Source organism: Protopterus annectens, chromosome 9.part0 (genome assembly GCF_019279795.1).
Source record: "Protopterus annectens isolate FY-2018-M chromosome 9.part0, PAN1.0, whole genome shotgun sequence".
Classification (NCBI taxonomy): Eukaryota; Metazoa; Chordata; order Ceratodontiformes; family Protopteridae; genus Protopterus; species Protopterus annectens.
In genome coordinates, this window is record NC_056743.1 from 610,495,246 (window position 1) to 610,567,334 (window position 72,089).

Genomic DNA, 72,089 nt, shown 5'->3' on the forward strand with positions numbered 1-72,089 from the left:
GTAGATTTAATGGTGCAGTATATGCTGCTCATATTTGAGGCTGACATGTATTATAAAGCCTAGAAGTTTACCGTGAGTTACAGTTTCAATGACAGTATTATTTGCTGATTTTATGGTAAAAAATTGCTTTTGATTTTGACAATTTTTTGAGGTAGAAAGCATTAACTTTCTTGGGGATGAATTGAAGGTTTGATTCTTTGAGCCAAGTTGATTTCTTCAAAGGAGAAAGATTTTTGGGTATCATCTTGCAGCTTATTTATTGCTGAGGCTGCACATATTAATGTTGAGTCATCTGCATACTGAACTATACTATTATGGTGAGCAGAGGTGTAGAGGTCATTAATAAATATATTAAATAAGAGAGGGTCCAGGATATATCCCTGAAGGGCACTTGCAGTAACTGATTGAAAGGATGAGTACATTTGTTGCCATTTAACAGCTTGTTGCCTTCTACAAAGGTAACTGAGAAATCACAGCAAGGAGTATTCTGAAAGTCCTGTTGAGAAGAGTTGGCTGAGCAGATATTGGCGTGAGACAGTATCAAATGCCATTGAGAAGTCTAAGAACATGGTGAACACAAGAAGACCATTGTTTCTATGTTGGTTTATTATATTGTAAAATATAGCAGAGCAGTAGAGCTGCTGTGCTGAAGCCTAAAGACCTGTTGTGTTTCTGAGAGCAGGTTATTTGAAGTTGGTTTTATTACATCAGCTGCATATGGATGCATTTCTCTAATATTTTGGAGAGGGGCAGGGGATCGCAATCATTCTGTAGTTATTAAATTCTGTAGAGGTACCACCTTTGTGCACTGGTATGATGTAGGATTTTTTTCCATAGTGATGGGATGTATTTTTCTGCTATGGACTTTTTAACTGGTATGGATACAGGGAAAGCTATAACTTCTTTTTATGTAGACTGATGGTAGTGGGTCTACAGCTACAGAAGTAGTTTTTAGTTGAAGGATCAACTTATGAGCAAGGTAGATACTGGACCAAAACTGAAGAGTTGTCAGGGGTTTTGACTTGACAGGGGTAGGGGGTGCATATGTAATAGTGTTTACGCTAGATGATATCGATTGTATAAAGAAGAAATTAAATTGTGATGGGAGAGAGTCTGTTGTATTGTCTGTTTTTGCAGAGGGAGCGGTGGTCTAGCCAGTGTGCAGTGGTGTATTTAATGATGACCAAAGTAGTTTTGGTTTGCTTTTATGTTTGTCTTGTAGGTTGGTATAGTATCTTTGCTTATCCTGCCATGGAGTTTTGCAAGTTTCTAAGATGTCTAAATTGCTGGATGACATTTTTAGTTCTATTTTATACCAATTTTTCCAGGCTTTATCCTTTTTTGTCATTATTTTTTTGTTTGTTTCTTTTGTCAGCCATGGTGCAGGATTGGCTTTTACTCTTTTATTATTTACTGGTGCTAGATTATTTAAGGTCTATAATAATATCTTATTAAAGTTCTCTGCAGCAGTATCTAGTGACATTGTTCTAAATACATTCCAGTTATATTGTTTTAGTGTTTCATTGAAAATATCTTTGCTGAACTCAGTTGTATTTTGGAGGTGATTACAGATAATATGTTTATCTAGGTTATGGTGATTTCTAACAACATATGTTGGTATGTAGTCACTGATGTTATCTGAGAGGTAGCCTACTTTTGTAAGATTGTCTGGTTTGTTTGCAAAAGTCCAGTCTAATGCTGAGTGACTCCCTAAAGTTTTATTGATTCTGGTAGGTATGGTTATTAATTGTCTGATTTTGAATAAGTTTATGCAGTCGGTAGGGTAGTGGAATGTATGAGTTGCCAGTTTATATTTAAGTCTCTACGTATAATAGATTCATGGTTAATTTGTTCTCTGGTATACATAAAATGCTGTTAAACATATAGTTCTCCAATTGTTAATTATAAGGAGTGCTATAAGCAGTGGCGGCTGGTGACTTCAAATCAAAGGGGGGCTGCAGGAGACAGCTGAATGGGTGGGGTCAATGGGAAGGGGTGCGGCCAACTAGAAAGGGGAGGAGCTATGCTCAAAACCACAAAAACAAAATATACTGCCCAGGGTGCCAAACCGTCATTATGAGAGTTCAATCAAACAAAATGAAGTGTAGAAGAATAAAAATATTTCAATGCATTGGCTGCATGACAGCTTAATATCTAGATGGAAACAAAAAAGGTTGTGAGGCATGAAAAAATAAATTACTTTTTTTTTTTTTTTTAAATACATTAATGGAATGCCAGTCAAAATCAAGTATAAGAAAAACAAGCAGCACTCAACTCAAACCACTTCTTGCACTGCAGTTCTAATTATAATTTATATTCAGCTTTATTAAAGTACCAAGTAACATGCTGAAAGTAGAAAACTCTGATGGCCCCACTTGTAAAAATGTTCCTTATACAAAAAAAGACCTGCTGCCTGACATCTACTTGTTTCATGGGGAAAACATGATCAAAGTAAAAAATGAAAAGCAAACAAGAAATAAGCTCAAGATACATTGCTTAAAAGGATTACTGTACAGGTTATGGACCACACTAAAAGGATTACTGTACAGGTTATGGACCACATGATTGGCATTCTGTTTATGGGTAAAGCTGCAGAGATGACTGGAAGTCTCCAAGTGTAATGAGCCTCTTAAAATAATGCAATCCTGTCCTTTATTACAAATACTGGCATATGCATTTCAATACCCAAGGCTTATACATTATCTAGTTAAGTATTCTCTACATGGCAACAGAAAGGCTTTCAATGTTGGCAATTCTTTAACAGTATGCTTATTAAAGCTTACTTGCATCTTGCAATCTTAGCCAGGCTTACCTAATGGTCATTAAAGTTTTGCTACTTAAACAGAGAGCAACAGGCACTTTGAGTAATAAGCATAAATCAACAGTACAAAAAATATGACAGAAACCAGACCATTCTGTAAAAATCAAGGACAGATGAAAAGCCACTCTAGTACTTGTGTCTACATTGGATGGGTGGGGGGGGGATACTCTGCACATTTATACTGCATAACTACTCCTTGCCTTGCTTCGACACATCCAGAGTCACTACATGGGGGAGTGGGATGCAACAAGTATGTCACAGTTTGAAATGTCTCTGGCTGACTTGTGATGACCCTGACACATTTGTCATACCCCTCAACCTCAGAGCAAGAAATCTGCACAAAGCCATACAAAGAAATGGGACAAAGGCCCAAAAATAAGGACAATTTTTAAAATATTGCTCTTATAAACTTAGAAAGATAATAGGTGGGGGCGTGGCCAAGGATGAACACAGGATAGCAGCAGATTTCTTCAGCTCCACCAACTTAATTGCACTGACAGGAAATAATTACTTTAAAAATTAATTTATGAAATAATTTTCTTTCTAAATACGTTTGGAATATCAGGTTCTTGAATAATATCTAAAAAAGAAAGAAAATTTCAATAATTTTCCTGTCAGAAAACACCTTGGAAATTTCTCTGTCAGCACCTCTGTTTGAAATGAGTTCCAGTAAGACAAATTCTCAGGATTCCAGCATCAAGAAAGAGCTTCAGTCTCTGATATCTACAATTCAGCAACTTACTACCAAAATGGACAAACTGGATACTAAAATTGATAACTTCATAGAAAAAACTACAAAACAAATAGATTTGTTACATCTAGACTTGCAACAACAGAAGGTTCAGATTACAGGCATAGAAGAGACTGTTAATGACATGGAGAATAGAATCCACGAAGAAGAAATTAACATTGAGTTTTTGCTGAAGCAGAACACACATCTACAAACCAAACTTAATGACTTGGAAAATAGATCCAGGCGCAATAATATTAGGATTTTTGGACTGCCAGAAAATATAGAAGGTAACAATATTACTTCTTTTTTAAATACTTGGCTTCCCAAAACTTTAGACTTGTCAGAAGCATTTTCTTTTGGTATTGAAAGAGCCCATAGATCCATATCTAATTTTAACTCTAACAAAAAGTATCCTAGATCAGTTATAGTAAGATTTCTATCATCTTATGACAAGGAGATGGTACTAAAATCTGCATGGGCTAAAGCACCTGTTAAAATTAATGAGGCAAGTGTGCGTTTTGACAATGACTATTCTTCCTTGGTAATAACTAAAAGAAAAGTTTTTCTGCCATTAATAAGAGAGCTTAAGAAAGCACAGTTCAAAACCTACCTTCTGTTTCCTGCCAAACTAAAAATCTTTTTACTTGATGGCCCTAGAATTTTTGAAGACTTGGACTCTGCTTTGCTGTATATTAAAAAAAAATAAGATATTGGATAAAATAGAAGATATGGAATGGGCTAGTCCTTCGTTAAAGAGGATGGCAACAGAAACTTCTTGGAAGACTTCAGAGAAGCAAAAAAGACTAAAAAACAAATGACATGTTCTATGTTTGTTTTTTGTTTTTTTCTCTCTCTTTCTCCTTCACTTTTAATCTCTTCAAATACAGTTACTGCATCTCCAGAAAGCCACAAATATTCTAAAAGATTTAATCAAAGTTATTTTCTGTGTGCAAAGAACTGTTTTTGTTTCATAAATAGTCAAAATCTCTGAGGAACAAATAACAAGCTATCAATCAACTTGTTTCTCTTTGTGATAAAGAGACCCAAGGTTAGTAATTTGATACATTTTTTTTTCTCTTCTTGTTTTAAATAATGGCATTCTTTTTAAACTATGCATTTAGTGAGGGGTGGGGGAGGGCAAGGAGAGAAGTATGATGAAAAATATGATAAGTGGAATAATAACTTATTAGTTTTTTTAAAAAATATATATGCTGTTTAAACACTGTTGCTTAATAGTATACCATGATTCTATTGCTTATACATGATTACAAATAATTTCTCATGATTTAATGGCAAATAATTAGAACTAAAATAGTGGTAAATAATATGTTTCATATTTATCTTTATTAATATAAACAGCAAGTGATATTTCACTGTAGATACTCTTTATAGCTTCCTTTTTTTTCTTTTCTCTTTCTTCTCTCTCTTTCTTTTTATTTTCTACTCTTTCTTTTCTTTTCTCTCTCTCTCTTTTTCTCCCATATAAGTACATTTACATGATTTTGATAATACTGATACATGTATATAATAAGATTTGTATAAGAAAATGAAGTGGGGCATAAAAAAATTAGTTGTATTATATGTTAATAACTGTAGGCTTAGTTTCACTGTCATAGAGACTGTAATGACTTGTAAAATACTTCGCGAAGGTTTTTGCACTGTTTAGTTTCATTTGTATTGCTAAATGAATGTCAGTCACTTGCATTTATTAAAATTCCCACCAGAATGTTAAGAGAGACAATTTGGGATGTGGGTTACCTCGCGAATAGTGTCCTCGAGTTGTTTTAAAAGCTTCAACACTCAGAATACACGCAGAGAAGCTGAATGCAGTCATTTTGAACTTTGACCCCTGATTTCACACTGACACATTGCAGATTCAAGAAGAACACTCTTCCAGGAAGTAGAACTGCTGTAAATGCGACTTTGTGATGAAAAACGAACTCTATAACATTTAAATGTGAGTTATTTTTTATAACAACTTACTTATTTATGATATGATTTATAAAATATGAAAGTTATAATGATTTTAAATGATTCAGTATGCCATAGTAAGCAAGTGAGATATTTTAGAAGGCATAGAAGGTAAAACATATATACATATGTTTTTGAAAGCTTACATGACTGCAACATATTAATGTATGTAAATATTTATGATTTAAACATATATAATGTTATAATTCATTTGATTTATCTAATTGACAAGCATAAGTATCATTATGATTTTATCTTAGAAGAAATTGTCATGTGACATATTTTAAAGCAGCAGTTCAGATATATAAAATACAGATGGCTTTCTTCACAATGATTTAAGTATATCTGGGAATTTACATTGCTATGCAGTATGATTTGTAACCATATCTATGAGCATAAATATTTTATTTAACTGGCAATAATAAGTATGAGAAGAAAGCTTTGATGCAAGTAATTTAAAGTTTTTAAAAAACTGTTAACTGCATTTCTATGACAGAAAATAGGAATATCCTAATATATGTAATGTCTGAACCATAATAGTCTAAGTTATTGACTCTAAATGAACATAAGAACTTATTTTTACAAATTTTTAATAAACTAATATGTAGATATGCCCCCTTTTTTTCCTCTCTCTCTTTCTCTCTCTTCTTTTCTTTCTCTTTCTCTTCTTCCCATTATCAAGTTTATTTGAATGCTATTTTGATTATAAATGTATTATACTAAATAGATGTACATAGCAGTATGAATTGTTTCTAAATGTTCCTATTTGTTTATATGATGCTGATTTATAAATTGTTTAGCTTTGTCTTACTAGATAATCTAATTGAAAGAGGTTAACTTTAGTTAATAATAAACAGTATTAAATTGATAAGGTGGCAGCTGAGGTACTGCTGCTTAGGGTAGGGGGATAACTTGAGTGGTATGTGCTACTCAAAGTTGGAGTTTTTAACTCCAGGCTGGGTGCAAGGTTTAATCCTTATATTATTTTCATCTGTTTATTGTTGTTTGTATATAGTTCTGACATCCACAACACATTTTATAAACTCATTGTCACTACAAGCAAAAATGAAGCTTATACAAAATCCCATAAGATTTTCAATAAATACAGCTATATTTAATGGTACACCTAAAGGAGGAGGTATAATATCACTTATTTTGTTAATTGTTATTCTGATTATAAGTTTTATATGTTTAAAAAAAGCCAAATGATTTCTCTAAAAGGAATTTCTTTAAACATTAATGGACTGAATAACCCATGTAAAAGGGCAAGTTTAATGAGATACATTAATTTACATAAGGCCAACTTAGTATTCCTTCAAGAAACACATCTCCTGAAAAAGGATATTGATAAATTAGCCACTAATAAATATACAGTCTTAGTTAGTTCAGAACACACTCCGAAAAAAAGAGGAGTGGCTATTTTATTAAATAAAAGTATGCCCATACCTAAAACTATTAAGTCTTATGAAGATGATAAAGGAATGTTTTGTATGGTTACAATACAAATTAATGGAAAAACATATACATTAATCAATGTATATTGGATACCAGGAATTGGCATTAATACAGTGAAATACCATCTCAATAAGATCATATCATTTTCTATAGGAGATATTATTTTAGCAGGTGACTTTAATTGTATCCTACATGAAAAAGATACTACTACTACTATAGGAAAAAGGAAAATTACATCTAATGCAAAACATTTAAAGGATTTTGTTAATTTATATCATTTGAATGATATTAATAATCAGATAGATTCAAAATCATTACCATACACTTTTTTTTCTAATAGATATAAAACTTATTCAAAAATAGATAGAGTCTTTATTTCTAACCAGATGGTAACAGAATTAATTAATTCTAAAATCATTTTGTGTCCTATATCATATCATAATTGAATTGTCTTTGAGTTTATGATAAAAAGTACTTACAATGTTCAGATCAAAAGGATACCAGCATACTTAACTCAACTAAAAGACTATAAAGATTATATACTTTCAGAAGTGCAACATTTTTTAGACATAAATAATACTCCTGAAGTTTCCATTGTTTATGTTTGGGATGCTTTAAAATCATACCTATATGGACAAAGTATCAGATGATATAATAATAAAAGGAAATCTTGGGACAAGGAATTATTAGATATTCAAAGTAAATTAGACTCTTATAAGCATAATAATAAAGAAAATATTATGGACAAAGAAGTCATTGAAGAAATAAATAAATTAAATGAGAAATACAAAGAAATTTTAACTCATAAAGTTAAAATAACATTAGAGAAATACAAGTTTCTGTCTTACTCAATAAGTCCCAAATACTTACTTAGACTTAAAAATAAAACAAAAAGGTTGAATAAGCAAAATCATATCAAAGAAATTTTCTCTCCGAGGAAAAAGAAGAATGTTTCTAGTCTACCAGAAATATTAGATGAATTTAGAAATCACTTTCACAAAATTAATCATAATAACATTAACATGGAGTCTAAAGATAAAATAAAGAAATTTATAACTACAAACATGAACAAAAAACTTAATAAACAACAGACTAAACTATTGGATAAAAATATTTCATATACAGAGGTTGTTACACAAATAAACAAGCTTAAATCAAACAAAGCACCAGGTAATGATGGTATTATACCAGAGATCTATAAAATTCTTTCTAAAAGTACATACTCATTAATACATAAGGTTTTTATTTTGGCCCAAAATGAGTTAACAACTCCCCCATCTTGGCAATACACATTTATTTCACCAATTTTAAAACCCAATAAAGACCCAACTAGATGTACTTCATATAGACCTATCTCATTACTTAATGTTGACTATAAAATGTTTATGAGTATTTTTGCTGATAGACTAAAGACAATCATCCCAGGCATTATAGATATAGACCAGACAGGCTTCATTGTAAATAGAAATACTTTTGATAATATAAGGAGAACTTTAACGTTAATTGACTTTGCAAATAGGAGAAAGAGAGATTTAACACTTATTAGTCTCGATATAAGTTCAGCATTTGATTCAGTAAGTTGGGACTACCTGTTTATCTTACTGAAGTGCACAAACTTCTCAGATGCATTTGTAAATCTAATTGAACATCTATATAAAGGAGCACTGGCTTACATTAAGATAGGAACATATGTCTCACAAAAAATACCCATTTTAAAAGGTACAAAACAAGGGTGTCCACTCTCTCCATTATTATTTACTTTAATAATGGAGCCTTGGGCTAATTTGATCAGAAACAGCACTGATATAGAAGGATTTGATATAGATGAAAATACAATATCTAAAATTCAACTTTTTGCAGATGATGTTCTAATTACATCAGCAGGATCTAATTCTTCTATGCAGTCCTTATTTGATAAAATGATGAATTTTAAAAATATTTCTGGTTTAATATTCAATGAAGAAAAAACTAAAATATTAACAATATATACACGAAAAAATGTCCCCATTAGTGATTTTAGTAAATATATACCCAACTCAGGTCAGATAACATACTTAGGTATAATATTAACTAAAGATATCAAATCTATTATACATAATAATTATAGTACCTGTCTTCTTAATATACAAAATCTTTTCAATAGCTGGAATAATATGTTTTTTACTATGGAAGAGAGACTTACAATTATTAAAATGATAATATTCCCCAAGATATTATACTTAATACAATCAATAATACTCCCACCTACAAAAATAATTATTAAGAAATTGAATTCACTAATGTTACATTTCTTATGGACACCAAATAGACCTAGGATTGCATTAAAGAAACATACTAATAGCTGGTCTCAAGGGGATATTTCATTTCCAGACTTTAATTTATATACTATCTCTTCTATTGTAAAAGTTATTACTTTGTTAATAGATCAGTCATACGTTGCAAGATGGAAAGATTACTGGGAACTAATTAGCATTCACTTCATGAAAATCTCTTTAACACATAAAAATATTATTGTAAATAACCCCATGTTATGGTTACTAAAAAAATTTTGTACTTCACCTATTACACCAAAATATATAGTTAGTTAGTTACCCATTAAACATTATTATCAGTTATCGTAATTTTATATTCATGCATCCTAAGTATAAGGAATGGAATTTTATTCTATTTCCTATAAAGTATACACAAGGTATGCTTTTGTCAACCACTTCTGAAAGAACTCTTTTAGTCACAGAAAATGATCTAAAGTACTGGTATCAGTTGCTATCTGATAATAAAGTAAAAAATGTAGACTTCTTAAAACAAGAATTTGATCTGAGAGAAACTAGTTAGTTAGAAGTTCAGACCTTTAGACAACATCTTATTAATAAAATTGATTTAATGTCTATAACAGTTAAAGAATCTATACCAATACTGATTGATTACTTGATATTAAATTTACAACATAAAGTTTCTGATAAAGGTAAGCTTTCATACATACATAAAATTATCAGAGAATAAACTTATTACAGTGTAGATACCTATTGGAATTATTTCACTTCCATTAATGGTGAATCACCAAAACAACAAGATAAACAATATATATTGGAATCTGCTTATAAAACTACTTCTTCCATTATTTGGAGACTTTTTACTTGGACATTTTTACATAGATCCTTCTATACACCTTTGATGATGAATAAAATAAATAATAAAGACAACCTATGTAAAAGATGTAATGTAGAAATTAATGCTGATTGAGAACATATGTTTTATGACTGTATAAAATTGAAGGAATATTGGAAGTTAATTAATGATTTTTTGCAGGCCATTTTTACAGATAATTTCATTATTTCTAAATCACTTATATTATTCAACACTCCTGTTCCTAAAAGAGTTAAAAAAGTTAAGCTTCCCTTGTTATGGTCTATTCTAGCAGTGGCTAGAAAAATAATAACCAGAAATTGGATTTCAGATACTCCTCCTTCATTTAATGAATTTAAAAATGTTATGACTGAAGTGTGTCATATGGAATTGATGACAATAAAATCAAGAACTACTAGAAAAACATCTTATTATATTATATGGGATACTTTACAAAATCTGTTAAAAAAATTTTAGCTTCAATAGCATGGTATTTTAGTTTAATTAATTGATTTGATTTGTAGTGGATGTCTTTGTAAATACTTTGGTTATTTTATTGAATGTTATAACCATTTCTATTTTAATTACTTGTATAAAATTGTTATGATATTTATTTTATATGTTAAAAACAATAAACTTGTTTAAAAAAAAAGAAAGATAATAGGTCTTGCATTAGTATGAATTTTCTGAATGGTATGAAATCTGAAACTCAAATGTCTGTCATTATTTTCTAACTTCAGTCTTTAATGATTTGTCACTAATTTGCCAAAAAACCACAATTTTACGAAAAATGGACCAAAAATGTGATGTAAAAATATAAAATAGCAACACAATACAGTTGGGAATCTGTCAAAGAAGGGATACTTTAATATTAGTACTGCTAACTTGGGCAGCTGACAAAATAAAGGAATCTACATGCATTTCTGAAATAAAAGTAATCTAACTGATTATTGCAGTTATTTCTTAATTATAAACCCTCCATGTTTTCTTCCAAAATTGCCATTTTGCGGAGGGATCATTAGGGGAAGAGCAACATTTTGAGCCAAAATCAGGGACTGTTGAGAGGTTTGGCTATGCCTAATTCTATAAAGCAATTTATTTGCATGTACCTCTCAACCTGTTAATGCAATAAATCTGGACAAGGCCAAATATATTGGGGGAACATATAAACAGTACTAAAAATTGCTCTTGTATAAACTGAGACAGTTGATAGAACAGGTCTTACTTTAGCATGCATTTTTCTGAAGGTTATGATGTCTGAAACTCAGTGTGTCATTATTTAGTGACTTAATTCCTAAATGATTTGCCAGAAAACCACAAATTTTATGAGGAACAAACCAAAAATAAGAAGCAAAAAATCTATTCATTCTTTGAAAATCTGGACAGTTGGGAGGTATGGTTCAGCTGGGGCTACCTAAGTTTGCCACCCTTCCCTCTCACAAAACCATGGTCAAAAGGAGCCTCCCTCTGCAGCCATTCCAATGATCCATTACTTGGCTATTTCACTCCATTTACCATAAACACTAACGTACATACTGATTTACTTCTATGATGATTTGAACTTCATTTGAAAGTTTTATTTTGCATTTTACAGCACAAACACTAAGACATCTGCTAAACAAACTTGGCATTAAAACTTCTCTGCCGTTGAAACTCACATTCATTGAAACAACATTGAAATCCACATTCAAAGAAAATACATTTTACCCATGGCAGATAAAGATTAATTCTGGGCTGTTTTCAAATCATAGGCCCCTTGCATATGAAACATACATGTGCTCTTTGATACACCTTCCTATTGCTTTGAACATTTTTCCAGTAAACAATGAAACAAAACGCATGCACCAATGACAAAACTGCCCAATTCAGAACATTTCCATTATAACAGTCTACTCAAACTTCTACAGTCCACTATTATCAGTAAATATGCACACTTCTACAGTCCACCATTATCAGTAAATATGCATAATCTCTGAAGTAGTAAAAAAGTAATCTAAATAATTCCACATTAAATAAATAAGTAATGAAGAGGTTGCTGCTAGCAATCACCTTTATATTTCATGGTTTCATCGAAAAATAAAGTGTCTGATGCCCCTGGGGAATAAATTGCCTAAATTGCATTAAAAATAAGCTAGTAATATTGCAATAGGAAATGGATGGCAAACTGATAATAGGCTCATAGTTAGTAATTTAACTTTAAGTACGGCAGCATTCACCCCTTATGGGAGTAGAACCAACAACCTTCTGAATCAAAAGCAAGTACACAACCTGTTGTGCTATTAGCAATGCGAGCTGACTTAGCATAATCAGCACTAAACTTCTCTTCCTCTGCAGCTCTCAGCTCCTTGTAAAATCTACTCAATACTCAACTGCATCTCAACTTTGCAGCACAAGAAATCTGGAAAAAGCCAAATTTATTGGGGTGGGTCAAAAGGGCAAAAACCAGGGACACATTAAACATTGCTTGTATAATCTTGGAAAGCTGCTAGAATAAAATGCTGTGTTGCCACCATACATTTTACTGCCAAGGTCCCTGTGCAAAAGAGTCAGAACAACATACCATTATGCCAAATCACCAGCTTTGTGAAAGAAAAATGCTGTGTTACCACCATACATTTTACTGCCAAGGTCCCTGTGCAAAACAGTCAGAGCAACATACCACTATGCCAGATCAGCTGCTTTGTGAAAGAGAGGAAGACTGAAACTTAAATGGCTATCATTTAATGAATTCAGTTTTCACCATAGCTGTCAACCTCTTAGCACAAAACACCTGGACAAACCCAGTAATGAGGGAATACAGCCCTCAAACATATTCAGTGAATTCAGTTCTTGCCATAGCTGTCAACCTTAGTACAAAAAACCTGGACAAAGCCAATAACAGGGTAATACAGACCCAAAAATAAGGACAAATTTCAAATAGTCATCTTATAAACTTAGAAAATTGCTATAATAAAAGGTTGTGTTACTATATATTTATTGCTAGAATAAAAAGTTGCTTTACTATGTATTTTCTGAAGAATATGATGTCTGAAATTCAAATGCCTGTCAATTTTACTTCTGATGGAACAAAAACAATTTTCAGCAGAGGCCCAGGGAGAAATACTGTAGACACATGTCTTTGTAAAATGGCAGGACACCAGAGCAAATCCACACAAACACAGGGATAAGATGCAGACTCCACAAAGAAGGCACCCCAGCCAAGAATCAAACCAGAAAACCTATAGCTGTGAGGCAACAATACTGCCACTGCACCATCAAATATGTAAGGAATTAAACATTCAAAAACCTGAAGTCTGAAATTCAAATGCCTGTCAATTTTATTTAACATTTGTTAATCAGGACAGTCTGACTTGGAACAAAAAAAACAATTTTCAGCAGAGGCCCAGGAAGAAATAATGCAGACATGTCTTTGTAACATGGGAGGACACAAAAGCAAACCCACACAAACACAGGGAGAAGATACAGACCCCACAAAGACAGCATCCCAGCCAAGAATCAAACCTGAGAACCTGCAGCTATGAGGCAACAATGCTACCACTGCACAATCAAATATCAAGCATTGCAACATTTACAAACCACAGATATTATGAGGAACAGATCAGATCAAATATGAGGCAAAAATCTGCAATTTTTTTACAAATGGTGGTGGGTAGGAAATTCACCTCTTTAACACCTGCATACAAGGTACAGGGTTCAAGCCTGAGGTATTCCCTACCACACCACCATGAGTCTAACCACCAGTATATTGCACCTGGGACATTTTCACACACACACACACACACACACACACTTGTAGCAAAACCACCATACATCCCTGTCCACGCACTTACCTGTAGTAGATCTTTCCCTGTAGCAAACACAACCATAAATCCAAATCCCTGTCCGAGTAAAGTGCGAAAACCCGTGCACATCCAGACCAGACCCTGCCCGTCATGAGATCTTCCCCCGACGACACTGCAGCAAACTCCAATCCACACCTGTTGTGAGATCGACGCCCGACGAGACTGCAGCAAATTCCAGACTGCTGACGTTGCAGTTCAACCCTGACACGTTTTCCCAGCGAGTTCCAGGACAGTCTATGCAGTTTAAAACTGCATAGACTTCTGGGAGCTCCGTTCTTCATGTTTCCCAGTCAGGACTGCTGCTGAGACAATCTGCGCATCCTCCAGACTGTCTCAGCAGCAGTCCGGACTAGTGCGCATTCACGAAAGTCCGCACATTTTTTTTCTTTTTTTTTTTTTCTTTTTATTTCTTTATTTTTCTTATTTTACAGTTGAGGGGGCTGCAGTCCGGCAGTCCAATAGCACGGGCCGACCCTGGCTATAAGAAGTTTAGAATTGTTAAATCTGGGTATTTCCTGTGGGAGTAAAGTAATGGTTAGGGAATTTTTATAGATGATTGCTACACCACCTGCACACTTGTTTTGTTTGTCATCCCTGAGTATATTGTGCCTGGGGGGGGTGATCTTATTATCCTTTATTTCATTTTTAACCAGGTTTCAGTAGCTATGACTACATCAGGAGTGTATGTGGCAAGGTAGGCATGCATGTCATGGATTTTGTTGCACATACTTCATAGGTTCATAGTTCGGTGAGTTTGGGTTCTGTTCTTATGTTGAGAGGAATTAGGTGATTAATTTATTTTGTGGCCAGAAGTGATGGTTTTATAAACAGTGGGACCTTGGTTGGGGTGAGCATCTCTGCTAATTTCTTTAATTGATACTTTACAGAGGGAAGGGTGTGGCCATTTATATTTTGGTCTTGGTTTGGTATTCAATTGACAATTTGGATACTTAAATTTTGACATATTTATAGATAACTAAATCAGATGTGGTTTGCTTGTAGAGATAGGGTGGTATGGAGAAAGACAGGCTGGATAGATGTTGATATTCTTTGTGAGGATTGTTTAAAGTCCTACAAAGGCTAGTAGACTGAGAAAGAATAGTAAAGTAATCTGAATTAGGGTTGATTGTAGAGATGCAATGTGATAGTTACAAGGGGCAAATTCTATGACCACTCCCAGTTTACAGTCATCAGCAAACTTTGTCAGCCACATACATAGTATTTCAGAGAAAGAGATTCCAAACAGTTGAAGTCCCACGACTGATCCTTGTGGAAGGCCACTGGTTACAGGTCAATTCCCCTATTTTGACTATATGAGTTCTATCAGTGAGCCATTTACTGACCCATCTAATGATATATCGGTTGATACCTAGCTAGGTGGGTTTGTCAATTATTCCTGAGAGGGGGATAGTGTCAAAATATTGGCTAAGTCTAGGTAGGCTGTATGCACAGATTTCCCCTCATCAAGGGCCTTTGTAACTACCTCGAGGAAGTCCACCAGGTTTAACAGGCATGATCTCCCTTTGACAAATGCAAATTCAGTAGGGTCAAGTGTTTGGAGATTACCAATATTTTTGTTGATAAGGTCCATGATAATCTGCTCCATGACCTTACAGATAAGGCTAGTCAAGCAAATAGATCTATAGTTCTCAGTGTCAGTGAAAGCACCACCTTTGTGCAAGGGGACAATGGTGACCTTTTTCTATTTAGCTGGTGTGAAGTCAGTGCTTAGACTATAACTGAAAAGTGTACCTAATGGCATGGCTAATTCTTGTTTGAGCCCATGTAGGACGCAGCCTGGGATGTTATAAGGTCCCATGGATGCTGTGTTTTTGACCTTTAGAGATACAAGGTAGAGGACAGATGGTAGGGATGTCTTCATGTAAGTGTGGCGTGGACAGGGAAGTAACGTTTCCACAGAACCTGCCAGCTAACAGGTTAGCAATGTCCACAGGCTAGGTATATGTGGTATCATTAACTACCAGTTTGGAACAAATCTGAGCCTTTCATTTTAGGTTATGGATGTAACTAAAGAACACCTTATGGTTGTCCTTAGTTAAGGAAGCTAATTTGGATTCTTAGTTAGCTTTGGAAGAATTCACAAGAAGTCTAATTTACTTGTTTAAGCTGAGGAGGGAGTGTTTCCAGTTTAGGGCTCACTCCCTCTTACTCTTAGACAGCAATTTTTTCCTCTTATTGTAAATCCTGTTAATGGCAGTTGTACATCAGACAGGTTTGCTCTTCTTTGTGGAGCTTGTTTTGGTCCGATCGGATACAGCTGAACCAATGCAGTTGTTGTTGCAAGGTGTTTGTATAAAGCATTTGTGTAGAACTCAGCATAGTTGCCTGTTCCATCTGATGGGGGAGGTGCAGTGAAGTTATTTGTACCATCTTGTAAGAGATTATAATCTGCTTTGGAGAAGTTTTTTAGGTTAGTTGGTGCTAGTTACTTCAAGTGAGTCTAATTTGTGGTCAGATCTCACCAGGAAAGACCTCACAAAAAGCAAGGCAAAGGCAGGCATTACCCAAACTTCTAAAACTGAAAAACAAACACAAAAACACAATTCTGACATTTTTTTGGAACATTTTCTTAAAGATGTTAAGAATACTACATATTTTTCAGTTTTTTCAAAGTGACATTAGAAAGTCTGTTTATTTTTCCCATGTAACAAAATTTATGAACAAGTCAGATAACTTTTCAGTTTCTTTGTATCTTTTTTTAAACATATTTATTGATTTTGATATATAGGTAAGCAATTACATATCATGAAAATAGAAATATTAACAGTAATTCAAAATATAGAACCAAAACAAAATACAACTAAAGTATTTACAAGGGTGTCTACTGTATAAGATTTCAAAGATTCATTGACTATTTGTCTAATAAAACTTTTAACTTATTCCACATATTAAATGATGAAGTCATTCTAATTGATCTGGATTTGATGGTTAACAACTCCAGATTACAAATTTCAATTATGATACTCTTGAATTAATAGAAAGAGATTGAAGTTTTTGATTTCCAGTTTCTAGTTATAACCTTTCTAGTGGCAGTTAAAATTTACCAAACTATTTATTTATTTAACATTTGTTTACTGGGAAAGTCCGACTTGAAATGAAGCCAATTTTCAGTGGAGGTCTGGGGAGAAATCATTCAGATGCATACCTGTGAAAAGTGGAATGAAACCAGAGCACCTGGTGGAAACCCACATGAATGCAGGGAGGGCATGCAGACTCCACACAGAAGGTACCCCAGCTGAGAATCGAACTGGATAACCTCATGCTGTGAGGCGACAACACTACTGCTTCACCACTGCACTGTCCCAAACTAAAGGAAGGTTTTTCTTTTTCACATAAGTAGGAAGTGGTGTGTTAAACAAAATCAAAGATTTAGATGATAACAAATTTATCTGAAAACAAAGCCTGAAGAAAGTTGTTAATGTTATCAAAGTATGAACTAAGAATAATACAATCAAAAAACATATGAGATCAGTCAGCCTTTGTTTCTATTTTACATTTCCAGCATAGAGTGTCATTCTTATTAATTCTGCCCATGATGAGAGGTGTCAAAAGAGACCTATGAATAAATTCCCAAGCAAACAATCTCCATTTAATTGAATCGGTGCTCAGTTTAGAAGATTCTAAAATTATTTTCTTGTCATCATCATTGAGCTGATTATTATTGATTAATGAGAAATAATTCCAGTAGTTCTCCAAATACCTTTTTTGTTTAAATTCTGATTTGTTTGTATATTTGAGAGAGCTTGATGTTATTAGTCAATTTACATTGTATAAACAAAGTTAAAATGTTGAATAGTTTAGGGGCAGAATTTTTGTATTTGTTGACATTAGGTCTATTTTGCTAAGTATAAACGGTCTGCATGCTTGTATTTCCAACCATGAGTCACTATTTAAGTCATATCTAACCATTAAAAAGTCAGCATAATTCAACTTGTCATGTGTCATCAATTGAAACCAATAAATTAAATTATTTTCCTTAAACACCATCATCTTTGCAATATTAGAAGAAGGCATGTTTCATTGTGTAAAAGCAATAAGCTAAAACAATAAGTGAGAAGGTCACTGAAAAAACAATCAGTAAAAACAAAATAAAAACTCCAGCAAAGCTAGAACTTCCAATGAGTGACCTACCAAACCTCTTGTATCAGAGGCACAAGGGATATACACAAATGCTCCTTATGAACATCAGGTGTTTCAGATAATTGGCAATTCTGAATGCCCATGACTTGTTTTGTCATTTTAATGGACAATTTCAGGCCAATAAAGCCAAACCCTGCTAGCTGTGGATATGCATGTTTCAACCTTGTTATGACATCATCAGACAGCACAAGCAGAGTGTTTTACTAAGCAAACAACAAGCTAAAACAATTTTAATTTATGCCTGACATCCTCTATAAAGGTAAGAAATAAGTTAAACAAAACTATTAGAAAAATGTAACTCTTCTAAGATAAGAAAAAGATATTCCCAATTAATACAATCAAAAGTGGAATTTATATCTAGACTCATTATAGTTAAATTTTCTTTAAAATTTTTTGCAGAATTAATTATGGTTATAATTCTCTTGACATTGTCATATGTGTTCCTGTTTAAAATAAAACCTGTTTGGTCTTCATCGGCCAGATTTGGGAGATATTTCTTTAATTTATCAGCATAGATGGCCATAAACATTTTATAACAGACATTTAAAAGAGAACTAGGTCGGCAAGAAGAACATCTAGTATGGTCTTTGTTTACCTTTAATATAGGAGAAATGAGAGTATATTTCCTGGAAGGTGGGATTTTGGCTAGGTCTTGGGAGATAGGACAGACTTTATGTAGTAATTGTAATGCTTCTTTGGGCATTATTTTGTAAATTTCAGGGATAATTCCATCATTACTAGGAGCTTTGTTTTGTTTTAATTTATTTATTTGAGATTGAATTTCAGAAAATGAAATGGGCTTGTCTAAGGATTCAACTTGTAATTTTGATAATTTATGTTTAATATATTTTCTAATAAATGTCTTTGTATCGTAAGGATACTTTTGTCAATAATTACATTACAGAAGTTCACACTCACATTTTATGAAGTACTATGTGATTAAAGGGCAGATGATTAATGCCTCCATAGTTACTAGCAATGATGTATTATTTTCCATATAAATGTAATGCTCAGCTTTTCAGACAGAGAGTAAACTCTGTAAGTAAAATTAGTGTAGTAGTGGATGAAACAGTCTCTGCAGGGTAGAAGATTTGTCACCTATTCTTAAAACTGTTTTCAACAAAAAAGAGAAAAACATGGTAAAGATGATAATAAAGCATTTCCAGTTTCTATTTCTATAGATTATTTAATAGCTGGAAAATAATTTCAGGTTAATTATGACCTAGCTACAAAATCAGGTAGTATACCAAGTTATATTTATAAGAGGCCATAAAACCTGAAGTTATTACTGAAAAGAGTTTGGTCTGAAAGTGACAGAGTCTAAAGTTGGGAATTTTCTATGTGGATCCTTTAGACAATGCAGGTACATACATAGATAATAATACTCTGATAGTGATATTCAAAATAGATGTAATTTTGACACAGCATGAGTAGTTCACATTGTCAGATGATCAAATTGTGAAGTTTTTTATGTGGGTAAAACTACTAGGAGGCTGTCATGTAGACTTTAATAACCATTATTTGAATATAAAAATAAGAATCAAAATGATGTCATAGTCAAATACACATTGCATTGTGGTGAATTTAAAAAGTTTTCATTTTGTGTAGTTTAACAAGTTTTTTTCTCGATTTAAGAGGTGGTGACATAAACTTAGAAGTCAAGGAAGTAACTGGGAGCTATTCCTTTCAGGAGATTAACACCTCAGGATTAAATGAAGCAATTAACAGATAACACTTCAGGATTAAATGAAGCAATTAACATTTATCATTTATTAAAAGAAAATTTTCTTAGATAAATTTATTATTTTTTTTACTTTCTATATTCACTTTTTTTAAGAGTGAATGTTGTTTACGTAGAATGCTCAGCTTTTTAGTGTTCATGTTTAGAACACAATCCTTAGACAAAGTATTTGTCCATGTTGGGCCCTCTTGATGGATATCAGAGCCCTCAAGACAGTTGATGATGGCTTGATGCTTCCAATAGTCAAGTAATCTGGTCAGCCAAAGGCTATTAATATCAAATTTGACATCAGGGAGGTAGATGCCAAATAAGTGTCCCAAAACAGAGCCCTGTGGTGTATACCACTGATGACAAGTTTCTTGGACGATAGTGTACCAATAAGTCTATTGGACTGGTGTCTTATCAGTGAGCCAGGTGGCAATCCAGTGGGTTATGCAGGGTTTATATGGAGTTCAACCAGTTTGTGGATTATGCCAGAGTAACTTACTGTCAGAAGCCTTAGATAAATTGAGGTAAGCTGCATACAATTAATTACTCTTCTTTTGTCCTTTGGTAGAGTCCTTTAAAGAAGTTAGATGGGTTTAATAGGTGTGATCTGCATCTGAAAGCTAAACTGGTTTGGTGTAGGAACTGTAGATTTCTGATGTCCTTGCTTATGAAGTTCATGATGATATGTTCCATTGCCTTGATAATGATGCTGGTCAGACTATGTGGTCTTTTATCACCAGTGTCTCTCATGGGGCTTCTCTTGTAGACAGGAATTACTACAACAGGTCTCCAGCCTTCTGATGCATATCCAACAGAGAAGACACGATTGTATAGTTTAGAGAGGAGATTTGAGAGGTGATGCCAGGAATCAGCTCAGTAAATTGTCTGGAACTCTTGAAATAGTGTTATTAATCCTTTACCTTTTGTAACAAGCCTAATCTTAAAAGGATTTTATGCTACCCTTCACTCTCTAGTAATAATTTTAGTTCTCATCCTATTGGTTTGGAAGTTAATACCATGCCTTGTAGAAGATGTAATCAATGTGTATATATAGAAGAAAGTAGTATATTTGAACATCCGGTGACACATAGGCAGTTCAAGTTCAATACAGGCACAGACTGTATGAGTAGAGGACTTGTTTATTTAGCAACATGCACAGCATGTACATCGTTTTATGTAGGGAAAACTAGTAGACAGCTCAGGGAAAGAGTTAGGGAGCATGTCTACCATATGAGTAAACACTCTGAACATAATGCACTTGCTAAACATCAAGATATGCTGGGCAGTACACATAACTTTCTTTTTCGTGTTATACAACAGGTATATCCTAGTGCTAGGGGAGGTGATTTTGACAATTTCATCTTAGAATGTGAACTGAAATGGATCATTCGCCTGAGAGCACATCAGTCACCAGGGCTGAATGATAAAATACAAATAAAACCTATCCTTAAAAAAAGGAGAACTAAAAAAGTGTGTAACACCAAATGAATTATATTACCTTAACATATGATATTTTATGATTAGACAATTTGAATTGTTTTATATACATATTTTTATATTTTGGTATACATATTTATATGCCTATATATATATATATTTTTTTTACATATACTATAGTATGTTACATTATGTATATATATATATATATATGTATAAAAATATTAAATAGTTATTATTAGAATAGGTATATAATTTAAATATACAATGTGTTTTTAAGTATTTATTGCTTTTTATTTAATTAATGTTGATTACTTAATGAGCTGACCAATGAATGTATTTTCTCTTGTATATATAAGTATGATTAAATGGATGTGATTGTGAGTTGATAAAGCCTACGGGTGAAAGCGCTACTCTTTTATTAAATATACTTGGTCTATAGACTGTTGCTGGATTTCATTACTTGACACCAATATATTGCATTTTTTAGTGGACATTGATGCAAGTGACTCTTTTTATAGCGACTACAGCACCACCTTCTTTGGATTCTGTTTATGCCATTAATTGAGTCTTTTTACATTTGTGTTATTTTTGGCTACAGAATCCTGTTTCAGTTGCTGATCGTTTTCCTGCTGTGCTTTTACATTTATTATTATTATGGTTAGAGTGGATGTCGCCATTACAGTCCCAGTTTACTCCTGAAAAGAGATGTTTTTGCCAAGTAGACTTTAACCAGATAACAAAACATGCAGTGTACAGAACCTTAGGGTTCAGTCCTGGGACTGCTCTTATTTGGCATCTACTTCTCTGAAGTACAAGCCAACACTAAGGGACACTGGCTAACAAAGTTTGCAGATGACTGCAAACTGGGAGCCATCATTGAATCCCCAAATGATGTGGATATTCTACAAAAGGGCCTTACAGAAACAGATGCTTGGTGCCTGAGCAATGGACTCAAGCTTAATGCCAAGAAATGTATAGTTATCCCCTTTGGGAAAAACCATGTACCCATGAATTACCACATAGGTGACAGTACACTAAACACCAAAAGTGTGATGAGAGACTTTAGGGACACAGGTGGACAGTGGTCTCACCTTCGATAGCCACATTGCCACAACAGTCAAGAAATCCTTCTATGTGGCACACCTCATCACTAAAAGCTTTTCATCCAGAAAAAAGGCGGTCATTGTCCCACTGTACTCATCCCTCATGAGACCCATTATAGAGTACACTGCCCCATTTGAAATGTACCTCACAAGACATCTGCAACAGCTGGAAAGGCTGCAGAAAAACCTCACTAGAAGAATCACAGGCCTAAAGCAGATGCCCTATGCTGACTGTCTAAAAAAGCTCCACCTATACTTTATGGTATATCGTCTACTCAGAGGCGATCTCTGCTTAACATACAAGGCCATGTGAAACCCTGGGCTGTTGGATATGCTCCACTTAAAGAAATCCCAATCTCTCAAAGCCACATGCTCCAGGGATCTAAACCTTGTCATCACAATGAACAAAACATGCTGGAGGGATAGGTTCCTGACCCAGAGATTCCCCATACTCTGGAATAGACTGCCCATACATGTCAAGCAGAGCACCTCCTTGGCCCTCTTCAAAAGGAACCTTGACGATTGGATGGGAGATAAGAAATTCACCCTGGGGATCATGTCAGTCACCCTGCTAGACAGTGGCCCTGGGAAGTAAATATTGTGGGAAGAAATATCTGGGGAATTGTTTGGCTAGGCTTGTATAGACCCTAGGGCTGATAGCCTAGTACCAACCTATGAACCTATAATTAGCACAGAAGATTAAGGCTGTGTGCTGTTAATGAACTTCTCCTTGTATTCCAAGGTCACCTAACCCAGACAATGTTCACTGTCCCAGTTTGCTCATGAAAAGAGATGTTTTTGCCAAATGGACTTTAACCAGATAACAAAACATGCAGTGTACTGATGTTTTTGCATATTCTAATTTTCAAAAAAAATGTATTTGACTCAATCAAGTGACTCAGTTTAAAGGAAATCATAGCAAAATGCATTACAGAATATTTATTTTATTTATTTATTTTTATTTTTTATTTTACATTTGTTGACCGGGCTAGTCCAGCTGGATATATGTCCATTTTCAGTGGAGGCCCAGGGAGAAAAGCTCCAAGACAGATACAAACAGCCAATAAGGCATTGTTACATAAGAATAAAAACAATAAGTAGATATAGAAGATATTATATACATTTAACAGTAAATAACATAAAAACTATATACAAAGTTTAGAGCAAGATAATATGAATATGCTAGTGGCTAAAAAAAATAGTATCCCGGTTCTTACTAGATGCTTATCATTGCACTACAGAGATTAAATTAGTGGAGACAGAACAGCTAGAAAATATATTAGTAGCATTAATGATAGGTTAGTCAGGGTTGGTACAAGGGCACAGCCAGTGTGTTTTGAGGAAGGTTTTAAGTTTTTGTCTGAAGAGTGGTAAGGAAGGAAGGGAAGTAAGTTCAATAGGTAGAAGGTTCCAGTTTTTCCCAGTTGTGTTTGAGAATAGAGAGTCCCCAGCCATGTTGTGAGACTTGTTGATGTTAACTAGTAGTTTATTTGAAGAACGCAAGGCATTAAAATTTTTGTAGGGGGTTATGAGGTCTGAGAGTATTGGAGTATTGTTTGGCTGGTAAAGGACCTTATGGCAATTGTAAGTTGGTTGAGTTGAAGCTGGTTTTGAAGTTAAAGCCATCCGAGTTGCTTAAGATTCTGACAGTGATGGGTTGTGAAGGGTTTACCAGTGGCAAATCTGGCACTATTATGATAAGAGGTAGCAAGTTTGAGAAGATTCTTTTTGGATAGGTTAGTGTATATTGGTGAGGCATAGAGTAGAGTAGAGATTCGATGGGAGTGGGCAATGGTAGCTCTTGCTATTGGAGTAAGGAAGGTTTGACTCTGTACAGGCAGCCCATTTTTCTGTTAACTGATTTTATAGTATTGTTAATGTGAGTGTCGAAGTTAAGGTTGTTGTCTATTGTAATACCAAAGAGTTTGGTGGTAGAGTCTGGGTAAATGAGGGTACCATTGTTAGAAATGACTGAGATATCTATTGGTGTGGACCTACAAGTAGGAGTAAATAGTAGGAGCTTTGTTTTTTTGAGATTTAGTAGAAGGCAGCGCTTTAAGAACCATGTCTCAACTATACTAAATACTTTCTGGGTTAGGCATTGCAGTTCAGAAGCAGATTTAGCTGTGCAGATTAATGTAGAGTCATCTGCATATTGTATACAATTTGCAGTGGGAATAACCAGGTAGAGATCATTAATAACAATTGAAAATAAGAGAGGACCTAGAATGGAGCCTTGGGGAACTCCCAGTGTGACTGGCAGGTGTGATGATATATTATTTTCCCAGCGCACTTCTTGTTGCCTATTGCTCAGGTAGGAAGTAAACCACTTTATTGATTGAGTATCCAGGGAAAGCAATTTGAGCATATTGATAAGCAATGAGTGGTTTACCATATCAAAAGCCTTTGAAAGATCGATAAATAGTGCTGAAGAGAGTAAATTGTTATTGCGGTTTCTATTAATGGTGTCTGTAAAGGATAGGAGGGCAGTGGTGGTACTATGGAATGGCCTAAAGCCATGTTGGCCCTTAGCTAGTAAGTTGTGTTGAGTTAGATGGCCTATTAGCTGATGGTGAATGCATTTTTCCATTATTTTTGCTAAGGGGGATAGAAGGGCTATGGGTCTATAGTTAGAATATTCATTGGAGTTGCCACCTTTGTGTAGGGGGATAATGTGTGAGACTTTCCAACAAGTAGGGATGTATCCTTCTTTGATGGTTCTGTTTATCAGGATGGATACAGGATAAGCAACTGCTTTGGCTACTTTTTGTAGGTATTCAGCTGAGATTTGGTCAGTGGAAGGGGTACAAGGCTTCAGTTTTGCTAGGAGTTTGAAAATAAAGTTAGTAGATATAGGTTGTAATAGGAAAGTAGGAAGAGTGCTTGTTATGGGGGTGGGAATACTAGAGGTGTCAGGAGATAGCTGACTGGCTATAGTTTGGATGGCATCTGTGAAGAAGGAGTTAAAGTCATTAACAGTTTGGATGGGAGTCTCATGGTTTGCTCCTATTGGTGTTGGTGTACTGGAGTGCCCTGGATAAAGGAGTCTATAGATATTTGCCCAGAATCTTTGAGGGTTATTTTGGTGTGTTTGCTGTATTTTGTAGTAATATTTTTTTTTGTCTAAGAGTATGGCTTTTTTAGTAGCATTTCTAATTTGTCTAAATGTCTGTTGAGTAGATGAGCTTTTGGTAGTTCACCACCTAGTCCAGGCTTTATTTCTTAGTAGGATTTTTTCCTGGTATCTTTGGTGAGCCATGGGGCTGGTTTTGACCTAATTCTTATATTACGTATAGGTGCATGTTGGTCTAGGATAGTTAAGAATTTAGAGTTAAAGTATTGGACAGCCTCTTCTAATGGGATGGTTTTTAGACAAGTCCAGTTACAGGCACTAGGTTCGCTCAGAAATAGTTCTTGGTTAAAATGCTTGTTGGAACGGAAAGTCCCATATGATGTTGGGTGGGAGATATCTATTTTTTGCCTAATTATATAGGTTAAGCAATGGTCACTTACATCATCAGGGAAGGTGCCTACTTTGTATGTTTGGTGGTGATTATTAATCAGAATCCAATCTAAGGTGCTCTCTTTTTGGTTTGGTTTGTTAATTCTAGTTGGGGAGGTGATGGTCTGAGAAAAGCCATGAAGGTTAATATGAGAAGTAGGATGCTCAGTATTGATGCACTTCCAGTCTATATTGACATCACTTAGGATTAAAGTTTCTTGTGGGAAGGTTGCTGTGACCCAGCTAAGAATATCCTCTAAGGTGCTAATATTATTTCCAGGAGGTAGATAAATGCAAAGGATATTTATGGATTTATTAGCATTAAGCTGAATCTTGGAAATACAGATTTCTGCATTATTATCCTTAGGTGGTGTATAAGGTGAAGTAGTAACTTGTAGCCCTTCTTTGAAAAGAATTGCTACTCCCCCTCCCTTTCTTTTTGTTCGGTCATTTCTTAGAATATTATATCCTGGTGGGATAATCTCATTATCTTGGGTCTGTGGTTTTAACCAAGTTTCTGTTAAACATAAAATGTCAAATGAGTATATGTCTAAGAGAGAATGGAGATGAGGAACTTTATTGTTGATGCTTTGGATATTGAGATGTGCTATCAGAAGAGAATTGGGGAGTTTAATGGGGCTGGGTAGGATAGAGGGATTGGAGGTATAAGCATCAGTAGGTAGGACATTTGCATAGCCTGGGTTAGGCTGGATATCACCATTTTGTAAGGAATTATTTTTTATAATGTACAGTGCATAATGTAGATTACTTATTAGAAATTGATATTTCTTGGTTGAGGGATTATAGTATTTAATGTGGGATAGTCTGTGGAACTTTGCAAGTAGGTAGCTAGGTGTAGATATTATATGTATATTATTTGGAGAGATGAGTGTATGAAAGGATGTTTGTTTAGTTGGGTAGTGAAACTGAGAGCAATGTAGGTGCTCAAAGGAGGTTAAGTGATATGCTGAGGTTATAAACGATAGTAGTGTGGCGGTAAGTAGTAGTTTCACAAGTATTGACATGGATGTGGTAGACATGGTGAGAACAGTTGGTTGCAGGGTATTAAAGAAAGCTAGGGAAGGTAAAAGTTGCAAAAGACAAGGTTTGAGTGGCAAGGCTAGGAGGAAAAGTAATAAGTAGTTAGAGCTGTAATTGCTTAGGTATAGTAATAAGGTGAGGTGTTAATTGTATCTGAGGGTGGGAGTTATTGATTTGTTGGTTGGAGAAGAGGGTGTGGCCAAGAACTATAAGTTTATTGGCACTGGGGGTGGGTGGAATTTGGGGGTAGCGTAGGGGAGGGAAGTGAACCCGCAGGGCGATTGGAGCGGGGTTCAGCTTGTTCTGAGGAGTTTTCACAATAAACAGTGTGGGAAGGAGCTCAGGTAAGTCCCGGGGTAGATTAGGCTTTAAATGAATAGTATAGACAGAGTCTAGGCAGGCTGGCAAAGTCAGTATGGTTAGGGAAATAAAAGAAGATTAGAAGAAAGTGGTGAACCTAAGGAGTGTTACAAGTAGAGTAAGTGAAGGGGAAGAAAGAAGAAGGAGGCAGGTTGTTTGGTCCTGGTGGTGCTTAGCTCTTAGTTCAAGGGGAGTAGTGTTTAACGGTTTAACATACAGGCAGAGAGCACATACATGTGTTTATTTTCCTTCTTTTAAGGTGTCAGGGACTGATAGGCAATATCCATGCAAATTATGTAGTTGGTATTTAGCTGGGGGTTCCTGAAGAGTGGATGAGAAGCCTTGGATGAAAGTAGTCCAGGGGAAGGATGTCCTTTACCACCTTTCATAGGCTGAAGAGCCGATATAATTGTAATATAACCCAAGAATCAGGGAGCGCACACAACCAGCAACCAGATGTTCAGATGGGACAGGCTAGAAGCATGAAGTGCTTATGAAGTCAGACATCAGAAATGCCAAAATCCCTCTGTAAGACATTCCCACTACAAATAACCTTGTAAAAAATGAGCTGTTTTAATTGCTGCCCAGCAATCTCATCCCAGATAACAAAACTGCAAAATAAATAAATAAATAAACAAGGTCTGCTTTAATAATGGGGAATATGCCAGATACCTGGACAGCAAACAGATGAAACATACAAATCTTTTACTGTCTGAAAGACATAACCCATAACAAAAGCCCCAAAATGTGAGGGTGGCAGGTAGAAAGTAAAAGGGTAACTAATGGTGTACCTCAGAGCTCAGTGCTGGGGACTCTTTTTAGTGTACATTTTCCATCCTCCAAATCACAGACCCAGGCTTATGGCTAGCTAAGGTTTACAATGACTGTAAACTCAATAGCACTGTCAAACATTCCTGTGACACCAATTTTTTGCAGCAAGAGTTGAATCATACTAACATTAATGTATGGAAAATAATATAAAATTAAATGCAAAAAACATGCAGTATTGTCATATTTGGCAAAATATTATCCCTCAACATACAGTATACCTAATACCTCCTTCAAATTTGGCAAGGTAGTCAGGGGTCTTAATACCTGTTTTAATAATGCCCTCTGCTTTGACCTCCCTGTAGCATCAGTAGTTAGAAAACCCTTATATATATAGTATGACAAACATCTAAAGACATATCATCCAGATCAACATCAGTTGTCGTCCCTCTGCATGAATATCCAATTAGGTCAGTTATACAGTACAATGCTCACTTTGGTATGTATCTGTCTAGACACATCAAGGAACTAGAAAGGCACTCGCTATATAGTTATAACAAAGTTATCATTTAGCCTGTGGAAGCTTATGCACTGCCTAGAGGTGTCTTGTGCTTAGAAGGCTGGTGGCTGAAGGGACAGCGCCAGACTGAGGATCCTTGGTTGATCTGTGGACATGAAGTGGCACAAATTATGCAGTGTTATCTGGTGTTATGGAATTTGAGAAATCTTGGTCTATCTAGAGAGGAACAGTAGCTATGTGATATTTAAAGCACAAACAATAGAAAAGAGTATACAAAGTACAACATAGAACAACACTGGACATTAGCACAATACAGTAGCTCTGTGATGTATAAAGGGATACAGTACAATACAGTGCATTATAACCCTATAAGGACCAAGTGAACAGCAGGAACAGATGATGCCACACAATATACTAAAAGATGTTCAATACAGTACTAGTATAAGAAGGTCTGAGCAAGAATATTCCATTTTGGTGATCTGTGCACTAACAATTTAGCTGTGTACTACTGAGTAACAAGCATTGATGCCACAGCACAGTATCCCAGAAACTGTAGATGCAACTGACTTCAAGATTCTGTAAGATGGATTAATACAACAGACAGAACGTTGCATGAGATAATATGTACAGTAGGCATGGATGCCATAACACAACATTCATGGCATTTACAGCAAGATTGTATGTCACATCAAAAGCTAAGCACACTGCAGGAAAAAAATATGAGATACTATGGCAGTAAGGATGCAGTATAGTAGGGCATTATGCAGTCAGTTATGGTTAAAAATTAACCAGCAGGAAATGGCAATTATTAATGCTGAATCTAACAAAATCACTAATGAACAGAAAGTGCTGATAACTGCTGCCACACACAACCAGGAACAGCCAGTGAAAGCAAGCACTAAAGTTTACTGTTTCAGGGAAAATGGGTAATGAGGAAAGAACAGGTGCCAAGATGAGTATTTGTTACTGTGACATGCACTCCAGTATTGTGTTTTACATTCTGTAAACTAATTGTAGGAGTATTTTAGTTTAATCTGCTAGCAGAGTGGAAAGCATATTTGCCTTGTCACATCCTAGCATTATAAAGTGTTGTGTCTTCAAAGACACCATGTTTAAAGCAGACCAGAAGAGCACTCAGGCCAAGTAATGTTAACACTTCTATTTCATCTATTTGACCTGCAGTAATTCAGACCAGAAACAGTAGCAGTCCCTTTTCTCACCACTGCATAAGCAGCTAGACTACTTTACAATTTAAACTTATCACAGCAAAACCCATATTTTTTAAATCAGCACTAGCAACACACTATGTATATCATGTTGCAGATGCCGTAGAACTGATATTATAGTAAAATCAAGCAGAATAGCTGAAGACAACTTTGTTGTATTGAAGCTTAGCACAAAACAGCAAACATAGCAAGCTTAAAGCACATAATAAAAAAAAAACAAACAAACACAGGCCAATTACGGATAACATTAATAAGTAACCTCAATAATTCAGGACCAGAAACAGTAGCAGAGGTTGGACCAGCTAGACCAGTTTTGATGCAAAATGGCCACAGTATAAAACTGGACTTCTAAATCATCACCAACATGCTTCATGTCCTTACCAGTTCATCGAATTGCTCTGCATTGATCTGCAGCACACTGAACCTGATACATTGATTTCTAATTCACTGATACTCAAGAATAGGCTTTAACATGGGTCCTACAGTGGGTAAGTTCAACATTGTGTCCTTTTTTTTTTCATGATCTGCAGTGGTCAGTGAATAAGGAATCAATTTAAAAATTTTGTTGAGCTGTGATTTGATGAACACCTGCTTAATGAAACATGCCATCCCACTGTGTCATGTAAAAAATAAAAGATCACTTGAGAGTGAGCAGCTGATGCCAGCTTGCCCACCCTGGAGGGAGTGAGGTTGCTAAGCTGCACCACACTGTCACCATTAAGAGTTAGCTGGACTCTATGCTGCAGGCAGTATGCTACTTGAACAGGAGGTTACTCATGCGTGGAAGCATGAATGCATGTTCTGTAGACAGGAACTGTAGAGCTTGCAAGGCTGCCCCAAGGTGAGAAGGAGTTAGGGTGCACTTTCCAGCAGCTGTGTGATACTGTATCTGTGTCCTCAGTCTCCTGAATGGTCCCTGACATTATTTGGGCTGCACCCAGGGAAGGCTAAGGTCTAGTAAATGAGGAGAGGAGCTAGTAGAAGCTAATAGTACGCTGTGGGGAAGCAGAGCTAAAGCCACAAAAAAAATAAATAAATAAAAGGTGCAGCTCCTTTGCTGCAGATGTTCTGAAGGGAGCTGAAAAAAAAACAAATACTGTACTACATACAGCAGTTTAATATATGAAATAGCTGAAAAAAGTATAGAACTTTTCAAGCAGCACCTTCCTAGTGCTACCCATCGTGATTATGTATATGTCTCATATGCACAATGTCTGCCATAGTATGTAAACTATGGGTAATTATCTGTACAGGGTACCTCTTGGCAATGTAGTATATGACAAATATAGACTACTCATTATATTATATACACACTGGACAATGACTGCTGCAGTTCTACCCATGTTAATAATGTTTATGATTCAAACGCAACATAATTTTCATAGTATGTATACATTGGATAATTACCTATCATTTCAACTCATGAGAGATTTTTAACATGCAAAACATATTTTCAGCTCTGAAGTAATACTAGTAATGTAGGCAAAACTAGGCTGGTAAATATTCAAACTTCTAAGGCATCATCATTTGTGGGGGTGCTAACTGGGATTCTGTTTTTAAAGCAGAAAAAAGTCTTTTGGATAGAAAATGTGCAGATGTACTGCAAGACTGTATTTTTTTGTATCCATTTGTTTATTTGCCACCTGGGGAATGAGCACTAAAGAAACAAAGTGTAGACGTAGAACAAAAAAACAACAAAAGTTTACTAAATCACTAAAGTTAGCCAAAGTGATAGAAATCAGCACTAATGGTGAGCAAAGAAGTAGTTTGGGATGCTCTGAGTGAAACGTTATAGTTTGTTAAGCATATACTGTACAATTCTACAAAACCCTGCAAAAAAATATGCAAGTATAAAAATGTCCACCACATAGGTAAGAAGGAGAAATATAGCAGAACAAAGCAATTAATACAGATGTACAAGGCACAATACCTATACATACAGGCAATCCATATATGTAAGAAAATGCTTCCCTACCTTTGGTCGAGTGTTAACTAGACAGAGACACAACTAGTCGAGTACATTTGCACATGGTGTAACTCATCCAGTGTTGCGTTTCACATTGAAAAGTGTTGTCAGCATGATTTCTATTATCAGACCAGAAATGACATAAAGTATTGGAAATTTTCATAGTTTTCCTCTTTTATGTCACCATGGAGTTAGTATATATAAATAAGCTCTTGGAGGGATCAGAACAATGGATCCAAATTCTCTCCTGACTGCTCATGACACAGTTGTATCAGACAGTCGTGATATTCTTGAAACATTCCATGCATGTCGCACAGAAAGAGTTATGGTCTGACCATGAGCTACATTTTCTACACAGGTTTGGATTGAAGGTGAAGAGAAAGTAATAGAGGACTTGCCTTCTCAAAGATAAGGTTAGTCTGGATCAGCAATGTGCTATTTTCCAGACAGAGATCTTCATGTAAATAGGACAGCCTTTGTGTCCAGTGATATCTCTGGGGCATTAAATCACCAGTTTGTACTCTTCCCACTCTTCCCTGGACTCACGCACTGGGCCTTCATGTGATAGTTAGTGGAATATTTAAATATTTGCATGGATGAGTTTGCCTACATGGACTACGGTGAATTATGAATTTAATTGCGCACATGCATTCTTACAACAGATTTGACCCCTTTCTCCAAAAGGCTGATTTCCTCTTGCCTTGAGTCGTTTACTTTCCAGATAATGAGACCCTAATAAAAACTGGATATTTATTGTATCGTTAAAGAAGGCACTGATTGTCTTTTGTCTCAAAATGTCAGTGTTGTCTAGAAAAGTAAAGTCTCTGACCTCCCATTTATTAGAGTAGTTATTGAAACAGTGGTTTGCAGCCATGTTTACCTTTGCTTCATTTCTTATGGTTTCTTAGTCTATTTTAAGTAGCAATAGTGAGAATAATTATATTAGAGTGGTTAGTGACCAACTTATGGTGAAAGATTGACTTTTATATTTAATATTGGTCTTTCTTGGACTTTTGGAAGCTGTTTTATAAGCAGCCGCAGTTGAATTTCGCTCCATTGTGGAATGTAAAGTGTTAAACATGGAAAATGTAAGTAAGCCAAATGCAAAAACATCTGACATGCATAAACATAACAAACTGCATAAATTACATATAAAATGCAAAAACTATTTAAATATGAGCAGGTCTTATACAGGTGTAGATGCACACTCCCTTCCAAATCCCTTGCTATGGAAATTCGGGTAGACAAATGTGATTGCAAAGATATCAGTAACATATGGTGAGGATTTCAACAGGAAAGATAAAAGATTTACGAATTATAATGTCAAATCCATGCCAGCAGATACACTATAGAAGGCAACAATGTATAGAATATGTGTATGTTATAAACAGTTCCTATGTAATGTAGAAAGGGTTTAGCACAGCAATGACCTATTGGACATTAACTTACAAAAAACTCTGTGCACCATCAGCAGTGCATGTGGGTTTATATTTAAAGCACAACATAAATCCTTACACAAGATGTGCAGCCCTAATGTAAAGTTCATTGACAGGTCTGGAAATTAAACTAAGAAAAGAGTCTATGTGAGATTGCAATAATCAATGAATGAAGGCAGACCCTTCTAAGGCCAACATGTCATGCTTCTGTGCATCTGAAGATAAGCAACAGGTCACAGGTGTAGCTACATCAAGCAATTCAAACAGGAGACAGAGACAAGTAAAAGTAACAAATGCAGACACTGTGAATGGTATGTCATAAATAACTAAATATATAACAATGTCTACAGTAAGCTGGTGCTGCAGTAATAAGTGTTACACAAATGAATGCATGCTGTGTAACAACTTCAAACAAAACATCAAAGTAGCAGTTAAATGTAACATAACACATGCCAAAATAAATGTATCTATACTCATATAGTCAATCAGCAGATAATGTAGTGAATACAGCAGGAAGCCAATTCTTACATGGTGGAAAATAGCATCTTGACGAAAGCAGTACACAGAAACACTTCAGGAGCAAACACAACATCACAATGGTATAATCAAAGTTTATCAGATATCACAGCTTGCAATGACATTATTTTAATACCCTTTTGGATGAACAGTATTACTTACAACAATTAATAAAATAATAGAAACAAAAAACACAGATGATTTTAATGTTTTTAAGATAAAAGAAATATTCATCTCTTTTTTATGTTCATATCATTACTCTGTTAGATGATGTCTGATGTCCTAAGAATAACCACAGGCTGTCTTCACAAAGGAAGCATATATAGTAACATATATGACACTGACATGCTAGAATATGTTTAAAAAGAGGCAAACATAAAGTGCATGTCACCTGCTTGGGGTTGGATGCACTAACTGTCTGTGAAGCTCAGTATATTCAGAATAATTCTGGATGCAACAATAAGGCAGAACCCACTGCCATGCAATCTTCACTTCTTATCTGAGGTATGCTGTGCATTTCTGCCCTTTTGTTATACCGCTCAGCTGTGTCTTGTGTTACTCCTTACAGCAGAGCAACACTTACTGCTGACAAATGTGAGCTGTATGGTAATACATTGTAGCACACTTCGTGGCATACTGCCTGAAGGCACCACAGATGTCTCTTAAAAGTATGTTTCCTAACTGTATGTCGGACCAAAACCTTGGCCACACACAATAATAAAAATACAACGAGGAAAAGGATGCAAGAAATGGGTTACACACAAAAGGAATACAAATGGCATATCACAAGCCAGGGAGTAGAAAAGCAAGATAATGTTTTGGGGGAGGAGGTTCCCATTTTCCATATCAGTAGTGGAGGGATAAGGGCTATGGGAGGCAAATAAAGGTAAAACAGGGTATGGAGATATGGGGTAGGCTTTTGGAAGAGGCAAACAAGCACTGAACAATGCAGGCAAACAAGGCGGTTTGCATAAATGAAGCTGGAACTGCAGTGAATGGATTTATGCACAGAGAAGGTGGTCAAATGATAATGTGGAGGGTTGAAATATATTTATTTATTATTTTATTTTTATTTTTATTTTACATTTGTTGACCGGGCTAGTCTAACTGGATACATGTCCATTTTCAGTAGAGGCCCAGGGAGATAAGCACCAAGACAGATAAATGAAAAACTTAGTAATCAATACACAAAATAAGACTAAATAAAAATATTCATAGTAAACAATCAGATTCCAAGTACAACAAGAGAAAAATAAAAGAAAAAAAAAGACTAAATAGCAGCATTCATTGTAAACAATGCATATTACAGGTTACAACATAAAATTCTGTGAGGACAAAAACAACTTACATATAGTGCAAGAATGCTTATACTATACAATATGCAGGTATAATACATAAAAAGAAAGACTAAGGTCAAAAGAGAAGACAGGTTAATTATATACAAATAAAAATATATATTCTTCAGTAGGAAGTATTTAGAGAGACTGGACACAGTGTAGTTTAGGAGGAAATCTATATTTATAGGTAAAAGAATATGTACTAGTTTATGAGTAGTCTGGGATAGGCAGAGCTAAGTTTAATCTGATGGATAGATGCCTAGTCAGGTTTAGTACAGGGGCACAACCAGTGTGTTCTAAGGTAGAGTTTCAGTCTGTTTTTGAAGAGTGATAGAGAGGGAAGAGAGGAAAGGTCACTGGGGAGAAGATTCCAGGTTTTTCCAACAGCATTAGAGAAGAGAGATTCACCAGCCTTGTTGTTAGGTTTAGAGGTATGTAGAAGATTTTTGTGTGAGGAATGTAGTGATTTGAGATTTGTATATGGAGTGATGAGGATAGATAGAATAGGAGTACTGGAAGGTTTATAAAGAGTTTTATGGGCAATGGTTAGTTGATGGGATTTAATCATGGTTTGTAGTTCAAGCCATCCAAGTTGCTTTATATTTATGCAATGGTGGGTTCTGTAAGGGTTTCCTGTTGCAAATCTAGTGATGCTATTGTAGGACGTTTCCAGTTTGCTGAGGTTATTTTTAGAAAGGTTAGTAAAAATAGATGAGGCATAGAGGAGTGTAGAGATTAGATGAGTGTGAGCTATGGTTGTTCTAGCTGTGGGGGAAAGGTAAGGTTTAATCCTATAGAGGGAGCCAAGTTTTTTGTTGACAGTTTTTATTGTATTAGATAACCAAAAAGAGCACAACGGTGCGGGTCCACAGAAAAGGTTTATTGACATAAAAACCACAGGTTAAGCGCTTTCATCAAATAGTATGACTTCCTCAGAACAAGTAACTGTGAAAATATTAAAACTTAAATAACAACCAGTTTGAATTCATTGGTTAAAAGTTGACCAATACAGTGCAATAAATATCCCATCTCATGAATATTAAAATACAAATGTTAAATAATTAATTGATTCAAAAAGAATTCCATCAACAAAAAATGTATAAAATATGAAAACACATAAATATATATACACACATATGTTTAGCTTAATGGGTGGATGAAAAGTGTACATGTTTAAAAAATCATACACTAAAGTTAAAAATATATGTTAAGATATAATATTTGTTCAATAATTAATAAAACACATGGGTTAAACTAATTCTGCCTTCTCTTTCAATATAGGCATTATGGAAAGGTATTGATTAATACCTGGTGGGTGGTCAGCAGCTAGTCTGAGTTGCCACATCAACTCTTTTTTATTTAGCATATTCTGCCAATCACCCCCCCTCACGTCCACTATAACAAAATCAAGTATTCCAAACTTAAAACAATTGAAGTTCTTACACAAAGTACTGTGTTTGTATCGTGCATTGGTATTTTTTTCATTCTTAATGTCATAGAGGTGCTCATATATCCTGTTCTTCAGCATCCTCTCCGTCTTTCCAATATAAAAAGACGGACAGGTGCTGCATTTGGCAATATATACTAATTTACTGGAACAACAGTTGCCATTTTTTAAAAAAATGTGACTTCTGTTTTGATTGTCTATAGTCATATCAGTTTCCAGCAATATATAAGAGCAATAATAGCATCTACCACAAGGCTTACTACCACATAAATTCCCCTGCTTTCTATTTGAAATTCTAGTGGTTTCTACCAAGGATTTAATATTACTACCTACTTTAGTGGAGAAAATGGGTTTATCACCAAGAATACGGATTATTTCAGGGTTGGTTCTAAAAATATTCTAATTTTTTACCAAAGTTCCTTTTACCTGGGAATATAAAGGACTAAACTGTACTACACATGCTTGTTGAAAATAGGTGGTACTCTGGATTTTCTCTTTCTTAACTGTGTTGTCAAAATTATCTTCACTGGCACCCAATAAGGGTTTATAAATGGTTCCCCATTTACTAACAACCTCTTCAAGTATTGGATCAATAAGCTGGCCCAGATAACCTCTCTCGAGAAACATAGTCCTTAAGTTCTTGAACTCTACTATCACATCATTCTTCATGGTGGTCATTCTGGCTATTCTAACAGCCTGGCATTTTACAATACTTCTTTTTTGATGAATAGGGTGATGGCAGGTATAATGTAAATATGCATTGCAAAAGGTATTTTTTCCGTCGATTTTGGAGTGAAAACTATTTTGCTTTTTAAAAATCTGAACATCAAGGAAATTAATTTCCTGCTGATGACACTGAAAAGTGAACTTCAAATAACTTGTAGTCTGATTTATATATTTCACAAATTGTGGAATTTCCTCTGCACTTCCCTTCCATACAATAAAGATATCATCCAAAAATCTACCGTAGTATGCAATGCACGAAAGAAATTTGGTATTTTGTTGGAAAATATATTTTTGTTCCCATCCCAAAAGAACCAGGTTGGCATATAAGGGGGCACAGGCAGCACCCATAGCAACCCCTTTGAGTTGTTTAAATATTCACCCCCACAGAATATATAGTTATTCTCCAAAATCAAGCTCATTAATTCACATAAAAGTAACACTTCATCAGATTTTAAGGAGGAATAAGAAAAGAGAACTTCCTCAAAAAGGCTTAACCCTTCTAATTTCGGAATACAAAAAAAAAGGTCTTGCACATCAATAGTGAGAAACCAACAACCAACTGACCACAAGTCATGCTTTATTTGACCTAAAAAGTCCCAAGAATCTTTTAATAAATGTGGAAATTTATTAATAATATGTTTCAGTTTTTTGTCCACATAGACCGCTAGGTTGTGGGTCTTAGAACCTGCGGCCGCGACTATGGGTCTAAAGGGTGGCTTCTTAAGATTTTTATGTACCTTGGGAATTCCGAAAATCGTGGGAATTTTTGGAAATTTGTTTAATAAAAAATTATATTCTTCCTTAGAAATTCTCTGATCTAACAAGTATTCATATAAATAACTGTCCAACCTACAGTAAGAAATGTTAATTTCATTTTTAGAACATAGGGAATAACTATCCTCTTGAAATAATATGTTTTGCATAGCATTATTGTAATCTTCGGTAATATAGATAACCACCCCTCCCCCTTTGTCAGGTGTCATAATTCTTACACCCTTGTTTTGCCTAAGACTCTCCAAGAGATTTTTTTCGTCAGAATTTAAATTGTTAAACACCTTCCTTTTTTCCCCCCAAGCCTTGTACAGATCTTCTTTAAGTTAAAGTCTTAGGCAAAACAAGAGTGTAAGAATTATGACACCTGACAAAGGTGGAGGGGTGGTTATCTATATTACCGAAGATTACAATGATATGCAAAACATATTATTTCAAGAGGATAGTTATTCCCTATGTTCTAAAAATGAAATTAACATTTCTTACCGTAGGTTGGACAGTTATTTATATGAATACTTGTTAGATCAGAGAATTTCTAAGGAAGAATATAATTTTTTATTAAACAAATTTCCAAAAATTCCCACGATTTTCGGAATTCCCAAGGTACATAAAAATCTTAAGAAGCCACCCTTTAGACCCATAGTCACGGCCGCAGGTTCTAAGACCCACAACCTAGTGGTCTATGTGGACAAAAAACTGAAACATATTATTAATAAATTTCCACATTTATTAAAAGATTCTTGGGACTTTTTAGGTCAAATAAAGCATGACTTGTGGTCAGTTGGTTGTTGGTTTCTCACTATTGATGTGCAAGACCTTTTTTTTTGTATTCCGAAATTAGAAGGGTTAAGCCTTTTTGAGGAAGTTCTCTTTTCTTATTCCTCCTTAAAATCTGATGAAGTGTTACTTTTATGTGAATTAATGAGCTTGATTTTGGAGAATAACTATATATTCTGTGGGGGTGAATATTTAAACAACTCAAAGGGGTTGCTATGGGTGCTGCCTGTGCCCCCTTATATGCCAACCTGGTTCTTTTGGGATGGGAACAAAAATATATTTTCCAACAAAATACCAAATTTCTTTCGTGCATTGCATACTACGGTAGATTTTTGGATGATATCTTTATTGTATGGAAGGGAAGTGCAGAGGAAATTCCACAATTTGTGAAATATATAAATCAGACTACAAGTTATTTGAAGTTCACTTTTCAGTGTCATCAGCAGGAAATTAATTTCCTTGATGTTCAGATTTTTAAAAAGCAAAATAGTTTTCACTCCAAAATCTACCGAAAAAATATCTTTTGCAATGCATATTTACATTATACTAGCCATCACCCTATTCATCAAAAAAGAAGTATTGTAAAATGCCAGGCTGTTAGAATAGCCAGAATGACCACCATGAAGAATGATGTGATAGTAGAGTTCAAGAACTTAAGGACTATGTTTCTCGAGAGAGGTTATCCGGGCCAGCTTATTGATCCAATACTTGAAGAGGTTGTTAGAAAATGGGAAACCATTTATAAACCCTTATTGGGTGCCAGTGAAGATAATTTTGACAACACAGTTAAGAAAGAGAAAATCCAGAGTACCACCTATTTTCAACAAGCATGTGTAGTACAGTTTAGTCCTTTATATTCCCAGGTGAAAGGAACTTTGGTAAAAAATTGGAATATTTTTAGAACCAACCCTGAAATAATCCGTATTCTTGGTGATAAACCCATTTTCTCCACTAAAGTAGGTAGTAATATTAAATCATTGGTAGAAACCACTAGAATTTCAAATAGAAAGCAGGGGAATTTATGTGGTAGTAAGCCTTGTGGTAGATGCCATTATTGCTCTTATATATTGCTGGAAACTGATATGACTATAGACAATCAAAACAGAAGTCACATTTTTTTAAAAAATGGCAACTGTTGTTCCAGCAGATTAGTATATATTGCCAAATGCAGCACCTGTCCATCTTTTTATATTGGAAAGACGGAGAGGATGCTGAAGAACAGGATATATGAGCACCTCTATGACATTAAGAATGAAAAAAATACCAACGCACTATACAAACACAGTACTTTGTGTAAGAACTTCAATTGTTTTAAGTTTGGAATACTTGATTTTGTTATAGTGGATGTGAGGGGGGTGTGATTGGCAGAATATGCTAAATAAAAAAGAGTTGGTGTGGCAACTCAGACTAGCTGCTGACCACCCACCAGGTATTAATCAATACATTTCCATAATGCCTATATTGAAAGAGAAGGCAGAATTAGTTTAACCCATGTGTTTTATTAATTATTGAATAAATATTATATCTTAACATATATTTTTAACTTTAGTGTATGATTTTTAAACATGTACAATTTTCATCCACCCATTAAGCTAAACATATATGTGTGTATATATATTTATGTGTTTTCATATTTTATACATTTTTTGTTGATGGAATTCTTTTTGAATCAATTAATTATTTAACATTTGTATTTTAATATTCATGAGATGGGATATTTATTGCATTGTATTGGTTAACTTTTAACCAATGAATTCAAACTGGTTGTTATTTAAGTTTTAATATTTTCACAGTTACTTGTTCTGAGGAAGTCATACTATTTGATGAAAGCGCTTAACCTGTGGTTTTTGTGTCAAGAAACCTTTTCTGTGGACCCGCAACGTTGCGCTCTTTTTGGTTATCTGGTTTAATTTGAGCACTTTGGGCACCATTTGTTTAGTTTTTATTGTATTGTTGATATGGATGTCAAAGTTCAGATTGTTATCAATGATGATACCCAATAGTTTGATGGTTGGGTTGGGTGATATAATGGTAGCATTAGTGGATGTACCTGAGAAATCAAGTGGAGAGGACTTATGAGTTGGATTAAAGAAGAGTAGTTTAGTTTTTTGGGGGTTCAAAAGAGGGCAACAGTGTGTAAACCATTTTTCAACTGTGTTAAATGCCTTCTGGGTAAGAGAGAGAAGTTCAGATGTGGATTTGGCTGAGCATATAAGTGTGGAGTCATCAGCAAATTGTATGCATGTGGCTTGGGGGATGGCTAGATGAAGGTCATTAATAAATATTGAGAAGAGGAGAGGTCCTAGTATGGACCCTTGAGGGACACCTAGGGCAACTGGTCGGAGGGTAGAATGAGTCTTATGCCAAATTACTGCCTGTTGTCTTTTATCTAGGTAGGACTGGAACCATTTTATGGAAGGTGCATCTAATGATAGGGATTCGAGTATGTTGATGAGAATCTGATGATTGACAATGTCAAATGCTTTGGACAGGTCAATGAATAGTGCTGAAGAAATGTTATTAAGGTTACGTTTTTTTGTTTATGCAATCTGTAAAGCAAAGGAGGGCAGTGGTAGTGTTGTGTGATGGTCTGAAACCATGTTGACAGCTGGAAAGTAAGTTATTTTGGGTTAAGTGGTCAAGTAATTGCCTATGGATACATTTCTCCATGATCTTTGCCAAGGGTGGAAAAAGGGCAATAGGGCGGTAGTTGGAGAGCTCATTGGAGTGTCCGCCTTTATGGAGGGGGATAATATGAGAGACTTTCCATAAGCTAGGTATGTGACATTCGGTAATAGTCCTATTGTTCAGAATGGAAATAGGATAAGCTATAGCTTTGGCTGATAGCCATAGAAAATCAGCAGGTAGTTGATCTGCTGAGGGAGAGCATGGTTTTAGTTTTTGTATGAGGGTTAGAATGTATGTAGCTGGGACAGGTTGCAAATAAAAAGGAGGGGTGAGGTAGAGTTATAGGAAGGTAGAGTGAAGCTATTAGGTAACAGCTGTCTAGCTAGTGTTTGGATAGTATTAGTAAAGAAGGTATTGAATGTATTGGCTGTATTCATGGGATTAGTATGGTCAGTATTTTGAGGGTTATGTGTGGTGGATTGACCTGGGTGGAGTAATTGGTTAATGCTAGTCCAGAATTTTTGAGGGTTGTTTTGATTAGTTTGTTGAAATTGTAGGCAGTAATTTTTTTATCAGAGCGTATAGCTTTCTTAGTGTCATTTCTTAACTGTCTAAAGGTTTGTTGGTCAACAGGGTTTTTAGTCATTTTCCATTTGGCCCAATGTTTATTTCTAAGGTGCATTTTGTGTTTGGTTAGTTTTGAAAGCCATGGAGCAGACTTGGTTTTAACTCGAATTAATCTGGTTGGAGCATGTTGTTTGAGAATGGCAAGAAAGTTAGAGTTAAAGTAATTGATGGCTTCTTCTAAAGGGAGGTGTTTTAAGGGAGACTGATTGCAAGCTCTTAGTTCTTTTTCGAATAGCTCAGGGTTAAAGTTCTTTTTGGATCTGATATTTTTGACGGATGTTGGATTGGGAGTATGGGTTTTGTGCCTGATAATATAGGTAAGTGAGTGGTCAATTATATCATCAGGGAGGGTTCCTGAATCATAATTGTGAGGGTGATGGTTTATGAGAATGCAGTCTAATATTCTTGCTTTCTGGTTAGCATTATTGATCCTGGTGGGGGATGTAATAGTTTGAGAAAAAACATATAGGTTAATGTGGGTTGTAAGGAGGCTGCTACAATAGCAGTTCCAGTCAATGTTTATATCTCCTGGGATTATGGTTTCTTGAGGCAAGTGTTGGGATAGCCAGCAACGAATATTTTCCATGGTGGCAATATTATTACCAGGAGGAAGATACCTACAGATGATATAGATGGATTTGGCATTGTTAATATGAAGTTTGGAGATGAGAATTTCTGCATTGGAATCAAGAGGTATTTTACAGTTGTAGGTGGTTAACTGTGAGACTGATTTAAATAGAATAGCTAACCCTCCTCTTTTCTTGTCTACTTGGTCGAGTCTTGGTATGTTATATCCAGGTGGAAGGATTTCATTGTCTTTGGTAGCAGGTTTTAACCATGTGTTCTTTAAGCAGAGGATATCAAAGGAATATACTTCTACTAGAGCTTGGAGTTGAGGTACTTTGTTGTTTATGCTACGTATATTAAGATGGGCTACTTGGAGGGAGTTAGATGTTTTACTAAGGGAATTGATATGGTAGGGATTTTGACTGTGGAGAGTACTAGGAGTTTTTGTTGGGCCTGGGTTAGGGTGGATACCTCCATCTTTTATTGTGAGTAGTAATCTTATATAGCTTGGGTTAGGGAATTTGTTGTAAAGAAGTAGATTTTTCCTGAGATTAAGTGTGTTATATTTAATATGTAGTATTCTATGATACTTTGCAAGTAGGTAGTTGGGTGAAGATGTTATATTAGCATGGTTAAAGAGGAATGGAAGGGATAGAGCATTGGCTTCCTTGTTAGGATAGAGATGGTCTAGATGTAGTGGGTATTCATAGGAAGTGAGTAAGTAGGCAAAGGTTAGAGGGAGAAGTAGTAATAGTGTGAATAAAAATAGGATAAGTAATGGGGTGGGAGGTTTATACACTGTGCAGATTTACTATTGGATATATATAGGTAAAATTTGGAAGTATAAAGAGTGAGGATGGAGAAGTGTGAAGGTTGTGGTAAGATAGAAGGGAGTGTTAAGAGAAGGTAGATGTAAGAGAAGATGAAAAGTGGTAGAGTGTTCTGAGAGTAATAGGAAAATGAAGAGGTGTGGCTAGTAATTTCTAGAAGTCATTGGAAGAGGACGAGGTGTGGTTAAGTAAGTATAAGAGTAGGACCCCTGGGGTTGGGTGGGATTTGGGGGTAGGGTGGGGAGCGGAGTGAGCCCGCAGGGTGAACGGAGCAGGTTGAAAGATACAGATGCAGTTATAAAAAACAATCAGCACAACTGACTCCAGAAGGTAAGTTTGAAAAGACAGGTGTGGGAAAGGGGTAGTGAGAATTAAGCCTAGAAGAGGTGGGTGTGGACAGTAGAAGTAGAGGGTAAAGTGAGAGGACTAAATAGTAGTTAAGGAACAGCAGGAGAGAATTAATGTAAGTGCCAGGACATAAGAGACAAGAAAGAGAGAATAGCTGGGGTAAGGAAGCCCCCTAGTGGACAGGTCTGATAATTACAAGGCTGATAAGAGAGGAAGTTAGAGTACAAACAAGGAAAAGGTTGCTGGACAAAGGGAGTTTTAAAAGGGGATGGGAAGAGAGTGTATGAGGTACAGCAGGGGGGTAGAGGCTGCTGGGCTGTCCTAGCTCAGGACTTTCTTTAACCATGTAGTATAGGTACAATAGTAGAAAGTCTTTTTGGGGGGAATTATTCCACAAACATACTTTGAATAATGTCCTTTGGAGAGGGATTGTAGGGTAAAGATGAGCAGGTAATTGAGCTGGTGTCCTATGAGGAGGGATTATTCTGTGAGTTAAGTTGTGAGGAGAAGATGAATGAGTGGTTAGTCCTGAGTGTCAAGTAGCACAAGATGACTAGCAATGAGATGAGTGGTTGCTGGAGCTGAAGGAGAGGATTTGTCTTTCAGGGTTTGAGAGTGAGTGTGGTGTATTGAGAGATGTTAGAGATGATGGTCTCCAAGAGATGGAAGAGGATGGTAGAGATGGTAATTCAGTTTGGCACCGATTTGGGTTATTGTATGGTTGGTACATGCATTAAACATTAAAAGGCAGGTAGCACAAGAGATATGATAAATTGCTGACTGTTCAGAGGAAGGGAACAGCCCAACCCAAAACCTTAGATAGAATTAGTGGTAATGATAAACTTGTGAGTCTCTATGTGGATATTGACTGATGTTTTATCTTCATTTGTTTATATGCATATCAACTTAAAGTGGATAACCTACAGTATAAATGGATGAAGTGAAAATGTATGTGGAAGCAAAAAAATTAGAGGATGTTAGTAAAAGTTGTAAAAGTATCATTGACAAGTAATGTGAATAGTGAGGCAAAGGGAGAAAAAGGAGCTGGGTGTTGGACATGCAATTGTAGGGAGGTAACACAAGTAAGGTCAAGAGAACAACAAAGGCAGCGAAGCTGGAGAGAAACTTAGTTCAGTAAATGAAAAGAAATGAGGGTAAAGAGAGTAGAAAGAGAAAGAAGGCGAGAAAACTTGCAAGAGAAGATAAAAGGTAGGAAAAGATAAAAGAAAAAAAAAGGTAATGTAGTAAAGAAAAGCATAAGCACTGCATGATAAAGGATGGATAAGGAAGGAAAGAAGGAAGGAAAGAAAAGCAGCATGCATAGCAAGGTAATGCAAATAAGCATAAGCACAAAGAAAAAGAGGGTTTGAAGAGAGAGAGAGGTTAGAGAAACCTACAAGAAGGAGGAGAAGATCACTTGAAAGAGAAAGAAAGAAGTAGAAACAGAGAAATAGAAAGAAAGACCTACATAGACAAAGAAATAGAGGAAAGATGCGCAGGTGGCCACAAACCTTGCCAGGGGACACAGCTGAGACTGTAGCATGCAGTTTGAGGCAGGTGCTGCCAGGGACACAGGGATAACTGTAGATATGGATATGAGGCTGTGGTGTGCTAGAGCCTGGGATAGGGGCTTGGGATAAAAAAGGAGAGATGAATATATAATAGGTAGTGGCAGCAGTTGATGGGGTGAGAGGGGGGTGCCAGGGTGGGTGGGAGCAGTGGGGAGATGCCAGCAATACATACCAGAGCCAGACCCAATAGATCCCAGTATAGTCTGGAAAGATGGAAAGTGAGCTAGTGGATAAGAAGAAAATGACATGTGACATGAGGCTAATGGAGTAAAGAAAGTGAAGGGAACTATAATATAGTAAAAGGGGGACAAAAAGTAAAAAAGAAGAAAAAAGGAGGATAATATAATAGCAGAGACATATCTGAGACTTTATTACAGAGATGTATTATTATTAGATGGAGATTACAATGGAATATTTGAGAATTTTATTTAGGAAGAGGGGTAGCAGGGGAAGCGGTTTTTGTAAGGAACCTCCTCAAACCGCTGCCCCCACCCCCGTGCTCTCACATCCCAAAAACTCATTATTACATTTCCTTTCAATTATGCATTTGCTCTGGCATCTTGCTTGTAATCTTTTGTATAATATAAATATTCATCTCTAAACCTTGAAAAAACTTGAATTGAAAAATTCAAGTGAATTGAAAAAAATGCAAAATGGTAGTTGGGGTAGAGGGTTCTGTTGATTCATGCTTTTGTAAGGTTTTTAGTTTAGGTGTTTTGAGTGAGCTTAACCTACTTACCACTAACTAGCTACTAGGTGTTACATTCACACACACACACCACACCCTACCTACCTCTAGAAATAAATACAACAAAACAAAAAAAAAACAGATACAAAATAATAATGTAATGCTCTCTAGAGTTGCTAGAGAATAACAGGATTTGTGCTAGTGAGAGAAAGTTGTTAGAATCTTTGATGACTGAAACACAGTAGTGATAGTACCCAGTTTCCACACACAACAAACAAACAAACCAGTTTTATTTAGTAAATTTTAAAGCTTTCATCCTTCCCTTCTATCCGGAAATTTTACAACAGAAACAGAACATTTAAGTAGAGAATTAAAATTAAACAAATGGCCCAACCAACCCACTCCACTCACTAAAAAAATTTTAATTAAGGTCAACCCCATACACACAAGAGAATTTTTATTATATATACATAAGAAATTAAATTCTTTTTAAATATATATAAAAAAAAGTTTAAAATATATGCACATATATACATATACATACAACACACACATGTGATTCATTATATTCAAATAAATTAATTTAAACATATATTTATACCTAAAAATATATAATTATTATAATAGAATAATGCCATCTTACTATAGCTAACAGCTTCATAATTTTTCTCTTTGCTTCTTCACTAATAAAGGTTTTAAGTTCACAGCATTATTCAAACCTGGACCCATGTCTGCTTGAAGCCTAATGATCCATTCCAATTCTTTTAATTCTAGGAGATTATTAATGTCTCCCTTTCTTATGCTAATATTGACTGCTGCCAATACCCTAAATTTAAATATATGATTACTTCCTTCTTCCATAATATGCTTACTTAAAGCATTAGTTTGTAGCTTTCTTCTAATGTCTGACTTGTGTTCTATTATCCTTTCTTTGAGTTTTCTAATAGTTTTGCCTACATAAAATGAAGTGCAAGCTAAACACAATGCTAAATATACAATTTTTTCTACATTGTATGTGGTCAGTGTATTTATTTTATAAATCTGTCCATCAGTAGGATGTTCAAAATAATTTCTACCCTCAAATAAGTCATTGCAGCATGAACAATTATAACATTTCCTTGTGCCTATCTCTTTCTGAGTTGTAGGTTTACTCTTGAAATGTTTATAACAAAGCTTTTGTTTTAAAGTTTCAGCACTTCTATAAGCCAAAGAAGGTTTACTTCCCACTATAGATTGAATTTCAGGCATAGCTAACAGTATAGGCCAGTTTTTTCTTAATATAGCATTCACATTGTATGTATTAAGGTTATAGGTAGTTATATACCTTACATATTCCTTACCTTTATACATGATGAATAATGAAACTTTAGAATTTAAAGAGCAGCTTGGCATTTTAGAGAAGAAAGTGCAAAGCTATAAACACATGCAATGGCAGAGGCTCAGTTTCCAAGCATATATTGAGCTGGGTATTGTGCTATAGTAAGACGGCATTATTCTATTATAATAATTATATATTTTTTAGGTATAAATATATGTTTAAATTAATTTATTTGAATAATGTGAATCATGCATGTATGTGTTGTATGTATGTATATATGTGCATATATTTTTAAACTATTTTTAAGATATATTTAAAGTGAATTTAAATTCTTTGTATGTATATATAAAAATTCTCTTGTGTGTATGGGGTTGCCCTTTTAAATAATTTTAGGCTAGTGAGTGAGTGGGTTGGGCTGAAGCATTTGTTTAATTGATTCTCCTACTTAAATGTCTCATTTCTGTTGTAAAATTATACTGATGAAGGGTGTAGACCCGAAAGCTTTATCGAATAAACTGGTTTTGGTGTAACTTTGTTTAAAGTTGCTAGAATAACAGGATTTGTGCTAGTATGAATTTTTCTAAAGGACATAAAGTCTGAATTTCTTTCTCGGTCTGCCGTTTACCGAAATACTTTACATTAATTGTAATTTCACAAATATGTTTCAACAACCTTTAATGGACCATTACAAAAATTAATATGAAAGGACAAGAGAATTCTGGGAGTCAAGTTGGATTGATGAGATAAGAACAATAAACATGAGCTAATAGTGAGAGTAAGAATCTGGAGTAGCGGAAACGTAACTTATTACAACAGAGTGAAGAGAAGCAGTGACTGAGAGCTCAAGCTACGATCGCGCATGAGGAAGCTGCATTGCACTTCAGGAGAATAATCAGCAGTGCTGAAATAAATTGGATTTGTCATTATGGGTGAACGCTGGGATCATGCTTTAGACAGTATAGTAAAAGGATGGGAAAAGACAGGAATGCAGGGATGCATTTTTCCACTGAAATATGTGCAGCTGTGTTACTGCACACACAAGTCATGGAGAATGAAAGATGAGGCACGGAAAAGATTAAGGAAAAACGGTGGTTAAAGAGCAGTAGTTCATACTCTAATGAATATGGAGAAAGAAGCAGTCCGATTAGCTAACTATGTAAGTGTTGTGTACAGACCACTTGAAATTGCACTGTAGCTTTATTAGGAAATACTGTTTCTGGTTTGAGCCTTGCAGCAGTAGAAGCTGTGTCATTGCAGTAAAGTAGCTGTATTTCTGTCACACTTCTTTCAAAACTTAGAACTTGTATTTCTTACAATAATTAACCTAACATATGCTTTCTTATTTATTTATTTATTTTTTGTTTAGAAAAGAAGGCTTTTGGATCCTAGGTGTTATATGGTTAATGAATCTTTGTACAAGCTCAGTTAATTTATCTAATATTGTATGTGCCCTTCAGTCGATCTCACTTTATCAAGAAAATCAGTAAATCCAGGCGGTGCAAGGCTAATCGGACAGACAAAATCGTAGTGCTGTCTGTAAATCATGGAAGTTCAGAAGTATGAAATGTATTCCAGATTTAGTAATCTTCACACTTTTGTAGAGGAGAGATGCATTTCTGAAGCTACATTCTTAATAGTCCTTTCACCTTCTAAAAGGCTGTCTATTTATGGGACAATTATACCCTAAACTCAAAATTTCCTTGTACTAATGTGCATTGTTTTCAGTTCAAAGTGATGGACACACTGCCACCTATAACTATAGCATCACTTAGCTGTTTCACACCTTCTGTCATACTGCAGTGATCTTCATATTTCTCATTGTACAGCATGTTAGGTTTAAATGAAATCTTCTGCCAGTTTTCTGTAGGAATTCATGTGTACACATATTTATATGTATATACTGACATATGAATCAGGGAAAGATGATCTGTTAAACCCAAAAGACTGAAACTGCATTTCTAAGTGTAAAATGCATTTTCACTGGACCTATGCTGCAGTCATTGAAGGTCATATATTTTGTAAGTGGACAAGATCCTCTGTGTTCTCACAAGTTGACCCCTTCACACCCGACTATCACAAATATACTAAATGCATAGTCAAACACTGCAGAAAAAGGTCAGATGCCTTCAACATGCAAATCTCGTCCCACTGTATTTGCGAGTGCGCTACAGCTGCATGCATCGTAACATACAGCTGCACAGCACGCACAGCCGTTATAAAGTATTTTCTGTCTACAGCATCAAACGATACTTCCAAAACCCCTGACATGTTCCACATATGCATCAACTGAATGCTCCACTTATTTTAATTGTCACCAAAAACAGTGTTCCCTGTAGTGTCAATCTGTAAAAACACAATTATTTAATATTAAATTGAAAAAAACATCTACCTTGGCTTCACATGGATAGTATTTATGCTGTCTACACATTACCTTCAGTACCAGTTTTCAGACTTTCCCACAATGCTCTATACTGACTTTCTACTAAATGTATTAGTGAGTGGCACTCAGTGTATTCTGTTCATGTTACTGTATTGCATATGTTTGCTTGATCATGTAAAACTTTGCTGAAAGGCATATAGGTCATGCCTGAAAAGGTCCACTCAGCCCAGTGTACTTATACCTGCCCGGTTAAAAAATGGTAAATAAATAAACTCCACCATTTTGGCAAGGCCATAGCTAGGTCATCTGACACCTGCTTAACTCACAATTGAAAGGCAAAAAAGGGCTTTCGGAAGATGAGGGCCCAAAATAAAATGGGGTTTTCTGCTACTTGCTACAGCTACTAACTCTCTGAGCCACTAAATACAAGTGCAAATGAACTACTGCTATTAATTTAAGAAGCAGCAGTATCACCTGCAGCTTCTAAAACCAGTGCAGGAACTACACTTGTACCCCTTGTCCACTTACATACTGTTTCTCCTAACACCTTGCACCCAGCATAGCTGCCCCCATCATCCCAGCCTGGTTATAGCTCCACATATTGGTTGCACCCAGGCTCATTCCCAAACAGCCCTGTCAGCAAACAGATTATAGTTTAAAGTCCACAGCTTCATTCCAGCCCTGTACAAAACCTTTGACTTAGTTTTCCTTCAGGCTTCATCATCACAAGCTCAGAACTGGCCATCAGAGGTCAAGAGCATGAATCTTCAAGTATAGTTCTACTCCATAATGGACTTCCCAAGTGAGAAATGACCTTCATTCTTTGCCCTTTCCAGGTTGCAAACTTTTTTTTATACACCACAGATAAGCAATAAGTGTCTCATTATTATATGTAATGCAACCAATTGTCTAGCCAATGATTGTGAGAATTTAAAGACATATGACACTCCCCATTTCCAAAACACAAGATTTCACACTGTCTGTCTATCTGTCTCTCTCTCTCTCTAGATATGTATGTAGATTATATATATATATATATATATATATATATATCTGTGTATATATATATATATATATATATAAATATATATATTTATTTATTTTTGAAGGGCAGTTAATAAAGCAGTTGTTGGCTGACATGGGATTTTTTGACTACGTTTTGCAGGCACCCATTTAGTCAACTGCTAAATGTTATGAGACCACTGCTTGCTCCCCTTCAAGACCCATGGCGGGATCTGTTACAAATATTCAGTGTTTTGTAATTTGTCAGAATGGGACTGATATTCTGTGAGTTGAGTATGTGCAATTTGTCCTTTAAGAATAAACACACACATGATTGCAATCATGCATACACACTTGTCCTAACAGTGCACCCTGGTAAAAGGTGTGGTTTAATCATGTTTATTGGTTACATAGTGTATTTGTAATACTTCTTACCACCACCCTGTGCATGTCACCAGATGTTTATCGCCACATTATGTATATCATCACCCATCTCAAACCTAGCAACTACTTACAGTAACCTAAATTCATTCACAGTTAAAACAGTGAAAATGTAAGAAGCTGGCACAAAGGAGTAAAGTGCCGATAGTGACTTTGGCAATGTGAGAATGACCAGTGGTTTGTGCTGGTGTTGATGAGGCTTAAGCTTGCTCATCTCTCTGTGGGTTGAGGATTGCATGTACCGGCACCTGCTCTGTGGTAAGGGACGAGGGGTCATATGTGTGTGTCATCTGCAATAGGAAGAGGATCCTGATTATGCTGCACATTAAAGAAGGAGACTTTCCAAAGAACCGCCATCATACACTTAGGAAACCACCTTAGCAGTGATTTCCTTTGGAAATAGTGATTGGTGATTTTGTCTTTGCAAAGCTGAGCTTGACCAGCTGACACCTTGCTCAAATTGAGCTCAACAAGGTGAAAGAAAGCCATTTTACAATGGGACAAGCTAATTTGTCCCATCAGTGCTTCACACGCCCACGGATCTCTTCCTCGCTCACTCTTTCCCTCCCTGCCTACTCTCATCCCTACATGTTACCTTAGCAAACCCATCCTATAATACTACCACTTTTCAAGGTATGTCTAAGCTTAGTAAGCTTAGTGCTAGTGTCCTGATTATTGAATCACAAAAATAAACTGCTTGTTTTCCTTTTGCAATCAATTGTGTTTGTGATTTTTTTTTTTTCATTAAGATGATAGTTTGATTTGCTGGCATCAATCATGTTTCAGTATTTTAACATTTGGGACAATTCACATAGATTTTTATCTATATGTTTATATAATTATATCTGCATATTTATGTGTAAATGTAAATGAATCCATTACATCAGACAGAACACTTGTCACTTAAGGTTAATATATTCATGGCATAATGACTTTGCTTATGTCAGTAACATCAGGCACGACTAAAGCAATGCATACTCAAGAAGGATGCTTAACTTCTTTTACCCTACAGAAATGTACTTTACCGTACCTTTTTAGTCTACCTAGATGTTGTTGTTGTTGTTGTTGTGTCTTTCGGCTTATCCTGGTTAGAAGTCGCCACAGTGGAACTCCGGTCCGCTAATGTTTGGTAGTGGATTTTTACATGCCGAGTTACCAGCCCTGACGCACAACCTTCAATGAATGCACGCCCATTCATGCATGTCTCCACACAGAAGACACTCTAGCTGAGATTCGAACGGGACAACGTCTTGTTGTGAGGCGACAACGCTACCGCAGCACCACTACTACCACGATTTTTAGTCTACATGGATAATCCACTAAATGTTAGAAATAAAATTAATTTCTGATCCTTGGTTTTCAGTTCTGAGACAAATTTCCTTGAAGAGAGAAGTTTCCAGGTAACTGCAGATGCACACATTTTTAAATGAAAGAAGAAATTACTTATTACAACATTTGGTATTATAATGGCCCAAAGAAAAAGACAGACCACATGCCATTCATTAGCATTTACTTTAGGTTGCATAATGAATACAACAAGATAGAAACCATATCATATACACACTGAGCTCTGAAAACAGGTTAGAGGAACCTACTATTTTAAGGCTATGCACACATATTACAAAGGCTATGGGTAATTGATAGACAGCTTATCTGTACTCAGTAGCACAGAGAGGACAGTTGCCCCTGGTGCAAAGTATTAGGTAGCATGATCAGGAGACAAGCTTGCACTTACTTTTTTTCTGTACTGAAAGCAGTTCCTTCAGGGCAGCGCGCGCACACACACACACACACACACACACACACACACCATACCTGATAATCTGTTCGTGATTGCCTTCCAACTACATTTCCCACTCGCAGCAATAATCCATTTGTCTTCTTCCACTTGTTCACTCACTACTGCACATTTCCCGCTCGCGGACATAATGTGAGCTCATTTCCGACAGGCTGGTATTCTCCTTAAAGGAGCCAACACCCTTTCAAAAGGAAAAAGCTACCCCCTCTTCTAAAAAAGTTGTACTGAAATCAGTACAGTGCGTATGCCTCCCAACATCCCTGAGAACTTCACCAGTGATTCAGAAAGTGAGCATAGGCATTGTTCCCATCATAGAAGCATGAATCATTCAAATGATGGAGCTTGACAAAGACATTTCTAGATGTATGGTTCCAGTAATGACAGAGAATGGAAGGATAGCTGTGGAATAACAATTTTATAAAAGATGGTGTCAAATGAGAAATCAGAGATGAGGTAGAATATGAACTCAAGAAGGAAGTAGTTGAATAGACAGTCAGAACTTTGGGTAAATGCTCTAATAGTTAAAGTACTGAAAGAGGAATGCAATGAATCCATACAGTGTTTTGGCCACCAGACTCTTCAAGGGATGTAGATGAGCAGCTACTAGAAAATAAAGGAGTTCGGTAGGAAGAAGTAGGTTGTTCTTGTGATGAAATCTGAATTCTTCTGTGGCAGATCTGGACATTCTGAGCTAAAGAAAGACAAGCAACAGGAGTTTAGTGACATCATAAATCATGAAAGGTTTATTCAACTGGTCTGAGACTGTATTAGTAATGATAGCATTCTAAATGTGATTTCAACCAAGATGAAAGGGGTCAAAGATAAACCAGATAAGGTGTATTTAAGTAATGGATATCATGCCACTTTGTGTTTTAGCATAGGATGAGGGTAAGAACAAAGGCAGTGATATGGGATTTCAGGGAAGAGTAATACAGTGAGCTGCAAGAGAGAATAAAAGTTAAGTTCAGGGACCTGGCAAAAAAAAAAAAATGAGAGGGTAGACAAAGCTACTAGAATGGGACATGCATTTGATGCTCTGGATCATGGATGAGGGTTTGATAATTAGACAAAACATATGGAACAAAAATCCTTTGAAACTGTACATGAAGGCAGGGCTAGTGTTTGCATTAAATGACAAGGTATGCAGGAGGTGAAGGGCATAGGTGTGGTGGTGAAGGAGGCACAGTTCAAGGAGGCAGGAAGAAAGTTAACAAAGGAGGTTTTAAGTGCAGCAGATACACATGATGAAAATTTGAGAAAATGTGCACTGAATAAAAAATGTTTCTCTAGAAATATTGGAGAAAACAGGAGAGCAGGCCAATATCTGTCTAGGCTGAATAGAAGGGGAATTAGAAAAGACTGGAAGAAAAGAAAACTATTGAAAAATTATTTTGCTTCAGTCTTAATAAAGGAAGGGAATGAGCGGGTGCCATACTGTGAAGGAGGAAGGACAGAATGGGGAGAGCTGTAAACCATCACAAGGATAGGGATGGAAGCAGTTAAGAGACCGCACTCTATTCTAAGTGAGGATAACATTCAGGGACTGCCTTATAGTGATAGATCCCTGTCAGATGTCTTCACTAGATCACTAGCTAGTGCAGAAGTGTCTGAAGCCAGAAAGAATTCAAGTGTGGTACTCTCGTTGGGGCCAGAAATATCCAAATAAAGTTTTGCCCTGGTAGCCTAATAACAGGGGCAGGAAAAAGCATTGATAGAATATTGATGATGATTGCTTTCCTAGAAGACAAGACACCTCAGAGTGACAACTGATATGAGCTGAGAGCCACTCTTTCCATAGCACTTGAATAAGTTTTATGACCAGATTAAAGGATATCTTTTAACACCTGAATGTTGATATTGGCCTACCTCAACTTCACCTAGGTCATTGGTCTACCTCAACTTCATCTAGACTCACTTAGTCCCACACTGATGACTACTAAGAAAACCTGAAGTGCTTGGAGAAGAATAAAGACTAAAGACTTGGGATGCTAGATAGATGAAAGCAAACCATAGAGGTCTGTAGTGAAAGTGACAAGGTCAAGAATGAGGAAAGTTAAAAGTGAAGTACCCCAAGAGTTCATGTTATGTCCAATAGTCTTCAGAATGTTTTGAAAACATTTGTGAGGCAAGTTACTGGATCTTCCGCTTTGTTGATGACACATAGGTTCATAGGTTGGTACTAGGCTATCGGCCCTAGGGCCTATACAAGCCAAGCCATAACAATTCCCTGGCTATTTCTTCCCACACTATTTACTTCCCTGGACCCCTGTCTAGGTAGAGCTGTACAGGATAGGGTGACAAATCAAAGGAAGGATTAGGAAACTGTCCAAATAGGCAGAAAGGTGGCAACTGTTCACTGTAGAGGAATTCAGAAGACTACACAACATCTACAACAACCACACTGAAAAGTATCAGATGGGGGTGGGGTGGAACTGATGACACTAGCTCAGGAAAATAAACATTAAGTGTTGGTCTTGATCATCATAGATGAATTAGGTGTATATTCTCAGGGGAATACATTCAAGACAACACTCATCATCATATTTCCATATTATTACACTATTTTAATCATAGAGTGTTCTACTACTTCATCATTAACCCTGATCACACCCTCCTCCTTTATTTCTCCCCCCTTTTGGGATAATACCATAAGACTGGAAATGTTCTCTACTGTATATATTGTAAAAGGTGTGTCGCTATTTTGTACATATGTTTTAGTTACATTTTTTGTGGTTGCAGTAATGCAACTTAACTCAAATAGTCTCTTCCTTTGCCAATGTTTGTATATTGTACAATTACAGTTTTATTAATTACCTAAACCAGGGCTACATCTGAAGATGGTCCACATGGATCTGTGTCCTACCTTAGTTAAATTCATGTAAATAAGTAAGTAAGTAAGCAAATAAATTGACAATATACTTGTATAAAAAATGCAATGTTCTCACGCTACTGTGCCCTAGTCAGTCCACACTGAATACTTTGCACAGTTCTGGACATCATACAATGAGAGAGAAATATTATTCTGCTAGAAGAAATCATGGTAAAAGCATGTAGAAGAATTTTTTATGATAGAGAGGAATGATGGTAGACTAGAGTACCTGAAACTCTTAGGATTAGAGACCAAAACAGACAGGGACAGTATAAAAGAAATGCACAAAGTCATGTAGGGGAGATATGAAAAATTCATCCTCAACAGAAAGGAAAGAGGTGGGTTAGAGGGGGCATACGCATACAATTGTAGGACTGACTGTCCCTGAGCAGCATACATTATTTGCAAATGTTATTGTGGATTTATGCAATACCCCACTGCAGTGGGTAGTGGGGAAAGAATATATGGAGGTATTCAAGAAAGCATGAGACAGGTTATAAAACATTAGAGGAGATACTGATAGAAGTGATAGAATGTTGTGTAATTAAAAGGGAGACTAGCTATGAACACTGTCTCCTATAGCCATCAAGTAAATGTAACACTATGAAAACTTTACTCGTGGTAATACTGACTATTGACAAATTTTAACATGAGCCCAGAATAAAGTCTGTATCATACACTGGAAACTACCAGCAATAAGCCAGTACCACCAAATGTTGGATGATTTAAAACTTCACTGCTTTACTTCATGTGTGCTGAATTCATGAATGCCTACACTAAGTGTACATGATCTGTATTTGGCAACATCTCTACCACATTTTTTGTGCTTTTTAGTCACTCCAAAAGAGTATACTAAGTTTAAACTTAGTCCACACATTGTGGTAACCTTTATGAAGCTCCCTTGATATATAAAGTTGCAAGAAAATCAGTAGGAAAACTAAAATTAGGAGGAAGAAGGTGAGAGTTATGCTTGCGTTGTCTATTCACTCCGAATGGAGTACATTTAGTTTAGGCGTTCATGAATCTAGTCCATATTTACTCAGATGCAGCAGTGCTACTGTATAGCCTCACACTAATGGTGGTGGATTTTGATCTCTGGGTTATGAAAAGAATGAAGACAAGAAAAATGTTGTGAGATGGTTGAAAGGAGGGAAACAGAGATATCAGAAAAGAGAAACGGGCATAGTAGGAAGGTAATACAATGAGGCAGAGGAGACAGCAGATAAGGGAAAGGGAATGCACTCCCAAAATAATGACTGATAGGCTTTATAGGAACTGAATGGATATAGGAACTGAATGGATAAAGACTAGTGGGAACATAATGAGAATAAGACAAGGGAATGTTTATTATTAAGAATAGAATGGCTAAGATTCAATTAAGGAACCTGCCATGGTGGGATGGTTGGTATAATCTGGAGGAATGTCTTGAAATTCTGAGATTGATACTTGAGGAATAATTACAAGACGAAAGAAAGAAAGAAAAATAATAAGAGGAATTTTAGTTATTGGAATTATATTGCATGTGAAAAGTTGTGGTCCAAGGTTACCTAAAGTATGCTATGAGGTCTGAGAAGGAAAGAACTGAATATTGAATATTGATCTTCTCCTTTAAGCTTGCTTTTTGTAGGGGGCAAGCTCCCCTGTCTTGACATTTCCAAAGACAATGACAACAAAATGAAACCATAAAGTCCTAATATAATAACTAACTGACATAATTAGGAAGTATGTGTATTCTTAAACTCTATTGGTTTAGTGGAAGCCCCCCCCCCAAAGGTGACATCAAGATTAAGGTAATTAACTAATGTTATTTATATGTTCTTTGTCTATTCTCACATATTTTGATCATAAATCATTTTTCTGATATTTTATAATTTTTATATTCAACATGCATTTCTGTTTGTGGAAATTCATAGGTGATTTCCATGTGTGGTGTTTTTCAGAAGTATTTATATCTTTTCTATTAGGTAATCTTAGTTCTGATGAAATTATGAATACGAAAAAAAAGTGCTTGTTTTTCAAAAGTTTTTTTTTTCTATTATGTATCCTTATTTCTGATGAAGCCCTGAGTACGGGACAAAAGTGCTTAAGTAATGTTTAATAAAGTGAATTTTAGAATACCTCAAATGTTGCTCATTTCACTTATCACTGCAGTACACTGCCTTTGGTCATTTTTCTTGGTTCCTGGTTTGATAGTGGACACTATCTTTGTTCATGTTTACTAAAACAAATTAGCCATATGGTCATCCCTGAAGATATTATCAAGAGTCATCTAACACTGTAGGAAATTTCATAAGTAAGCTCTACTTTGGTGTTTGTGTGTGTGTGTGTGTGTGTGTGTGTGTGTGTGTGTGTGTATGTATGCATGTATGTATGCGTGCATGCCTGCTTGTGTATTCTTTAGGAGCCTATGCAACTGCACTGATGGAGTCGGTGGGTGAATGCTATCACAATTACTTGTATGTGTTCAGTGTTCACTTCAGAGACATGATACTGTGCCATTAATAAAATGTTGCTCCATGTAGCTTTATCATGCCTCTGAATTGCAATGCATAATGATTGTTCTGTTGAGCTGTGCATGGTTGACCACATATTGCTAGAGGTGATATGCTTTTTGCATCCGAGACAGAATCTTGCAGTTGATGGACACACTGAGAGACAATCAACTGCATTTTTCTTTAGAGGACAAAGGGAATCCAAATATTTTCTGGATGATGCTTTGTGTGAGAGTTTGCAATTTATCTTCATGCTCCATTAATTTGTTGCTGTAGAATGAAAGGTAGTTAATATGAATAACAATTACGGGTACTAATCCCAGCCCATTAACAAGTAAATAAGAACGTATAGAATGTGTGTGTGTGTGTGTGTGTGTGTGTGTGTGTGTGTGTGTGTGTGTGTGTGTGTGTGTGTGTGTTGTTTTTTGGAAGAAGGGCCTTGCTCAACTGCATAAAGGGAAGCAGAGCATTTCTTAAAGAATACAGCCACTATTTTAAGCAAACCTCAGCTGGAAGAGGAGTATCTGCATTAAGCCTTAACTTTTATAAATTTAATTTAATGTATGTATTTATTTATTTTCTTACTTGTCTGTTTTTGAGAACACATTGCATGTACTGCAGTTGTTATTCTGATCAATGTATATTTATTTTGCAAGATGCCAGCAAGGCATAATCCTTCCTCTTGGATTATGATGTACAACATCTACAGTGCGTGGCATGATGGTAATACAGTTTTTTACCTCACAGATACAACATACAGGGTCTGATTCTGACCTCCTCTTTTGGTTCGGCTTGTAATAGTCAGACTGTTAACCTAGTATTTACCTATAAAATAATAAACACGGTCCTCTAAGATTAATATTTGTATACTCATGTACATATTTGTGTATATAATATGTATTGTTTCTAATTCCCATATACACAATCAATGTCTGGTCCAATAAATGCTCATATGCATATATATGTACATATAGTTTGTATGCTTATGTGTGTATATATCTGGATATATAATTTGAATTGATTCTAATTCCCACATGCCCTATTATTATTATATTCAAGTCTGATAATCTAACTATAATATTGCCATTTATATAACTGTATTCCAGTTTTAACAACTGGAAAGTTATATGAGTTGCGTGTGTTTGTTTGTAACATACACGGGTCCCGGCTGAAAAGGGTCAACAGAGCAGCTCACTTACCAGGTTACCAAATTGTAACAAATAAATAAATAAACGTCTGTACTAATTTGCACTGGTTGTAATTAAGCCAGTTTCAACAGCCTTTGTTAAAACTACATCACTTTCCCTCACAACGTGCCCATCAGTTGTCAAGCCACATCATATGTGGAAGAGCCTGAATCACTCTAGCTGAAGATTAAGACTCTCTGTCTTCAGTAGGGATTGCATTTTTTCAACACTTGTGCTGAATTTAAGCATCCCCTTATTTAGATGGATTAACAATGAGAATGGTATGAAAAAACATGCAGAAATTCATAAATAAATAAATAGAGGGTAAAAAGAAGCTGAGGCTGCAAACTGCAAATCTAGTTTTACTCCTTGTAAAAAAAAAAAAAAAAAAAAAAAGAAATCCCTGCATTTGTTTTATCTGTTTTCCTTCTGGCACTATTTTTAGCATCACTATGAAGAGAAGCAGTGTCATTTGTACTACACAAATACCTGCATCTGTATATGTGGGTGTGTGCATGTGTGTGCAAGTGTGCGTATTAATATATTGCATAAAATCTTATTTATTTTGACCAGATGTGAGTCTTCTGTCAGTTGTCTTTGTTCTGCTTCTTTCATTCAGTCATTCATTTGTCCTTCTCTCTTTCTGTGCCCCTCTCAACTATATTTACTTGTATTTAATGTTATCCAAAAAAAGTTCACCTTTATTGTATAAAAATAACAATATTATATGTTTATTGCACGTACCTTCTGTTGAAAACACTCACAAAACAAAGAACAAAAAAAAGCAGTGGAGATCTTAGCATTTGTCAGACAACATTTAGAGAAAATAAATTGAAATGTCAACAATCCAGAGTCTTGCATGCCAAGCATTGAAAAACAGGATGAAGGAAATTAAAATTTTAAATGTTTTAAACTCTGTGAAACAGTAGTGCAAAGACGAAAACAATACCCAGCAGATGATAAAGATTTGAAACAAAGCAAATAGTCTGTAGATAGATTTTCCTTCTTTATCTGTATTAGGCAAAATCATAGCTACAGTAAAAGGCTTTCAAGTATTTCTGCACTTCAGTCTACAAGCCGGGTAAATACATTGACAGGTTATTTAACAGGAAATCAACATGTCTCAGACCAGAATTACTTCAGCCAAAAACTTTCCAAAGCTATATCTGCAAATGACCAAGATAAAATTCTCGAAATATCAATGGCCCAAAGCACAAAACACTGAGGAACATGATGATTGCTGTGTTGCATAGGAAATCACTGCCACAGGAATTTGTAAGTATGTGCCAGCACTGATTCTTCTGTGTTGGGAAGATTACACCTTTCTTTGCGTTTCTACAATCATTATGTTGGTTTGTATAAATCTGAGGTACAACATGAGGGGGGTGCCCCCTGCAAAACACCTGCAGTTTCATTTTCCCCCTTTCTTTTTCAGGAATTAGTTTTTAGTGTTATTATAGGTTCATAGGTTAGTACTAGGCTAATTGCCCTTGCAAGTCATTTTAAGACTAGCCAATTATCCCTTGTGAGACTCAAACTCTGTACCTTGTGTTTGTAAGGCAAACACCTTAACCATTAGGCCACCCTATTGTTCCTCAGAATTCTGATTTTCAAGATTGCTGCTAGAACTCCTTTAAAGGCTGTCCTGGATTTCACTATACAACTCAACGTTCCAGAAAGACAAGTCCTTTAATTACATATCAGCACAATTTGTGGACCATGCAAGGTTTATAGTCCACATAGCAGCTTATGTCTGAATGTAACTGTCATGATGCTGGTACCCCCACAAACTTACAAGAGTACTCAGTTGCATCAACTGCATGTGTCTGCTGACACCAGTAAATAGTAATCATAAAATATCAATAGGGGGCAAGAATAACAGTACCAAACCATTTTGCAGACTTGTGCTGATGTTGACTCATTGTAGTTTTATATATAAAAGTAGTGTCATTCACTGGAAAAAGTTTAGGTGTCCCTTTAGAGATGAGCATTGTACTGATGAAATGGGCACTCTTGTCCAAATGTTGCATTGATGTGCTATCAACTCAGTACAGAGGTCTGAGAAGAGAAGTGAAAGTGAACACCATGAGTTGGTGCAACATTAGCAATGATGAAATTAATATAGCTAGTCTAATGCCTCTATAAATTCTTACTATACATGCAGTTTTGGAGACCTTTAAGAAGCCCAATGCAAATTCCCTATTACCCCAAGCACTGTGTGGATAAGTGACTTACTCAAGATCATATTATAGCAGCTTTTGGTATCTAGATTAAACCCCTGTACCATTGGTATTGGAAGCAGCTTATTAACAAATTAGACCTTACTCATTAACAAATCAGATCTTACTTATTAAAAAGTCAGACTTTACTCATTAAAAAGTCAGACCTTACTCATTAACAAATCAGACCTTACTCATTAACAAATCAGACCTTTCATTAACAAGTCAGACCTTACTCATTAACAAGTCAGAGCTTACTCATTAACAAATTGAGCTTACTCATTAACAAGTCAGGCCTTACTCATTAACAAATCAGACCTTACTTGTTAACAAGTCAGAACTTAGTCATTAACAAGTCAGGCATCATTAATGAAGTTTTAGGCAACTCTCAAGTGCTGCTGGAAGTGCAACCAGCAATAAACCACATTGGGTATTTTTTTGTATTTCTTTGCTGTAGGGTCTGGTAATAGGTGTACATATGAAGCCAGATAACTGGACAAATAAATTTCTAAACATATTCTATTTGAGCTGCCTTTGTAACTGACACTACTAAAGAGGTTATATGTAATGTTACATTATTTCTTGTATACTGAACTTATTTCTTTCACGTGTTGATTTTTCACTGCAGATTTGTTCGTACTGCCTTTATCATAAGCGTGTGTGCATGCTCTCTCACTAGACCAAGTTGCTGTTCTTATTCCATGAGTCATTGATAAACCATGTGCTCAATTAGCCTATACTACCACTATCGGTGGGGCTCTAGTGTAGAGTATATAGTTGCCTCAATATAATTTGCTATTATACTGGTGTGCAACCAGCAATTCAGTAGCTGCCTTTCACCAATTATGGCTACAAATATAATGTGTAGGGCTCTGTTTTGTCCTTGATAATACAGCTAAACCATGACTAGCCTGGACTGGCCTGATGTAACACACAATATCAGGCCAATCCAGGCTAGCCACTCTTTCTAGATTTATCAAAGGCATTTGATACCATTTTCCATTCCCTACTGCTTACTAAACTCTCTAACCTTGGCCTCTCCCACCCTACCCTACAATGGTTCACTCACTATCTTAGCAATAGGCATCAGTCTACCATATGGCAACATTCTTCCTCCCCTTTTATTACTACTAAAACAGGTGTTCCTCATGGTTCAATTCTTGACCCCCTCCTATTCAGTATATTTGTCAATAACTTTCATAATACCCTTACCTACAGTGATGTCATCCAATATGCAGATGACTCAACCATAATCTGCTCTTCTAAATCTGTCACTGCATTACAGCATCTTACCAAAGAAGCATTTACCTCTACTGAACACTGGATATCCCAGAACCACCTCACCCTCAACCCCAATAAAACAAAACTGTTATTTACCCCTACAGAATCCAGCCCTGTTGACAAGTCTCTGTTTACAGTTTGTTCCCATAACAGAGCTATCATTGAAGTTGTCCCTAATCCCAATTTGCTAGGTGTTATTATCGATGACAAACTAACCTTTGACATTCACATCCACAGCAACATCAAGAAAATACATCCAAAGCTAGGTGCCCTTTACAGACAACTATTTCCTTAGCCTCTCTGCTACAAAGGCCTTGGCCTCATCCTTTCTGCTTCCAACTCTTTTATATGGGGCCCCATCCTTATCAACCTACATTAAAAAATAAAATAGACTCTTGTTACAACAAAGTCACTAAATTTAGTACAAATGCAAAATTCTCTAACCATCACTGTTCCCCTCTACATCAATTACATTGGCTTGAATCCCCGCACCAACTTACTTATCTACAGTTAAATACAGCCCACAAGAATATCTGCCAACCTGAAACCTGCCCTTCCGTCTCATCCATTTTGACTATTTTTCACCCCAATCATCACCTCAGATCTGAAAACAAAATGTTATTGTCTGTTGAAAAACCTAAACTCTCAGCCAGCCAAATGCTGTATTCTCATGGTGTCTCCAAGTTATAGAATAATCTTTCTCCTTCACTCAGGACAATCAGTAACCCTTCTTCCTTTAAAATGTTCCTCAAATTATACTTCTGCTTTCACTGGCTATGCGACTGTACCCCAACAACTAACTCCAGCACCTGACTTTCCACTCTAGAGCCTCTACCCTTACTAACCTTCTACAATATTGGCTCCTCTTCTCTGGACCACTCTGACTCCCAGCTGTCACCTGGATTATACTCTTCCTCCTACAGCCTTTCTGTCACCTCCTCTCTACCCTCAATTCCACTAAGAACTATACAAATTTATTTATACTCATGCGTTATTCTAGAATACATGGCGTCATTACTCAACTGGAAAACTTTGTTGCTGTTTCTGCTATTACTTGCTCAAAATACCTCATTCTGTGTATCAATATTTTTCACTATTGCATGTAATAAGGGATCACTTGTATGTAATTAACAAATGATAGTTCAGCTGAAAATGTCCTATGTATTAATATTTTTGATAGTTCTGCTTAAAATCACCTTTGTATTCATACTTTTTAACTTTTGTATATAATTAATGTGGAGCTTTTCTCCCCGGGTCTCCACTGAAAACAGGCTCTTCCTAGGCTCAGTGGACTTTACTGGTTAACAAACAGAATAAATAAATAAATAAATAAATATGGGAGCTACAAAGATACATAAAGTATAATTTTTTTATTTAAAGATTGTTTCTGAGGATGCACCTTCTTTTGGTAGTAGAAAGTTAATTCTGTACTGATGCAAATTTCCAGCTTAGAACTTCATTTTTCTTTCATCCAGTTATGTGTCCATGTGAAACTGAAAGATTTGTCTAGCTTTCACTCAGAGAATAGAATTTCATTTAATTTCTACACATACAACTCAAAGAAGGGAGAAATTTTCCAGAATATTGAAATCACTGCTAGCTGCTAGCATCAAGTCGTGGTGGTGCAGCGGTTAGCATTGTTGCCCCACAGCAAGAGGTTCTCAGATTTGATTCTCAGCTGGAGCGCCTTCTATGTGGAGTCTGCATGTCCTCCCTGCAGTTGAGTGGTGTTTAAAGACATGCAGGTAGGTGCGTGTGTGAATGGTAGTGCCTTCATTGAAGGTTGGGTGTTGGGCTGGCACCTCGGCACCGTACAAATTTACTGCTAATCATAAGCGGACCAGCGTTCCGGTGTGGTGACCCCTAACCGGGAAAATCTGAAAGACATTATTATTGAAATCACTGCTAGCATGCATTCAGACAACACACTGGCAGAAAGTATAGTATAAATACCACATTGGATTTCTCCAGAAAGAGATCACTAGCCTAGTGGGGCTACTTCAGTCAATAAAGGAGGTAGGTAGGTAGATAGACAGATAGATAGATAGATAGATAGATAGATAGATAGATAGATAGATAGATAGATAGATAGATGCTTTACTGAATGTACCAACAGCAGATACAAAGAAAAATTAATCAAAATCAGGAATTAGAAAAGTCAAAAAACTAATACAGTCACTCATACCACAGTAACACATTATGAATATGTTATCAATAAAAACACTTTTGGTAACAGCATATACTGGCAATTTAAATTCTCAATAAGCTGATAACATTTTGAAAGATTCTGGCAAAGTGAAAGCTCAATACCTTTTAGTCCTTCATATATATGTATATATTGAAAAAGCCTGGTATCTAACCAGGCGAAAGCGCTTGATTTTACTATTATTTTTTTGTCTAATAAAGTTTATGCCAATTATCTTCCTCTGGTCCACTTTACCTGCCTGTGGATTTGTTTGATATGTGTGTGCGTGTGTGTGTGTGTGTGTGTGTGTGTGTGTGTGTGTGTGTGTGTGTGATATAGCTAAATACAGATATATGGTGAGGGTAAGCAGGGAGAGCTCCAAATGCATTAATGCTGCTGGCAGTTTCCTGCAGGAGACCATCATGAGGATTACCATGGAGCCTGCAAGGAAATAGAAGGTATATCTACAAACTGTATGACTCAGAGATGTTGCCAGAAGTTTGAGGCACTGTTTGGCATAGTGCAGAGGATGAGTATTCTATGTGGTACACAATGGCATTAAATTGTATTTTCTTTATGTAAGGGTTGGGCAATTTCTTTCTAAAAACATAAAATAAAAAAGAACAAAATAAATGTATTTCAGACAGCTGCACTATGAAAGCATCTACACTCTTAGTTTAAACTATTTATTTCCCGAAGGATATGTGTATAAGAACTGCTTAACTTAATTTAGGTGACTTCCTGTGTTTTATTTTGCCCCTTTAGATAAACCTGAATTTTAAAGTGTACATCACTGACTTTCTGACCAGTTTTCTACTACATGGTGAACAAAACTATTGCATTACTAGTTTTTAGTTGCAAAATATGCAGTTTTCTGTAAAACTGCAAACTATGACTCTGTGTTATCTATACTCTAGCAAACTGATTTTCCTTCAGCAATTTCAAACTTAGAATAAAATTTACATCTGCTTATATTGCTTAATGAGAAAATCATTGAATGTGAAAACTGAAATATACTTTTTACTTTCTTCCTGGATGCTGAACTCCTATATTCCTGTGCAGGAAAATAACAAGTCATTGTCTGTGTGTTACCCTTGTGTCCTTAAGGGAATCATTGCAGGGAACAGTAGTCTCATGGCAGAGTAAAGTTTTTTTCTTAGATACTAACCACTACTTCTGTTTGTACTGAGATCTCCTCTACTGGTGTCCTCCCCCACCAAAAAAAAAAATGTTACTTGAGATTTTGGTGAAGGCTGACACAACTAAAATAACAATAAAATAACAATAAAACTACAATCCACTCTGCTACAGGCCCCATGAAGGCTCAGTGTCTCTCCAACCTAACACCACTCTTAAGTATTCAACTGCGGTACCACCTTTAACATTCTTGTAGGAAAAGCGCAGTCCGAGTCTGAACTGTCTGCAAACAGCTACAGTTAACTTTGAACCTAACACCACTCTTAAGTATTCAACTGCGATACCATCTTTAACATTCTTGTAGGAAAAGCGCAGTCCGGGTCTGAACTGTCTGCAACCAGCTACAGTTAACTTTGAGTATGTGCCTACCTGTTTGAGCCAATATTAATTTTCCCCTGGAGAGCACTCTGCTTTGGCTTGTAAGCAGCCCCCCACCACCACCACCCACACACACACACACACACACACACACACATCTTCCACTTTCTCTTATTCCCTTCTGTTAGCAAATAGTATCCATAACTGATCAATACTGTGTGTTTGTTAATTTAAACTATGACCACAGTAGCCTACTGATACAAGGTTATCCTGTTTTTCCACCTGAGAAATTAAGAAATGAGTTACAGTTTCAGAGCAGTCCTTGGTCAATTGTGATTGTTTCTTAACACATACTTGTCTTTGCTTTGGCTCATTACCAGCAGTACAAAGAACTGCCTGCTCACACCCTTGTTCTCCCCTCCCCCTTCCCTGTTTATTACCTTAAGACAATCCCAAAGTTAATAAATATTACCTGTGGCAGGTACCATTTTTAAAACTACAATCCACTCTGCTACAGGCCTCATGAAGGCTCAGTGTCTCTCCAGTAAGTGTTTTACAACTGTAAATGCCTATATTGTTGAATTGTATTGGACATTTTACAACTGTATATGTTTATGTTGAATTGTGTTAGACATCTAATATGATTTATGCTTATTATTGGATGTTACTATGGCATGCTAGCATTTGTATGCACCAAGTTGTTTTTAGTATAATAGTATTGTATGGTCTATTTGCATAGCTGCACCTTGTTCACTAATGTTATTCATGTAATTGTGTTGTGTGTAGACAGCTCATACTAGTGTCTAAATTATTTCTATATATTTGTGCTGTTACTGGTGGATAGAATCACATTAGAGAACCATGACAGATTGCTGCTCGCTATATTTTTATCTGTGACTGCATAACTGTCTGGGGTTTTTTTTTCTAATGTTCTTCCAATTGGCTCAGTATCTGCATATACTAAGTAGTTGGTTCAGGACATTGTCCTGCATGCGGTAGCTATTTGCTCAGTGTGTTTTTTTATAATCTTTATAATATATATTTACCATCTCAAAAGTGCTTACTCCTCTCTGTACTCTTCTTTTCTAGACCTAACACCACTCTTAAGTATTCAACTGCGGTACCACCTTTAACATTCTTGTAGGAAAAGTGCAGTCTGGGTCTGAACTGTCTGCAAACAGCTACAGTTCACTTTGAGTATGTGTCTACCTGTTTGAGCCAATATTCATTTTCCCCTGGAGAGCACTCTGCTTTGGCTTGTAAGCACCCCCCCCACACACACACACACACACACACACACACACACACACACACATCTTCCACTTTCTCTTATTCCCTTCTGTTAGCAAATAGTATCCATAACTGATCAATACTGTGTGTTTGTTAATTTAAACTATGACCACAGTTGCCTACTGATACAAGGTTATCCTGTTTTTCCACCTGAGAAATTAAGAAATGAATTACAGTTTCAGAGCAGTCCTTGGCCAATTGTGATTGTTTCTTAACACATACTTGCCTTTGCTTTGTGATTGTTTCCAGCCCCCTCATACGAGCAACTAACAGGGTGTCTACCCGCTTCGCTCCCCACCCTGCCCCCTATTCCCTCCCACCCCCAGTGGTCCCACCTTCATTGCACTGAAACCCCTCCCATCTTTCCAATAGCCAACCACAGCGCTAACCCAACACTACCTCCTCCATCTTCCCTTTACTATCACACCTCCTCAACTAACATGTACAAGCATACCTTTCCTATGCTCACTGCATGCACTCTCCTTGCATATCTTACATCCTACCAAAGCTCCATCATTCCCCCACTCAACCACTACCACTGTACTACTACTCACACCACCACTCATGTCTCACCCACACTCAGCTCCCCTCCCACCAGCTCAAGAACCATCCCTATGCACCCCCACATATTCTACCAACTATATTACTCAAACATAAAGCATCCCTACAACTTAACATAGTAACCCTCCCACCATACCTATTACCCACAGATCACAATCATAAAGTTTCCCTTATAAACAAACACATTCAAAAACTGAGAAAAATAATAATCTCATGTATATCAAAACTAGCCCTAAGTGGAGACATCCACCCCAACCCTGGTCCTACCATCTCCAACCCCAATCCTCATAATCAGACTAGAAACCACAACTTCTCCCATATTACAGCCAATAGAAACCCAAGTGACTTCCTTCTACTAAGCCTAAATATTAGAAGTATATCCAACAAAGTCCATGAACTCCATGCCACCATAGACTTGTACTCCCCAGATATAGTCATCCTGACAGAAACCTGGCTAAAACCTCACATTACCAGTGAGCAAATACTCCCTACAGGTTATGGCATACTAAGAGTAGACCGGCTAAACAAAAAAGGAGGTGATGTAGCTATAATACTTAAACAGCATCTAAACATCCAGCTCCACAATCATCAGCTCCACAAATAGGCAATGAAGAAATAATATATACCAACCTCAAAATTAACCAAAACAAAACCATCAACATAATTGGATGCTACTTACCACCTGGCCAAAACATCCCTCCACTAGAAAACCTCCTCAGCTGGTCTACCCACCATCTCTCCCAAGAAACTATCATCTTAGGTGATTTCAATATTGACTGGCAATCCTGTTCTGGCAACAATCCAACCCATCATGTACACCTTCATGGCTTCACCCAACTAGTCCAGTCACCAACCAGGATAAATAAAAACTCCAGCAAGCACACTACCCTGGATTGGATACTAGTCAGTAAGAGCCCCCAGTCATATATAACAGGCTGCTTATCAGATAGCCTCAGTGATCTCTCCCCAGCATTCCTACTCAATAAATACCTATACCAAGCTAAACCTGTCATCTACCATCAAATACGTAAAAAACTAAACTTTAACCCACTCACATTCATCTCATCCCTCAAAGAATGTAACTGGCATCCTCTAAAGTACCTCAGTCTAGATGACGCAGTTGAATTTTTTAATACTACCTTCCTGAACATCCTTAATTACCATGCCCCCATAAGATTTTCCAGAACCAAAGCACAACCCTCCCCATGGCTACAGAAAACCACTAAGTCAGAAATGAAAAACAGGGATAAAGCCTGGGAGCACTGGTGCAAAACCAAAACCCCCTCAGCTAGACAGAAATTCCTAGAACTATGCAATAGAGTCAAAAAGCTAATAAAACAGGACAAATTCCAATACTACCAGTCTGCCCTAGACTCCTCACAACACAGCCCCAAACAATTCTGGTCCTCCATAAACTCCATCCTCCACCCAGGTAAAGTCAGTACCCCTCCTCCTAACATCCCTCACTCCTCAGAAATTATTGCTACCTCATTCAACACACACTTCACCCAAACCATACTATCACTAGCTAAACAACACAACCCCCCTCCCTTCCAACCCACACCTTCAACTAGTAATCTCCCCACTGCCTTCACTTTTTCTCCTGTACCTACCTCCAACATAAAAAAACTCTTAACTAAACTTAAACCCACCAAATTAGCAGCAGACAACCTCCCAAGTGAATAGCTACAAATCGCAGCTGATGCTCTGGCCTACCCAGTATCCATCTTGATTAACCGATCTCTGTCAGAAAGTTACATTCCCACACTGTGGAAAGTATCACATATAATTCCCCTCCACAAAGGCGGACCCTCCGCAGAACTAACCAATTACTGCCCCATAGCTATTCTCTCTCCACTCTCCAAAATACTAGAGAGATGCATACACTCTCAGGTCTCAGACTACCTACTTACTAACAACCTCCTTTCCAGTACTCAGCATGGTTTCTGACCAAACCATAGCACCACCACTGCCTTACTCTCCTTTACTAACACTATCCTTCAGCATAAAAACAATGGCTATCTCTCCTCTGCTACTTTCCTAGACATATCTAAAGCACTTGACATGGTCCCACAAAAACAACTTATCTCTGTCCTCAATAACCTATCCTTCTCACAATCAGTCACCAACTGGTTTCAGAGTTACCTGTCTGACTGCCAACAATCCGTTGTATGGCAGAATGACATATCTCCCCAACTACCTGTCTCCATAGGGGTTCCCCAAGGATCCATCCTTGGACCCGTACTCTTCTCTGTTTACACCAATGATCTAGCCTTGCCACCAAACATGGCACACTCATACAATACGCAGATGACTCGACCATCATCTGCTCAGCCTAGTCCCTACCCAAACTGCAAAAAGTCACACAGGAAGCCTTTTCCTCTGTTGAAACATGGTTATCCAATGAACAATTAATACTCAACCCAAACAAAACTAAACTACTCATCTTCCAACCCACCAAACATACTCAAAACAACTCTCACTTTGACATCACAGCAAAAGACAACACCACTATATACCCAACTGAACACATCAAATTGCTAGGAGTGGAAATAGACAATAAACTAAAATTTGAAATTCACATATCCATGACCATAAAAGAAGTCCACAAAAAACTAGGAGCGTTATACAGAAATAAGCAATTTCTCACCAAAGCAGCAAAGATTTAAATAGCAAATTCCCACCTTATCTCCACCCTACTTTATGCCTCTCCAATACATACCAACCTAAGGCAATGTGATCTAAACAAACTAGAGACCTGCTACAACAAAATCGCCAAATTCGCCACAGGGGCATCCTACCATAATCACCACTGTCTCTCACTTGCTGAACTGGGCTGGCTTGAACTCCCTCACCTCCTTCAGTGGTATCAACTCTCACTCACCCACAAACTAATAAACCATCCACTAAATGCCCCATCCCTCCAGAATCTACTCCAACCCTATCGCACCACCAAACCACTAAGATCCAGCAACAAAAATCACTTGCAGATCACAAAAGCCAATAACTCTGCTGGTGAAGCACTATTCTCTTGCGCCATAGCTAAATTATGGGACTCACTCCCACCCACAATTACCTCCATACCGTCATGCACCCACTTCAAAACTTTACTAAAAGCGCACCTAAAAACATGCTGGCTATGCCCTTGCAACTCCCACTCTAATATCATCCACCCCATCCAACCATTACCTTTCTCTCCACTCCACTAACTGCCTTGATTATAGCAAGCTCAGATGCTCATATGCCTAGTACTTATTATACAGCAGGAACTTCTCATTGTAACATTTGTTAATGTCTGCTATGTACTTCACAGATAAAGATTCTATTGGTCTACTGATGTACTATGTTCTTCATCTGTAAATATGTTGTAAGTAATTGCTATGTTAAATTGTTAATCGCTATGTAATCCAATGTAACTACTGTCTGTTTATTTTACTGTGGAGCTTTTCTCCCCGGGCCTCCGCTGAAAATGGACTTACGTCCAGTCGGACACTCCCGGTCAACAAATTTAAATAAATAAA